We start from the raw sequence: 72,089 nt of genomic DNA, 5'->3' as shown, positions 1-72,089 counted from the left end.
AACTCAGTCTTTTCGTTAGGAACCTCCGTTCCTACATTGGTGACCCCGACTTTCGTGGACAGTTTTCGCGGAAGATCTCCAGCATGGACACAAACGCCGTGACTCTGAAACTGCCACTGTTCTGGGAGCAACAACCAGACACCTGGTTTATCCAGGCTGAAGCCCAGTTTGCCGTCAGGAACATCGTCACGGATCAGACCCGTTATTACTACGTGGTCTCCGCCCTCGACAGCGCAACTGCCTCACGGATCGTCAGCCTCCTCGGTAGTCCTCCTACTGACAGCAAGTATGATACGATAAAGGCGCGGTTGCTACAGGTCTTCGGGCTCTCGAAGTCAGAGCGCGCTCGCCGGCTCATCACGATGCCTGGCCTCGGGGACTCCAAACCGTTCGAGCTCATGAGCCAAATGCTCACGCTCTTGGGTGCTGAACCGGAATGCTTCCTCTTCTGGGAGCTCTTCCTCTACCAAATGCCGGAGCAGGTACAGGCTGCCCTAGCCAAATCCGACATTACAGACTGCGCCGAGCTTGCTGCTGAAGCCGATAAGATTTTCACTGTAACCCAGCAGTGCTGCGCAGCCACGAGGCGCCCATCCCCCACAGATGCGGTTCCAGCTCCTCCTGCAGCGGGCTGGTGCTCCTATCACGCCCATTTTGGTGCAAAAGCACGACGCTGCCGCACCCCTGCAGTTTTTCGCCCAAAAAAAACCCCAAAGCTCCTGCAGCGTTCCTGGCGAAGGAGGACCGGGTCTAACGGGCGCTACGCGGTTGCAATGGCCGTCGGATCTACGGGGAAACTTCTTTATATCACCGATTCCCTATCGGGTCGATGTTTTTTTTGTGTCACCGGGGCACAGTGTAGCATTCTACCTGCGTCGAAGCTCGATATGCAGGCTGGGAACCACGGTTTTTCCCTCATAGCGGCTAATGGCACAGCAATTCGAACTTTCCGAAAGCGGCGGGTCCAAGTCTGTTTCGGCGGTCAGCGCTTCTGTTGGGAATTCGTCACGGCTACAGTCTCACAGGCCATCCTAGGGGCAGATTTTCTGTGTGCCAACAGCCTCCTCATCGATGTCCGGCACCGCCGGTTGATCAACGCGGCCACCTTCCACTTGATTCTGTGCTACCACGGTACCACCGTGGCGCGCTCTATTGCCTGCGCTTTCCCTCCTCCGGATGACTTCACTCGGCTCCTCGGAGAGTTTCCGGAGATGACAAGGCCCACTTTCACCTCCTTGGCCACGAAGCACGGTGTTGAACATCATATCACCACTACTGGCTCCCCGGTTTATGTGCGGGCTAGAAGGCTCGAACCCGGCAAGCTCGCGGCTGCGAAAGCGGAGTTCGACATGATGGAGCGGCTCGGGATCATTCGCCGATCCAATTGTCCCTGGTCTTCGCCTCTCCACATTGTTCTGAAACCGGGCGACGGCTGGCAGCCATGCGGTGACTACCGACGCCTGAACGATGCCACCACTCCTGATCGGTACCCGATTCCGCATATTCAGGATTTCTTGGCCCATTTGGCGGGAAATTCTAACTTTTCTAAAGTCGACCTCGTTCGGGGGTATCACCAGGTTCCCATGCACCCGCAAGATATCCCGAAAACCGCAGTCATCACCCCTTTCGGCCTCTTTGAGTTCCTGCGGATGCCGTTTGGCTTGAAGAACGCGGCACAGGCGTTCCAGTGCTTAATGGCCTCCGTGCTCCGAGACCTAAGCTTCATCTTCGTCTACCTTGACGATATTCTCATCGCCAGTGCTAGCAAGGAAGAGCACATCTCCCATTTGCGTACACTCTTTATGTGCCTCAGCCAGCACGGTTTAATCATCAACCCGGCCAAGTGCCAGTTCGGCCTGCAGCAGATCGATTTCTTGGGACACCGCATAACATCGGACGGCGCCATCCCCTTAATGACGAAGGTGGAAGCGGTTACCTCTTTCCCGCGCCTGCCAACCGTCAAGGCCCTGCAAGAGTTCCTGGGGATGGTCAACTTCTATCACTGATTCGTCCCTAAGGCGGCTCAGCTTATGCAACCCTTGTACGGGGCCCTCAAGGGCAAGTCCGGTAAGGATCCAATCAGCTGGACAGCCGAGATGGACCAGGCATTCGTCAACACCAAGAGCGCTTTGGCCAACGCAACCATGCTGGCACACCCACTTCCAGGTGCTACCATCGCCCTTACCACAGACGCATCAGACTACGCCATCGGCGCAGTGCAAGAACAGTGGGTCAACGGCACGTGGCAACCGCTGGTGTTTTTCAGCCGTCAACTACAGAAAAATGAAAAAAAATACAACACCTTCGATCGGGAGTTACTGGCCCTTTTCCTAGCCATTCGCCATTTCCGGTTCTTATTGGAAGGATGTCCCTTCATGGCTTTTGTCGACCACAAGCCTCTAACGTTCGCCATGGCCAAGACCGCCGAACCGTGGTCCGCTCGTCAACAACGTCACTTGACGTTTATTTCCGAATTTACCACGGACATTCAACATGTGTCTGGTAAGGACAACCTGGTGGCGGATTGCCTCTCCCGTGTGACGGTCCACGCGGTTCACCTGGGGATCGACTACGCCCGCATGGCTGCAGATCAGGCCTCGGACTCCGAGGTCCAATCATACAGAACTGTCCCCTCTAGTTTCCAAGCGACCGACGTCACTTTCCAGGCCACAGGTGCCACGCTCCTTTGCGACGTCTCCATGGGCGTTCCCCGACCTATCGTGCCGGTCGCATGGCACCGGAAGGTGTTTGATGCCATACACGGGTTGTTGCACCCTGGGATGAAGGCTTCACAACGGCTTATGTCGGCGAAGTTCATCTGGAAAGGTATGCACCTCGATGTCCGTGACTGGGCTAATACCTGCGTAGTCTGCCAGAAGGCCAAGGTCCAGCGTCATGTTAAAGCTCCAGTGGCTACGTTCGCTGTTCCGGAGCGTCGTTTCGACCACGTGCATGTGGACCTTGTGGGGCCGCTTCCGCCTTCTCAGGGTTATACTCATCTCCTCTGCATGGTGGACCACACCACTAGGTGGCCAGAGGCAATTCCTTTGGTTTCCACCACTTCGGCAGACGTCGCTAGAGCTTTCATCTCCTGTTGGGTTGCCCGTTTCGGGGTACCGGCGGACATCTCTTCCGACCGTGGGCCACAATTTTCCTCGGAGCTTTGGAACGTTGTAGCTCAGGGGCTCGGCACCAAACTCCATCGCACCACCGCCTATCATCCACAGGCGAACGGCCTTTGCGAGCGATTCCACAGGTCGCTTAAAGCCGCCCTTCAGGCCAGTCTTCAAGGTGCAGGATGGGTGGACAGACTTCCATGGGTCCTTTTGGGTCTTTGTACGGCGCCCAAAGAAGACCTGCAATCGTCCTCAGCTGAACTCGTCTATGGCCAGCCTCTCCGAGTACCAGGGGATTTCCTCCCTTCTCCCACAGAGCCATGGTCCGCCTCCCAGCAACTCGTTAGCCACCAGGAAGCGGCCAGATGCTTCGCTCCGGTACCTACATCAAATCACGGCTTACAGAACTCCCACGTGCCAGCGAAACTGAAGAATGCTGAGCATGTATTCATCTGCCACGACGCTCACCGGGATCCGCTCAAGCCCCCTTACACTGGTCCTTTCTGCGTCATCGAACCAGGAGACAAATCCTTTTCGGTCGACATCGGAGGAAAGCCAGATCACATTTCGGTGGACCGATTGAAGCCGGCTCACCTGGACCTGGGCTGCCCAGTCATCGTCGCTCAACCGCCGAAACGTGGCCGACCGCCCACAGCCGCCGTGCCAGATCAACCAAAGCCGCCCGCCACTCAACCACGCTCGCCGCGCCTGCTCAACCACAATCACCTGCCAGCTCGACCACCGGTCATCAACTTCCTCTGCCAGGTTATCGAAGTCAATCAGACAGACTTGTCAGACCTCCTCCTCATCTCACTTTTTCTGTTCAAGACAATTCTGGGGGGGTGCATGTGGCGGAGCCACCAAAGAACTCAGAGCGGTTGTACATAATTCCTTTAACAGCAATGTAGTTACTGCCTGTGTCTGTACCTTTAATTATACTGTTTAACTGTACTAAATCTAGCACGGTGGCATAGTGGTTAGCACTGTTGCTTCACAGCGCCAGGGACCCGGGTTCAAATCCGGCCTCGGGTGACTGTCTGTGTGGAGTTTGCACATTCTCCCTGTGTTTGCGTGGGTTTTCTCCGGGTGCTCTGGTTTCCTCCCACAGTCCAAAGATGTGCGGGTTAGGTTGATTGGCCATGACAAAAATTGGCCCTTAGTTTTAGGGGGGGATTAAATACATGGGGTTACGGGGATAGGGCTTGCGTGGGATGGTTGTTGGTGTAGGGACCGGGTGCTAGGGTTTGGATGATCAGCCATGATCTCGTTGAATGGCGGAGCAGGCTCGAAGGGCCGAATGGCCTACTCCTGCTCCTATCTTCTATGTTTACCTTTACAGCGCGGTTTCAACGTGATGATGTCATGCCGTTAGTCACGTGATCCCCCAATGCCGGGAAGAACGTGGTGACGTCATGACGTCAGCTTTCAGACCAGAGGCTCAGTCCTCGTGGAGCCTTCAATGAGAGCAGACCTGTATTCGATGTATTCCAGCAGTTTCCAGTTAAAACCTGTTTTGTTCCATTAAAGTTCATTATTTTGATTGCCTGAGTCAAACTCAGTCTTTTCGTTAGGAACCTCCGTTCCTACACTGACACCTATAACAAGACTTGAGAATTTCTGTACTCTGCTCTATGACACTTCTAATTGTGGCATGGCCTTATTGTATCAATTGTCCCCTTCTCTCTGTAGAAGTCTTACTGGAGTCGTCAGCCATGACTACAAGGGATAGCTTTGATCACCAATCCACCATTGTTCTGAAACATGAGGGCTGGTATAGTGAATTGTCACATTGTGGCAGCTTCCTGGGTATCTGGCGTTGATCTGTAGGATAAGATGATTGGCACTGCACACTACCTGGATATTAAATGAATGAAAGCCTTTCTTGTTCATAAAATTGAAGGAACTGTGATATGGGGCTTTGACTGGCACATGCATTCCAAAGTTGTTGCTTGCACCTGTGGAAACCCGGCCAGTCTGCTGAACTGGATAGCTCTTTCTCTTTCTTTTATTCAGGAGAGCTCCTAAGGATATGAATTGTACAGCCCTCTTGAACAGAGCATCAGTGATCTTCTTGTTGCAATGGTGAGCAGCTACCTGACTAATGCAGAAAAGGTGACCTGATGCCTGGTAGGATTCAATCACAAAGAAATTCAAGACAGTGGTGACATTAACTGGCACAGACAATGCTGTTCTCCTGATGGAACTGGGCTGCAGGCCTTCAGCCAACAGCTTGAAATATTGATAATAGCAGACAGATTGGGAGATGCAAATATGTAAAAAGAGAAAGAATTGACAAAGGGAAAAATACAAAAAGACAGATTTAATTGCAAACCATAGTTTGGGATCTGACCAATCTATCTATATATATAAAACGGTATGTCTCTGTCTGTCTTTCTGTCTCTCTGTCCGGCTATACAATCAAAAGCTATAGAGCGTACCTACACGTGTGTTACATCAAAAGAAAGCTTACGATTCCAGAATGGTCGTAAGCGTATTTATGTTTCGGTGAGACAAAAATTGTGCCCGCGGTATCCAAAAAACGTTCAAAATGCCGCTCATTATCTGCTCATTAGCATTGAGTGACGTCGAGGTCGACCAATCATACGGTTGAGCGACCCGACGGTCGACCAATCGCTGCGTGGCGGAGGCGGGTTCCTGGCGTGTGCGGGAGGGCCCTCCCAGAGTCGAGTGACGGGACGATTGACCAATCCTACGCTTCGGTGACCTGACAGTCGACCAATCGGTGCGTGTGTGGGCGGGCCTTATCATTCTGAACCGAGGTGAGTCACCGCCATCTTGATTCCAAACTTTTCATTTCTTTTTCCCGCTTTCTGCGTCTTTAAAAAAAAAGTTGCTTTTAAAACACATATTGTTTTTTAAAAAAGTTAATTACTTTCTAAATCTTTTATCTAATCTCATTAATTTTCCTACCTTTCCCCGTTTTTGCAGGTAGGCCTCGAAGCCTGGGCGTCTGTTGCCAGCCATGCTGGACCCTAGGCAAATGTTTTGTGGCAAGCTCCTCCCACCCCTCACCCCCCACCCCCCACCCCGCCCCCTGCTGGGCCCAATTCCGAACCAGCGGCCAGCCATCTTGGTAAAGGCTGGCTGGGCTCACTGCAAGGCTCCTCGCGCTTCATTCGGGGGGGGCGGGGCTCGGGAGGGGAGGGGGAGTGGAGAGTGTTACCCCGGCAACCGGGCTCACCAGCCGCAATCGGCCGTCTCAAGCCGCTGAGGCCCAGGCCCGGTCCCGGAGATCGGGAGGCGGAGAGGGGAGGAGGGTTACCAAGGCAACTGGGCCCGGCCAGCCGCAATAGGCCATCTCAAGCCGCCTCAGGCCCGGCCTCGGGAGGGCGGGGCTCGGGTTGACCGGGGCGCTGCGCTCGGCATGTCAGTGTGTGGGGCGGCACAGAGCTCAGCGGAGCCATCGCCGGCAGAGGGGAGAGGGTCTGCTGGCTCCCCCCTCCCTTTCTCCCCACCTCCTTCCCCCACCCCTCCCCTCCTCTCCTCTCCCCCTCCCCTCCCCCCCCTCCCCTCCTCCCCTCCCCTCCTCTCCCCCCTCCCCTCCCCTCCTCTCCCCCTCCTCTCTCCCCCCTCCCCCCCTCACCCCCTCCTCTCTCCCCCCTCCCCCCCTCACCCCCTCCCCTTCCCTTCCCCCTCCATCCTCCCTCCCTCCCTCCCCCCTCCCCCATCCCACCCCTCCCCTTTCCCCCCTTCCCCCCTTCTCCCTCCCCCCCTCCCCCCCTTCTCCCTCCCCCCTCCCCCCTCCCTCCCCCCCTCCCCCCCTCTTCCCCCCCTCCCCTCCCCTTCCCCCCCTTCCCCCTAGTCACGCTCTCTCTTCCCCCCAGTCGCTCTCTCTCTCTCTCTTCCAACAACAATATGCCCTCAAAAATCCCTCGGCACCGCCGGGCACTTCAGCTAGTACTTTATACAACAACACAACCTCTTTTGATTTGTACTCTAATCTTTACTAATGCAGACCATTACTTTATTTGACTTGTTTTTACTGCAGCTAACCACTGGCAATTAGTTTCATAGATTTTCCCACCATAATCCCTAGATCTAATTCCGGATCAGCATGTTGCACCACTGATCCCTAAACACAGGGGGATACATTTTCCTGTTTCTGCGCCTCGACATATTCGATCGTCTGAGCACAGGAACTGGGGGAGAATTGGATGGGGAGAATCACATATCTGGAAGTGAGCCTGCCTGATTTTCTGTCCAACAATTTAAATGCAGGGAAGATCAGGCAGACTCCTTTAAGGGTTTACCTCGTACTCCTTTGATTCCTTGTTCCCATACCAGTTATTTTATACTTACCTACAGTCAATGTCTCTGCCACCTATTGGCCCAGTTCCCCTAAAGATCTAAATCCTTTGAAACAGGTTGTCTTGTTCTTCACTCAGCTTCTGATTTTGGTACCACCAGCATGCTTGGAGGTTTTATGCATAATAGAGAAGAAAAAGAAACAAACACTGTCAAGATAATTTAATTTTTGAAGCTGACATACATGAAATGTTGGAGGAAATACTGTATAATGAAATAACAAATCATCTCATCAAAACTAAAATCTTGAAATGTAATTCAGCTTGAAGGCTGAGATGCATATCCATTTATACATTTCAACAGATATCAAATATTGACCTTGGAATCTGACAATGCTTAATGTTAACTATACTTCACAGTGATCTCCTTACCTGACTGATTATAAGTGAAGTTGGAGTATTTTGATATCAGACAGAAATAAATTTTCTCTGATCATTGCTGTCTTGAAGCATGGTTAAGGTGCACGTGACAAGGCTCGATATAAACCTATACCATTGCTTTTTCTTCCAACATAGTTTTCTGTAAAGGCATGTTATCACCAGAGTAATCATTTTTAACAGAATCAATTAAAATTTTGTCCAATAAATAGCAATTTATCATACTGTCTCAAAGTATCTATCTATCTACTATGTATTAAAAGTCTGACATTTGCACACATGTCCTGTTGTGTAACACTTATGACTGATAACTATTGGGCCATAATTTGCTGTGGCAGGGGATCTAATGTGTCTGCTGCGAGGGAGGGAAATAGGGCATCTGGGACCTGAGTGAACAGATCAAGCAATTGTGTATCTCCTTAAACAATTAGATTGAAGGATTGTGAAAAAAAATGCCAAGTCTGAGAAGGAAGTGTAAATTAGAATGGGTGAATTCAATGCCAAATCAGGTACAGAAAGAGAAATAAAGAGAGGGAAAGAAAGGTTGGATTAAGAGAGAGAGAAAAGAGGCAGAAAGGAAAAGGAAAAACGATTTTGTTTTAATTTTACATTTTTTAAATCTCCAACAATTAAAATCTGAAAGAATGAGACTCCACACATATCATAGTTAATTTTCAGTGCCAGAGAGGTTAATTGGTAGTAATTAACATTTATCACATTGTTAAAAGGGAACTTAGGCTGAAATGAACAAGACTTAACTTTCTGTGGCGAATTTAGTTTGCATCTATCGCGCAAATACAGTAACTTAACGCCATTCAATGCATTTCAATAATGAGGCTAACTCGGACAGTTACTTCTTGGACATTTGAGTTTAACCGCGCATCTGCCCCTCGCCTGAAGTTGCTGTAACATTTGCGCATAAGTAATAGTGAGTGCCACTAGCCTCACTGTTATTTTGACAGCATATTATGGCCCAATGTAATGCCATATTTTTGCCATCGTACATTTGGCATCACATTTTTCTCATTACAGTTTGTAAAATAGCAGCAAATCAGAACAGTACAAGTAGGGAACGTATAAATTAAAAGTAACAAAAACTACCATGGAAAACTACCATTGAGAAACTACTACGCTCTAAATGAAAACAAACAACCCTGAATGACCAGTTAGGAGAGCCTGTGCTCCCTGGTGTCAGGACAGTCCCAATGCTCACAGACCTTCAGATTTCACTCCCCAATGCTCCGAGACTGCAGAATCCTTCTCCTAGTGAACCCAGATCCCAGAGGTTGCCCCTGTGTTTCCAGAACTTCCATCTCTAGTGTTGCTGAACTTTAGAATCCACCACTCAGTGTATTCAGAACCTGGAACATCATTTAAAATACCACCAGACCCCGACAGCTATTCCACGATGGTCACACCCCAGGCCTCCATCCTAGTGCTCTTAGATCATGGGACCACCTCTAATTCCGATAATTTAGTATCCCTGGTAAAACTACTTGTCATAACACCTTGTTCTAATAAAAACTCTGATTTAACTCCTCATCCTCCTCAACCTCTCTGCAACCTTCGGCACAGCGACCACTCTATCCTCCTCCAATGTCTCTCCACCGCTATCTAGCTCAGTGAGACTGTCCTAGCTTGGTTCCACTCTTATATATCCAATCATACCCAGAGCATCTCTAGCAATGACTTTTCTATCCAAATCCACGACATTACCTCCGGAGAGCCCCAAAGATCTAACCTTGCCCCACTCTTCTTCCTCAGCTACATGCTGCTCTTTGGTGGCATCATCTGCAGACATGGGGTCAGTTTCCACGTGAACACTGAAGACACCCAGCTCTACCTCTCCACCACCACCCCCCTCAACCCCTCCACTGCCTCTGTGCTTGTCTGATATTAAGTCTTGCATGAGCCACTTATTCCTCCAATTAAACATTGAGAAGGCCAAAGCCATTGACTGCAGCTCCTGCCACAAACTCTGTATCCTCACCACCGATTCCATCTCTCCCCCCCCCCGCCCCCCAGCCCCCCCACCCCCCAGCCACTGTCTCAGGCTGAACTGTATTGTTTTTAACCTTGGTGTCTTTTTAACCCCAAACTGAGCTTCTAACCACATATCCTCTCCATCACAAAGAACGTCTACCTGCACCACCTGCCTTTGACTCTGCCTCAACTCATGCTGTTGAAACCCTCAGCCTTAGTCACCTCCAGTCTTGACCATTGTAATGCTCTCCTGACCAGCTAAACCAGCTTATCCAAAACTCTGCTGCCCGTATCCCATCCCACACCAAGTCCCACTCACCCGCCCCTCTAGTCCTCCAGATTCTTGTGCTTAAATCACTTCATGGTCTTGCCTGTCCCCCTGTCTGCAATATCCTCCAGCCCTACAACCCTTCCCAATGTCTCCATTTCACAGAAATCACAGAAATCACAGAAACCCCACAGTGCAGATAGAGGCCATTTCGGCCCATCGAGCCTGCACCGACACATATCCCACCCGATCCCCGTAACCCCTACACCAACACATATCCCACCCTATCCCCGTAACCCCACGTATTTAATCCCCCTAACACTAAGGGTCAATTTATCATAGCCAATCAACCTAACCCGCACATCTTTGGATTGTGGGAGGAAACCGGAGCACCCGGAGGAAACCCACGCAAACACGGGGAGAATGTGCAAACTCCACACAGACAGTCACCCAAGGCCGGATTCGAACCCAGGTCCCTGGCGCTGTGAGGCAACAGTGCTAACCACTGTGCCACCGTGCTGCCCATTTCTCTAACTCTGACCTCTTGCACATCCTTCCCTTTGCCCCACCATTGGCCGCTGTATCTTTTGGTCATGTCTCCTGGTACCTTCTTCTCATACATTTGTTTCTGATTGCGCCTCTGTAATGCACCTTGGGATATTTTTCTACATTAAAGGTGCTATAGGAATGCAAATTGCTTTTGTTGTTTCTACAAAAAAAATGCGACATTGCATTCTTATTCAGTTGCATTTCAAGTAGTTCATGTAACTCAACAAATCAAATTGTTCAAAATTAACTATTACATAGTTATGTTTACTGTCCACATCTCCATCTAGTTAGACTAAGCAATAGTTTAGGTATCTCATCTCATTTACAAAAAAACTGCACTGGTCATTTACTTCCTCATATCAAACTACTTTTCAGTCTTGTTTCTTAAAGATTGTGGTTCTGTCGGAGCCCTTGCAACACTGTTTACCTCGGCAGTCTTTTCAAAAGTCATGGGGGGAAAAATTCAGTTGGTAGCGCCACACATTAGCGCCTTAAGAGGGCGCTAAGTGGGGCGCAAACCAACTAGCGCCCGGGTGCGGTGATATCTGTGCCTCTCACGAAATTGACCGGACATTTTGCAGTGGCGCTAAACACTACCACCACGATCTCCTGCGCCGGCAGATCATGACGTCAGTCAAGTGCGCAACGCCCCGGTAGCGCCCCGGACTGGAAATTGAGTGGCGCCCCCTGCCTTAACGCCTGCTGCTAGCAACGACAGGTTGAGTGGAGCGTTTTGCAGTCGGGAAGAGACTGGGGGAGCGCTATTTAAAGGCGACCGCTTCCTGCCTTTTTTTGTTGGTGACATTTTTGCACCATGCATTCTGAGAGAGAGAGAGGCTTCTGGAAAGATTCTACACTGTGTGAAGGAGTTTTGCATACTGAGCAGCACTTTGCAGGTTCATTTTGATTTGCCCTTCCTTGTATCTATTTAGAAGAGACTGTGGGGGCTGCACTCTGAGCTCTTTCCCTGGGTCTCTCCATTGTTCTTTCCAGCAGATTTGATGTACAGTTCTCTCCAGGCCGAGGTTCAAGGCTGCAATGAACAGGATGTGGATGGAGACCAAGATAAACCCTCCCCTTTAAGATAAAAACAGAAAATGCTGGAGAAACTCAGCAGGTCAAGCAGCATCTGTGAAGAGAGAAACAGAGTTAACGTTTCAGGTCGATGACCATTCATCAGAACTCCCCTTTAAGAATTGGCTGGTGCCAGTGTGCCTGTGTTCCATTGCTGACTGACATCACATGAGCTTCGCCAGCGCTGTGAGTTAGCGCCTCGCTCCTTGGCCTTTGCGCCTTAAGACAGATGTGAAGCGCCTGATTTAGCGCTCCAATCACCTCCAGGGGCGATAAAAGCCAAGTTTGCAGTTGGAGGCGATAATTAGCGCCAGGCGCTAATCTTTGTGCCCGGCCGATAATTGCGCCCCAAATGGGGCGATACCGAATTTCTCCCCCATGGTTTCCACCACCAACATTCTTTTTATTCAAAAGTTAAAGTAAGTTCATACTGGAAAAGCATACTGCAATAATGGAACTTTACAAAGCAAGAATATGAAAACATTAACCTTTTCTCCCTTCCTTTTTAAAGGTTTGTCTCCCCATCACGAACTCTCTCTCTATTAAAGAGATAGGGCAATTTTGTGGTCTTAGTCAATTCTACTCAGTATGCAACACTAGAAGTTGCATGGGACTGTCTTGGGGTAATTCACTCTTTGAGATTCCTTCCTTCTCTAAAATTGCATCGTTGCCTCTCCCTGCCTTCCCCCAAAAGCCAGCCTGAACTAGCAAGACTGACTACCTCAAAAATGGCAATGCATAAACATGTCTTACCACTTCGTGGAGTTGATGGATGTGTGTTGGCTGTTCAACAGGGGTGATTGTGTCACTTTATCCACACATCATGCAAACAAATGCCATGGTTGACAAAACTATCATTGCAGATGTCTCTGCAACAAAATGTCATTTTTTTAAATATTCCATGACATCTGGTAATTGGCTGCACAAATTGTATTTTTTTAAAACATTGGTTCTCATGTTATTAACTTCCTGATAGGTATTTCAAAATTAGAGCACAGCAATTTAAAATGGCAAGGCAACAAATCATTAGTGGAGCATGGGGACCAAAAGGGCATCACAGAATCTGTCGCTGTCATTTAGGTTTTTAAAACTTATAATTGAAAATAATAGCCAGGATCATTTAGAATGTCATTTGCATTTCTATCTGCTCTATTCAGATTTGTTTTTACTTTTGTTCCTGTTTTCTCCCTTTCCTCCTGAAAAGCCTGTCTCTTATTGGAATATGCTTCCATGGAAGCTGGCAACTTTCAGTTCCTCACCTAAGTGATCATTCTTCATATGTCAACTTAGACAACGAATGCAAGTTATTTAACTACATAAAAAAAACCTGGGGAATTTTGTGATCAGCCTCCAGTAGGCCCTTTAAGGACCATTGGTTAGGTCGCTCACTGCCTGGTACAAATGGGCGAAGTGTCACAGCACACACTCCACCCATTTGTACCTCGAAATTGCAACTGGGGACCTATGTACATCATAGGATGCCAAATTGCATATTACAAGAGGCCTCCCGCTTGAAACAGGTGGAAGCTCCAGACACCCATCTCGGGACCCCACTCAAGATGGCGGTGGCCGAAGCACCAGGATAACAAGTCGGTAAATAATCTGATGCTACTTTCCGAGCCATTAACACCCCATTTATGCCCACCGGAGCAAATTAAAATTCACCCTGATAATAGCTCAACCTGTTGTTTATAAGTAAACAAAAAATAAATTTCTGAAATGTCATCCTTGACTCAATGATAGTACTTTCACCACAGTTTCAGAAGGTTGTGGGTGCAAGCCCCAGTCCAGAAGTTTGACCACATGATCTAGGACATGAAAGTTGCTAAATAATTGCAAATTCTTTCTTTATTTAAGAAGCAGCAGATATTGATGGAAGCAAAGCTCAAACTTTTTTAATGTGATGAAGAAAAGAGTATAACACATTAACATTTCCCAACAACATTGCACAGAATGTGAAACATATTGGCCAGATTTTGCTGGAGCGGAGCATCTCACAGTGTGCCGAGTTAGACTTTTTCCCTCACCCTTCAGCGTGAAACATTTTTGACCTGTAAGTTGCTGGAAGTGCAAGGGCAATGGAACATCTAGGACCTTGGTGAATGACAGGACCAACAGTCTATCTCCTTAAACCAATGAGATTTAATGACTGAGAAAGAAACAGGGGAACGACGGAGAAAGAAATAGGGTGAATTAGAGCCAAATCATATACAGAAATAAAGAGAGGGAAAGAAATTCTGGATTAAAAGAAAAAGAGACGGAAAGGAAAAGTTTAAAAAAATTAATATTAAAATTTTTAAAAATCTCTAACAACAATTTACTACCTAAAGGAATGAGACTCCACAGTTTAAATTGTTCTCTTTCTGGGCCGGAGAGGTTGATTGGCATTGCAGGAGTATAAATCCTGTCATTAAAAAAGTACTTACGCTGTTAAGTCCCAGCCCTAGCTTTCTGCGGTGAGTTTAATTGACAATTAATGTTCAAATGCAGTAATTTCAAGAAATTCACAAGGAGGTTGAGGATGAGCTACTATTTTCATGAGGCTAACGGCAGAGCAGCACAAATCATCCAGCAATTTGTGCCAATTCTCAATTCACGGGGTATCTCTTTCACACCACAAGTTGCTGGATGATTTATACATTAACAACTGTGTGCGTATTAAACTCTCCGTTGTTTTGGCAGCAAAATCTGGGCCCATTATTTGTTCAATTAAAGCAGTATCTGTAAAGTACAAGTTATTTATAGTCTTTTGAAAGATGGTTAGCATAAATACTGATAAGGTCTGTTTTAAATGCTATAGGGTGAGAGAAGTTACTTTGGTAAGCATTTTAGGGACAGTAGTAATGAAAAGAAAAACACACAAAACAGTCTAATAGAAAATAAAGTTTATTTAGGTAGAAAAGCCTTTATGACTGGGGATGGAGAATGGCTGCACAACAATACATATTTTTTATGATGTCATCACACGCTGATGATACAATTGTGTTGTAGATGTCAATTGTGCCATATAGCCTGATTTTTGGAAAACAAAAAGATGGAATTAAGGGAGATAGATAAAGAGACAGAAAAAATAAAAATGTATTTTAATTTTTTTTACTACTCCAACACTAATTTTCTTCTGAAGGAATGAGACTACAGATCTGTAAAATTATTTTTTCTGGGCCAGAGAGGTTGTTAAGCAGTAATTATCACTTAGCACGCCTTTAAAAACTCACTTACTCCTGAATGCACCAGCCCTAACTTTTTCAACCATCTTTAGTGCGGAACTAGTGGGCAAGTAAAAGAAAGACTTGAAAGAAAGACTTGCATTTATATAGCGTCTTTCACAACCACCGGACGTCTCAAAGCACTTTACAGCCAATGAAGTACTATTTGAAGTGGAGTCACTGTTGTAATGTGGGAAAAAGCAGTCACTGTGGGAGTCACTGTTGTAAAGCAGGTTCACACCGTTGCAGTCATTCAATGCTGAGCCTATCGGCGGACTACAACAGTGCACCCTGTGGAGGAGTGGGGGTATCTCTGATAGCATCTTCTGGATTTCCTCATTTAACTGCACATGTGCAGGATGCCAGAAGTTGCTGTCCGATTTACCCCATAATATTGGTGAGTGCTTATAGCCTCGCTGTTATTATCACTACAAAATTTGGGCTCATGGAAAGTGCAATGCCGGGGAGGGGGGGGGGGGGGGGAATCTAAATAATTTTGCAAAAGGAAAACAAAAGAAATAATGAAAAAAAATCCCTTTCTCTTACAATAACATTTATCTTTCTTCAACTTCATTCATACACTACTAGTTTGACATGGTAAAGTTGCTGAATAAGGGGTGCATGTTTTATGTCATTGAAGGATGTCAAGGCCTTGGAGAGGGTGCAGATGAGATTCACTAGAATGGTACCAGGGATGGGAGACTTCAGTTATGTGGAGAGACTGGAGAAGCTGGGGTTGTTCTCCTTAGAGGAAAGAAGGTGAAGAGGAGATTCCATGTTCAAAATCATGCATGGTTTTGATAGAGTAAATAAGGAGAAACTGTTTCCAGTGGCAGGAGGGTCGGTAACCAGAGGGCACAGAATTAAGGTAATTGGCGAGCAGAGGCGACATGAGGAAACATTTTTTTTGACACAGTGAGTTGTTGCGATCTGGAATGCACTGCCTGAAGGATGCAGATTCAATAGTAACATTCAAAAGAGAATTGGATAAATACTTGAAGGGAAAAAAATTACAGGGCTGTGGGGAAAGAACAGGGGAGTGGGATTCATTGAATAGCTATACCAAAGAGCCGGCACAGCAGGATGGGCCAAATGGCCTCCTTCTGTGCTGTATCATTCTTATGATTATATGATTGCTTATGCTATGCACAGGCCTGGGGTTAGGAACAGATGGGGCAAATCACCTGAATGAGTTGGCCGACTGCTTTAGATTGATGTCAAGTCGCACTTCTGTCAAATGGTGCCTGCGTCTGTCATTGCTCAATCTCTGCGGAAACATGTTCTCAATAAAGTGCTGACAAGTGGAGCAGCTTGAAACTGTGCAAAAACAAGCGCTCGGTGCCCGAGGAAATCTCTGCAACTGGTCAAAACCCGAAGTTTGCAGCACAGCTTACTTAATCTGAAAGAGTCCCACGCACCCTGCCTCAATGACTCCTTCTTCCAGGCCGTCTGAGTGAATGTTCGTTTTTAAAAAACACACAATTTCTAAAGCATTGAACAAAAATACCACATTTTCAATGAACATCAATTTAAAATGATTAGCAACAATTACAGAGCCACAAGGAGCGCCAGCGCAAAGAGGCCCCGCCCACAGCATGTGCTGGCGGCAGAGCCACTCCCTGCTGCAGCATCTGGGAGGGAAGCTGGAGAAGAAGTCAAGTCTGGCATAAAAACAAAAGACTAACCGGCGCCTCCAGGCTTGTGATTGCTAGTCATCCAACAATTTATAGCACACCCTTCAAATTTAAAATTGGCAGGCTTTTCTGCATTTAATATTTTTAAAAGGCGTTATTAAAACAAAGTGCAAATCGTTTTCAAAGTATGTTATAGTGTACCCTTTGATTTGTTTATGTTAAGTTTTGACCAACAACAGTTAACTGGCCAATATTATCCGCCATATGGCTTCAATTAGTTATTAATAATTTTCTGCTGTAACGTCAGGCACATGTTGATTTATTCCATTGCTGCTTCTAATGTCTCGCATTCTTTGTTTTCATTGTTTTTAATCTTTAGACAATGAAGAGAAAAGATGATGTGTGCGGGATCAAATCCTATATTCTTTAGGAACCTATCTAAATCCGAAATCTAACATTTGAATTGTAAGATGAAATCAAAGCCACATTAAGGTAACATTTTTGTAATTTCCATGTACATTGTTTCCGTAAATATGATCGGAATATTGTTCTTTAGAGTTGCTTTTTCACAATTTGGCGTTGGTGTATTTACCAAAAGTACCCTTATCTAAAAGATGCGTGCATTTTCCCTAATACAGTAGTCTTATGTCCAAATATAAGCTTGTGGAAGCTTGTGCTCCAGCTGCCAGAGAATGCATTTCCTTCGGTCGGTTTTTCAACTTCCGCCAGTACTCTTGCTGAGCAGATTGATCCGCGACTGCGCATCTGGAAGTACAAAGGATTTGAGTCGACAGGAGCAAGTAACAACAGCACATTGTTGTCCTGCAGACTGGTACCTGTGATAGCAAACGAGAGAAAAAACAGCATTATGTTTGTGCAGTGAAGGATATCAAACAGACACACCACTACCGCGATTTTTTTTTTGATAACTAGGTGCCTTCCCATTGGAAGAAAATGACTATCAAAACAACCAGCAACTTTTATCGCTTAGTCTTAAAAGTAGCCTTGCTCCAAATCATCGGGGTCCAACAGGCTTTAGCGGCACCGACTGGCATAGTCAAGTTTCCAGGGGATAACAGCACGAAAACAGACAAGGAACTAGCCACTGTAAGTTGGGTAGTCGTTAACTTTCTAACACCGGTGCCTTGCAAATGGCGTTTTATGTTACTGGGCTGATGTTACTTCCACTAGCTGCCAAAATGAAGGAAGCGAATATTTTTCGAGTGTCCCCAGGGATCAAAGTTTGCGTAAAGGTCTCGAAGTGAAAACACAATGGGCCTTGATAACATCTGCTCGTTTTGGCAATGCGGGGCCATTTCTAGCACAGAAACTGTATTATAGATAAGCGGAACCTATTTGTACAAGAAATACTTAATAGTTTAGTAATAGGATTGATGTCTTTTTTTCAATAAATACGTGTGGTCAAAATAAAAATGTATGAGTACAGTTTGGCACATTACAGGAAGAAGTAAAACAGAACAAATGTTATGTTTCAATCTGTTTAGTGTGGCCAAGACATATACATCAAAACATCCAATACTCTGTAAATTAACAATGTATCAAACGTATTTGGATGCCAGTTTATTGCCTCGGATAAATTAGCATCCATTAACGATCATGAAAGTTTGCAAGTATTCTAGCAGTTTTTGTTCGTAACTAAACTGCTGAGGAAGGATGGCAAATATCCAACTGACTCATCGTGACTACAGAATGAATATACAGTGAAGTTATTTCTGCAGATTATTTGCCAAAAGTATGCTTTGAGTTGCAAATTACTAATATACCTGTAAATATTGAAGTTAACATTTTCAAAGTACATTTGAGAAAATCATTCATAATATCAGTCTGAATTAACAAGGCTCCCCCCCCCCCCGCCAAAATTAACGTAGAAGAGAAATCTGTAGTGCAACCCGCAGTGAGAATTATAATCCTATCTAAAATGGTCAGTCCTAACCTTTCCAACACACACACTGAATTTCTCGCATACTGGTAAAGTTTGCAACAGATAAAACCGAAAACTGACTCGCAGCTTTTGCAAATAACTCCGTAACGCTTGACTCAAAGTCCACTCATCTTCCACACACACACACCAAACGTATTCATTTTATGTTTTGAATCAGTTATACTTGAATAAATTCTATGGCTGTCCGAAAGAAAAGTGCGACCTTGTGGTGCTGTCAGACACACTGAAGAAGATGCAGAGATTTTTTGGACTGCCACAAACTGGAGAATTGGATTCCGAGACAGTAAACGTGATGAAGAAGCCGCGATGTGGAGTTCCTGACCTGGCCAATTACAACTTCTTCCCACAGAAGCCCAAATGGGAGGATAAGAGTGTAACTTACAGGTAGGCGTGTATTTACACACGCGGAATCGTTTGTGTAAGGTGCGTTTTAATAGCCGATATAATTGATTTGTAAAGTACTTTTAAATGTTTGGACTCTATTCTGTGTGCATGTTCTGTAAATATGGTGCAGAGAAACATAAAGTACTCAAGTTTTTGATTGTCATATTCCTAGATAATTATTTCATGTTAACTTGTTTTTTTTTACTAAGGATAGGATACTAACTAAAGAAATCTACTGTTCACCAACTCAATGGATGAGAACAAACTTGCAGTTTGCTGTCAAAGATCTCTACAATAGGGAGTGGTTGAAGCCAATAGTATAGATGCATTTAAAGGGAGGCTAGATAAGCATATGAGGGAGAAGGGAATAGAGGATTATGCTGATAGAGTTCGATGAGGAAAGACGGAAGAGGCTCGAGTGGAGCATAAACGTTGGCATGGACTAGTTGGCCCGAATGGCCTGTTTCTGTGCTGTATATCCTATGCAATCCTATGTAATTCTGTCAAACAGGATTTGTTTTTTTAAATATTGTTATAAGGATGCAGTTATTATAGGGGCTGTGAGAAGGGTTTCCGTCATTGCTGTTCTGCATTGCAAACTATCCATTCCAAGCTGAGCTTGTGTCGGTTTTGCTCTCAGGATTTTGGGATACACTCACGATCTGGACTCGGAGACAGTCGATGACGCCTTTGTTCGGGCTTTTCAGGTGTGGAGTAACGTTACGCCACTGAAATTTACACGGATCTTCGATGGAGAGGCGGACATCATGATCAACTTTGGGCGCTGGGGTAACATTGTTTTTCTTGAAAGCTAAGTTACTTTTGGAAGATGTGCAATAAATCCATACTGGATTATTAATATTCAACATGGGTATGTGGTTGGTGATGTCTAAAGGGGAGTTTTAAACAATGCTTCATCATAAAGACACTTAAAATTGATAGTTTTACTGAAAGTATTTGTCAAACCCTTAGTATTGAGCAAATATTTTAGACCAAAACTTCTCGGAACGTAATCTTGGCGTAACCACTGGAATTGTGCCTGCTAGCATCCACCAGCACCAGCACCAGCGCCGCTGGAGTTTGCAGGGTCAATGTGAGGGCACCTGATTAGCATGTGGCAGGTGGGTGCCAGTACCATTCTGGGTGCATCTCTACCACTGACCTGCCCCATGCACTTGGTAGCTGTGGTCTCCGCTTGCCATTGGAGGGTGAGGTGTTCAGGCCCAACTCCAACCAGATTCTCCTTGGTCCCCATGATAAAGGGGTTGATCTTTCCTAAGATCTTCTCTCTTTGAGGGCCAAGGCTGCTTGCCTGGCCTGCACCCCACTGGTGGAGGCCAGTATGCCTCACCTCCCTAGGCGTACCAGCCTCCACTGATACGTTGGGTTGCAATCTATCCTCAGGAGGAGAAACTGCCTGCATAGGGATGTTGGAGATGGAGGTTTTGCCTCTTTTATAAGGCAATTAGGGAACTCCCAAAATTGGCTGCACTGGGTCATTGCCACTTACTTGGGGGTTCACCCAGTTGCCGTTTAGGATTATGGTGGGAGACTAAGAGGAACCCACAAGGAATTTCAGGGCCTTTGTGTTCATCCGTATAAAGACACAATTTATATAATGGCCTGTCATTTCCTCACGGGTGATGGCTTAATTTAATGAATGACTATCCTTTTGGCTGTTCTCTTCTCTAGGCACAAAGGTAATATCTCTTTAAAAAGTTATGTAAGAAATGGCTGAGCTGAGTTGACCCTGTCTTTTCCACCTTAGGGAACGTACAATCGCATTTCCCTCAATCCACCAGATTCAAAATAGCTCCCCTGTTATGAGACCAATAGTAAATCTTCCTAATATGGTGTTAGTGGTATAATTCCATCACCAACAAAGACATATTAAGAAACAGACTCCTTTTAAGTGAGCTTTGGCCATATTATCATCACTGTTATCTTGGATTTCCCATTCAGAAAGGTGCTTTCAAAAACAGTGTTAAGTAAAGTAATTCTATTTAGCTGTAGGTTGACAAAAGAGAAGAGGTTAATTTATCTAGTATTCCAACTCACCCAGCCTAGCATCCAACTGCATTTGAATGTCTCAAATGCCTTTGACTCTATTATCTTATCTGAGAGATAATTCTAAACAAAAACAGCCTCTGTGAAAGGAAGGGGGGAGGGGGAATTTAATTCCCTCCACCCAGTGGCAGTACGGGTGTTAAAGTCAAAGTGGTAGATTTGACGCAGGTTTTCCGCCCCGTCGCCATCTTATCACCACTGGGCATCTGAGGTGCTTGCGAGACAAATGAAGTCTCACGAAGACTTTTAAAATCAGGATCCTATGTCATAGATAGGACCCCAAAGCCATGTTTACAGCCCACAGAGCGTCAATTCTGGACTTCGCTTTTGATATGACATGGATTTTCAGCGCATTGAAATATGCTGCTACAAGCATTCTGTACTTGAGTTGCCAATTTGATCGTTTTAAAACATTTGATCAGATTTTTGTCTGTCTTAGTAATGCACATTCTTTCATCAAAATCTTGGTTCCTTTCAAAATTAGGTAAATTGGAAATTGGGCCTATATATCTTTACATGATTAGATTCTGACCTCTTCCCTCAGTAATTCAGATTTTAATCAAACTGTTTATTGTTTGAAAGAAAATAATTGTTAAAATTAGTAATTAAACTTGATCACTAATCTTTGAAATATACAGAAACATTCAAAATTAGAACAAAATAAGGTTGAAAAATAATAGGCAATTAGTAACATAGCACAAATATATTTTTCACTGAAAGAGCTGCTAAAACATTTGTAGCAGTGCTGAATTATGAATATTAAACTATTTTCATTTTACTGCATTTGAGTTGCCTGCCCATTTTATCTTTACTTTCCTCCCCAACATTTTGGTTTATTTGTGCCATGCAGCAAATGCCTCCGAAAGTGCTGCTGATAACCTGCCCACGAGGAACTGACTTGTTCATTTGTTTAGATTTTATTTTTGTGCGGAAATACCTCAACTGTGTTCAATGTCTTTTCCAAAAGCATGGCTAAGACCAGTAACGTGCTTTGTTGTTAATGGTTCTTACAGCCAATACATCAGCACCAGTTGTACCTTGATTCTATTTGAAAAATTTTCATAACTCCTTTCAAAATCTTTTGGATGCAGGTGGGGTATTTTTGTAATATTATTATTCCTAGTGTGGATTTATTTTTTTGAGGAGGGCTTCAATATCAAAGATAACATAAGCAATTTTTATAGTAAAAGAGAAGTCGTGTATGAACATATCAAAATGAGAGGTGCATATAGGTACCAACGATATAGGAAAAAACCGGGATGAGGTCCTAAAAGCTGAATATAGAGAGTTAGGAGGTAGAAGGAGGCCACAGTAAATAATAATTCTAAAAGGTCTAAAGTGTTAAAAAAACAAGCCTGAAGGCTTTATGTCTTAATGTGAGGAGCATTCCTAATAAGGTGGATGAATTAGCTGCGCAAATAGATGTAAACGGATATGATATGATTGGGATTACGGAAACATGGCTCCAGGGTGACCAAGGCTGGGAAGTCAACATCCAGGGGTATTCAATATTCAGGAAAGACAGGCAAAAAGGAAAAGGAGGTGGGGTAGCATTGCTGGTTAAAGAGGAGATTAACACAATTGTAAGGAAGGATATTAGCTCTGATGATGTGGAATCTGTATCGGTAGAGCTGAGAAATACCAAGGGGCAGAAAACATTAGTGGGAGTTGTATACAGACCCCCAAACAGTAATGCGGAGGTTGGGGATAGCATTAAACGGGAAATTATTGATGCGTGCAATAAGGGCACAGCAGTTATCATGGGTGACTTTAATCTACATATAGATTGGGCTAACCAAATTAGTAACAATACTGTGGAGGAGGAATTCCTGGAATGTATACGGGATGGTTTTCTGGACCAATATGTGGAGGAACCAACGAGAGATCAGGCCATCTTAGACTGGGTATTATGTAATGAGAAAGGAATAATTATCAATCTTGTTGTGCAAGGCCCCTTGGGGCGGAGCGATCATAATATGATAGAATTCTTCATTAAGATGGGGAGTGAAGTAGTTGACTCAGAGACTAAGGTCCTGAATTTAAATACGATGGTATGAGGCGCGAGTTGGGTAGGATTGATTGGGGAATGTTACTCAAAGGGTTGACGGTGGACAGGCAATGGCAAACATTTAAAGATCGCATGGATGAACTACAGAATTTGTTCATCCCTGTTTGGCATAAAAATAAAACAAAAAAAGTGAATCAACCGTGGCTAACAAGGGAAATTAGGGATAGCATAAATCCAATGAGAGGACATATAAATTGGCCAGAAAAAGCAGCAAACCTGAGGATTGGGAGCAGTTTAGGATTCAGCAAAGGAGGACAAAGGGATTAATTAAGAGGGGGAAAATAGAGTCTGAGAGTAAGCTTTCAGGGAACATAAAAACTGACTGTAAAAGCTTCTATAGATATGTGAAGAGAAAAAGATTGGTGAACTCAAGCCTAGGTCCCTTGCAGTCAGAATCAGGGGAATTTATAATGGGGAACAAAGAAATGGCTGACCAATTAAATACATAGTTTGGTTCTGTCTTCACAAAGGAGGACACAAATAACCTCCCAGAGATGTCGGGGAACATAGGGTCTAATGAAAGGGAGGAACTGAATGAAATCAGTATTTGTAGGGAAATGGTGTTAGGGAAATTGATGGGATTGAAGGCCGATAAATCCCCAGGGCCTGATAATCTACATCCTAGGGCACTTAAGGAAGTGGCCCTAGAAATAGTAGATGCATTGCTGGTTATCTTCCAAAATTCTACAGATTCTGGAACAGTTCCCATGGATTGGAGGGTAGCTAATGTTACCCCACTATTCAAAAAAGGTGGTAGAGGGAAAATGGGGAATTATAGACCGGTAAGCCTGATATCGGTAGTGGGGAAAATGCTAGAGTCCATTATAAAAGATGTAATAGCAGAGCACTTGGAAAACAGTGACAGGATCGGACAAATTCAACATGGATTTACAAAAGGTAAATCGTGCTTCACTAATCTAATGGAATTTTTCGAGGATGTAACTGGTAGAATAGATAAGGGAGAACCAGTGGATGTGGTGTATTTGGACTTTCAGAAGGCTTTCGATAAGGTCCCACATAAGAGATTAGCGTGTAAAGTTAAGGCACATGGGATTGGGGGCAAGGTACTGACTTGGATAGAGAACTGGTTGGCAGACAGGAAGCAAAGAGTTGGAATAAACGTGTCTTTTTCCGAGTGGCAGGCAGTGACTAGTGGGGTACCGCAGGGATCGGTCCTAGGGCCCCAGCTATTCACAATATATATTAATGATCTAGACGAGGGAACTAGATGTAATATCTCCAAGTTTGCAGATGACACAAAGCTGGGTGGGCGTGTGTGCTGTGAGGAGGATGCCGAGAAACCCCAGTATGATTTGGACAGGTTGGGTGATTGGGCAGAAGCATGACAGATGCAGTATAATGTGGATAAATGCGAGGTTATCCACTTTGGTGGCAAAAACAGGATGGCAGATTATTATCTGAACGGCAATAGATTGGGAGGAGGGGAAGTGCAACGAGACCTGGGTGTCCTTGTGCACCAGTTGCTGAAGGTAAGCATGCAGGTGCAGCAGGCGGTTAAGAAGGCAAATGGTATGTTGGCCTTCGTAGCGAGAGGGTTCGAGTGCAGGAAGAAGGATGTCTTGCTGCAGTTGTACAGGGCCTTGGTGAGACCACACCTTGAGTATTGTGTGCAGTTTTGGTCACCTTATCTGAGGAAGGATGTTCTTGCCATGGAGGGAGTGCAGCGAAGATTCACCAGACTGATACCTGGGATGGCAGGAATGACGTATGAGGAGAGATTGGGTCGATTGGGGTATACTCGCTGGAGTTTAGAAGAATGAGAGGGGATCTCATTGAAACTTATAAAATTCTAACAGGACTAGACAGACTAGATGCAGGAAGGATGTTCCCGATGGCGGGGGAGTCCATAACCAGGGGTCAGGATAAGGGGTAAGCCATTTAGGACAGAGATGAGGAGGAATTTCTTCACCCAGAGAGTGGTGAACCTGTGGAATTCTCTGCCACAGAAGGCAGTTGATGCTAATTCATTAAATATATTCAAGAAGGAGTTAGATATATTTCTTAAGGCTAAATGGATCAAGGGATATGGGGACAAGGCAGGGACAGGCTACTGAGTGTGGATGATCAGACATGATCTCATTGAATGGCGGAGCAGGCTCGAGGGGCCGAATGGCCTACTCCTGCTCCTAGCTTCGATGTTTCTATGTTTCTATGAGAGGCAGGAAAAGACCATCTAGCCTGTCCCATATAGTTGTGATGCCTTATGTATCATGACAGAGATATTCCCTACCCACCTGGAGCCATGTATTCTCCTAGGAGAGTGAAAATCCAGATAAAAACCCAGGCCAATTAGGGAATAAAATCTTGCAAATTCCTCTCTGACCCCTTTAGTTGATCAAAACTAGTCCAGGAGATCACATTGACCTTGTTTTGTATTACAGGGCACCTACCTCTTGTACAAGGTGATCTCCGCCCTAGCCAGAATCAGGTCCAGCTCTCTCTTGAAGGAATATAGCGAATCAGTGTTCACTGCATGCGTTGGCAACTTGTTCCTCAGATCCACTATTCTCTGGCAAAAGAAGAACTGCCTAACATCCAACCTAGTTCTGTCCTTACACAACTTGTAAGCGGGACCCCTGGGCCTCCCTAACCTATCTAATTGAAATAATTGGCCCATGTAAACACAATCTAGTCCCTACATTATTTTATGAATCTAGATCAAATTGACCCTGAGTCTACACTTCTCCAAAGTATGAGCATGAATATTGGGTAGCTAAGGTCTTTTAAACTGGAAATCAAACTGTGGCCACCTCTGCACACTTTCCAATACCTCAATATCCCCACCATGTGAGGAGGCCAAAACTGGACACTGTATTCTAACTGAGGCCTAACCAAGGTCTTATACAAGGACAAAATGATACGATTTGTTTGTAGTGAATTGTCCTGTGATTACAAACTTGAGCCTTGTTTGCTTTAGTTGTAGTTTCACAGCACTGATCATGAACCTTTAGAGAGTGATGCATTATAACAACCAGATCTTTTTCTTTCACCACTGGCTACAATTCTGTTCCCTGTAGAGTGTGTATATATTTAGCATTAGACATGCCCACGTCCATAACATTGCACTTTTCTAAGTTAACGTAATTTGCCAAACACAGGCCCATTCCCTCAATACATTGCGATCTGCTTTCAGCCGTTTAGTATCCTCTACAGTCCTAACACTCGCACATAGCTTTGTATCATCCACAAACTTGCGGATAATTCCCCCAACACCTCCGTCTAGGTTATTAACGAATATAGTGATGGAAAATAATAGTTAAATCTAGTGTGAACATAAATATAGAAACAAATTAAATTGTTTATGTATTATTTTCATTCTCTATACTCAAAGATTGCTATTGCCATTTCTTACAAATATTTATTGTATGCAGTTGTGTGTTATGATGGCACAGGAAAACTGAAAAGCGAATGCTACCTCCATAACTTGTGTCGCAAAACATTAGTGATGATTCAGTGCATTCTGCTTAACGCCTGTGACATTGACCAAATTGTAAAACATTTTTGAGATGGCCAAAGGTAAAAGTTGTTCTGTAATTAAAATAAGTGATGTGCAGCGTAATTTTAACTTTTTCCAGAACATGGTGATGGATACCCATTCGATGGGAAGGATGGGCTCCTGGCACATGCCTTTGCCCCAGCGAAGGGAATTGGTGGTGATTCTCATTTTGATGACGATGAGTTCTGGACTCTGGGTGAAGGACAAAGTATGCAGTCATCTGTTTAACCGCGGTGCATTCATTTTAGTCACACATCTTTTGTTCATGCTTGATTTGATTTGAACCTTGTCATTAAATGTTAAACTTTGCATTAAACAATGTTTTGCAAATTGTGTTAGTTTATACTACAATAATGGACCATAACATAACCACTAATAGAGACTACTTTTAATGTTGCTCAGGTTTCAGACATTCTAAAGTATGATTTTTTAATTATTTCATGATCGCCAGGTGCCCTCAAATTCTAAGCTTTGATTAAGTGTGCATACATTTAATCTACACAAAACTATTATCACTGCTAATATTGATATCGACTATAGGATATTAAAATAATTACATTTCATAATCACAGTTTTACAATATTTGTATTTTACAGTTATTAAGGCAAGATATGGGAATGCAGAAGGTGAATTTTGCAAATTTCCTTTTTTGTTTAATGAGAAGGAATATACTAGCTGCACTACCGATGGCCGTAGCGATGGATTCCCCTGGTGTTCCACAACTTCCAATTTCGATGTAGATTCAAAATATGGATTCTGTCCTCATGAATGTAAGTTTTCTGTTTTAACTGGTGTTTTCAGTTCAACAACAACAGCTTGCATTTATATAATGCTTTTCATATAGAAAAAATGTCCCAAGGTGCTTCACAGAGGCACAATCAGACAAGAATGGTTGCTGAGTCAAAGGTGGGGTGACCAAAAGCTTGGTCAAAGAGGTGGGTTTTAAGGAGGACCTGAAGGGAGGAGAGGGAGGTGGAGAGGCAGAGGGCTTTAGGGAGGGATTTGCACAGCATGGGGCCTGAAGACAGCTGAAGTCACGGCTGCAAATGGTGGGGTGCAGGGATAGGATTGGTGCACAAAAGGCCAAAATCAGAGAAACAGAGAGTTTGTTTTAGGGGCTGTTGGGCTGTCGGAGCTTACAGAGATAGGGAGGAGTGAGGCCATGAAGGGATTTAAACATGAGAATGAGAATTTTAAATTGGAGAAGTTGGATGAATGGAAGCCAATTTAGGTTAGCGAGGACAGGAATGGTGGATGAGCAAGACTTGGTGCAGGTTAGGATATGGGCAGTAGAGCTTTGGATGAACTAAAGTTTGCAAAGCATGGAGAATAAGAAGCCAGTCAAGAGAGCTTTGGAATAGTCGAGTCTGGAGGTGACAAAGTTATGCATGGAAGTTTCAGCAACAGGTGGGCTGTACCAGGGCAGCGGCAGGTGAGTTATGGAGGTACAAGTAGGTTGGTCTTTGTGATGGAGAGAATATGGGTTTGGATGCTCCGCTGAGGATCGAACAGCATGCTAACAATCTGGTTCAACCTGAGACAGTGACTGGGGAGAGGGATGGAATTGGTGGCAATAGTACAGGGTTTGTGGAAGGGGCCAAAGACGATGGCTTTGGTCTTCCCAATGTTTAACTGGAGGAAAATGCGGCTCATCCGGGACTGGATGTCAAACAAGCAGTCTGAAAGCACAAAGCCAAGTGAAGTGGTGGAGAGGTAGAACTGGGTGTCATCAGTGTACATTTAGAACCTGACCCCATGTCTTTGAATGATGTCACTAAGGGGCAGTATATAGACGAGGAAGAGGAGGGACCCAGGATGGATCCCTGGAGGACTCCAGAGGTAACAGTGTTGGAGCAGGAAAAGAAAACATCTCTGGAGATGCCCTGGCTACAATTGGATAGATAAGAGTGGAACCAAATGAGGGCAGTCCCACTGAGCTGGACAACAGAAGAGAGATGTTGGAGGAGGATGGTGTGGTCAACCGTATCAAAGGGTGCGGAGAGGTTGAGGAGGGGAAAAAGGACCGCAGTCACAGGGTATATCATTTGAGACTTTGATTTGGGCCATTTCAAGGGCACAAACATGATTGAAGAGATTACATTTGCATTTAATAATTTGCAAGCTCCTTCTCTAAAATCAGAGACTTATGCTGGAGTATGATTCCACAGACCCATGTCACTGTAATTTGGTCAGTAGTGGGAACTGGCTGACATTATTCATAACCTAAATTATTGAAGCAAGTTGTAACAACCCTATTGGCAATCTACTGAGATCATCCAACTCAACATAATACCTCGATTGAACCTGGAACCTTCCTGATCTTTGTGGCTTATTACCACACTGGGTGTTGCCTTTATCCACTAAGGTACCAGGTTCTGTTTCATAGCTACTGACGTATTGTGGATCAGTGAATTTAATAAATTACACTACATAGTGTTGAATATCACAGATGTAAATATTGCAAAAATAGGCTCTATTGCCTGTAATATAAATATTTTGTGGTGTGTACCAATTTTTTAATACTTTGTAGTGAAACTGTGACTATTATACTAGTAAGAGTGTGACAACTTGCTTTTAGTTGAGAACAGCACTTTGATCAACCTAAAAATTTCCATTTATGGTGCTATTATTCTGCTGCTGTTATTATGCTTTTGTTTAGCAGTGTAGACATGTGATTTCTCTCAGGCACAAAAGAAGTGTGTTTCTACTTCTTTTTGTTGCTGCGTATTCATATGAGTCAACAGTATGCTCAAATCTATTATAGACATAATTAATCTTAAGCTGCATTTTTAACCAGCAGGCAGTATCCATAATAACCTACAGTTCAACCAATTTACTGCAGCTGGAGCTGGATGATGTTAACTATGAGTCATTTAAACAGATGTTCATGTTTCTTTAACAAAAATAATGTTGAAATATAGCTCCTAATACAAAAGCAACAAACAGAAAATGCTGGTAATTCTCAGCAGATCTGATGAAAGGTCACCGACCGGAAATGTTAACTCTGGCTGGAATTTTCTGTACCTGGGCAGGCCGGGTGCAGGCGGTCGGCGTGGCAGGTTGTGACCCCGTTCTTGCTTCCATCCCGCTGCAGAAATCGACTTTGCGCTAATAGGGCCTGATGGCATCATCGATGACGTGTTTTCCGCTGGGATATTTAAAGGAGCCATGGCCACATTGCATTTGAAGGTTCATCTAGGAGTGTGCAGTCACTGCACTGGAGGGTTTGATTGCTCCAAACACTTGGAGTCATGACTGCACAGAGGCAGAAGGCAGCACCCAGGTGCGCTGAAGACTCCCTCTATATGCTTGTGGAGGGAGTCAGAGCATGCAGGAAGGTCCTCTTTCCTTTGAATGGGCAGAAGAACCTCCTCAGGAGACAAAAAGAGCCTGGCTCCAAATTGCAGAGGAGGTGAACAGCAGGGATGTGTTCAGGAGGACCTGGGTGCAGTGCCGAAAACGTTCAATGATCTCATTAGATCAGGAAAGGTGAGTACAAAGCCACACTCAACTTCATCCTGCTGTGCCTCTCTTCACATCCCCATCACCCTGCCTTCCCTACCCTAATCCTACACATCTTTACTCACACCAACATACCTTGCACTTCCATCCATCCCTCTCTATCTACATTATCACATCCCCATCTGACTAACCATGCCTCACACTCGCCCTCATCCTAATGCAAACATACCAACTAACAACATTGCCATCCCACTCCATAATAGTCTCCCTCTAAAGATGTAACCTATCCATTCCTTACACTCATTCCATCACTCTCACTCAACCTTCTCTTCTTTCCATCTTTGCAGGAAAAGACAGCCCACAATAAGAGGGAGAGGGTGAGAACTGGAGGTGGGTCTCCATCATTTACCATCCTCACAACAGCAGAGGAGGCTGTGTTAGAAGCATCAGGAGTGGCCGAGCAACTAGAGGTGGGAGACGGAGAGAGGGGGACATCTCAGCAAACTGGTGACAGAATTACATATCATACAGCTACATGGCATACATAGTCACTCATATAGGGACTGATGTCAGCAGCTACTGAATGGTCATCATGTGCATAATGGTATCTGTACCCATTCCTCATATGGCATATCTAACTCATCTCTTTACTTTCCCACAGGTCCATCAAGAGCCGCCCCCCCCCCCCCATTGTCCAGGAGCAAGAGGAAGATGACTCCTCAGGGGAGCCTCCAGCTTCTGAGGACGCAGCATCACCAGACATGAGCGCACCCAGCACCAGCGCAGAGACACACACCTCGGTGGGTCCTACACGACATAGAGTAGTGTTGTCACCTGCTAAGTCACAAGTGAGCAAGAGCAGATGGTGGAGCAGGGACAGCAGTGGAGACTCCTCGCCGGAGGGCATGGGACGCTCCCAGCTCTGCTCGGCTGCATGCAGACACTGAGCCTCAGGGGCCATCGAGAAAGAGGGCGATCCTGGAGGTGCAGGGGGCTCTGACAGGTTTTGCGACCGTGATGTATGCAAATGTTCAGAGAATGGAGGAGTCCATCTTCAACATGACCAGCATCGTGTCACAGGCGATGGAGACTGTAGGCTCTTCTATGGATAGGATGGTCACCTGCATGGAGCAACTAATGTGCCACTCACAGGAGCACATGGTCTCTAAGGAGAATAGGTGGTTATGGAGAATGGATGGCTATCTATGGAGGATAGATGGCAGACACTCATAGACCTCCTCTCTAAGAGGGATGTCAGTGTAGACGTGGGTCCTCATGGCCCCACTGATGTGCAGCAAGGTGCTCTCCAGCTCCTTGCTAGCAGGGAAGTGCGGGCAGCCCATGAGAGGGATGACAGTGAGAAGGGACATGGAAGTGTGGGCTCCTCTCAAAATGGAGCCACCCCGTCAGTCAGAGCCCCACATGGCCAAGTCTGCCGCTGCACAGTCACAAGCGGAGGAGACTTTGGCGAGGCTGTCACAGGCTCCAAAACCCAAATGACGTTCACCAAAATTGTCTAAGCAGTCGCAGCAGGGTAGTGAGCAGGCCAGCTCTACCTCTGCTGAAGCCACAGGGGTAGCACCGCATAGAAGCACGTGTAACAGAAATATGACACACAAGTAGATTCACAAGGGTAGCCACTTGGGTGTTTTATTCACTGTTAATGTCAAGTTTCCGTTAATGTGATGTCAGCCATAAAAATATTTAGTTTCAAAAATTTCCGGTCTTGGACAAATTTTGTGCACCTTTGGAAGTGGCTTAGTAAGTTGCAGTGAGTGATGAGACATAACAGTACCTCCAGCAATGGTGGCCATTGTGAAAGGAATGGCTGGGTCATTGTAGGGATCCTTTATGGTGGTGCCAACCTGGTGCATCATGTGGCAGCCATTTGGGTATACTGCATAAAGGTAAGTAAATCTGACCATGAAGAGGCCATCCCTGGCCTCCCGGGCAGCAATGTGCTTGGGTGCTGCTGGGATCTGGCCCATAGGTACCTCCAGCTCCTGCTCCTCCTCGTCTTCCAGCTGATGCTCCTCCTCCTGCCCCATCTCCTCTGAAGAGGCTGTGTGACCAGAGCCTTGCTCCTCATGCAGCGCTAATCCTTGCTGCTGCGCTATGTTGTGCAAGGCGCAGCAGACAACGACAATTCTGGAGATCCTGGGTGGTGTGTACTGAAGGGCTCCTCCAGATCTGTCAAGGCATCTGAAGCGCATTTACAGCATGCCTATTGTCTGCTCTATGACACATCTGGTGAAAATGTGGCTTTCATTATATCTCTCCTGGGCCTCAAGGGTGTCATGAGCCATGTCTTCAGTGGATAGCCCTTGTCATAGAAACATAGAAGATAGGAGCAGGAGTAGGCCATTCGGCCCATCGAGCCTGCTCCGCTATTCAATGAGATCATGGCTGATCATCCAAATTCAGTACCTTGTCCCTGCCTTCTCCCCATATCCCTTGATCCCTTTAGCATTAAGAAATATATCTAACTCCTTCTTGAATATATTTAATGAAACGGCCTCAACTGCCTTCTGTGGTAGAGAATTCCACAGGTTCACCACTCTCTGGGTGAAGAAATTCCTCCTCATCTCTCTCCTAAATGGCTTACCCCTTATCCTTAGACTGTGACCCCTGGTTCTGAACTCCCCGGCCATTAGGAACATCCTTCCTGCATCTAGTCTGTCTAGTCCTGTTAGAATTTTATAAGTTTCAATGAGATCCCCTCTCATTCTTCTAAACTCCAGCGAGTATAAGCCCAATCTCTCCTCATACGTCATTACTGCCATTCCAGGTATCAGCCTGGTGAATCTTCGTTGCACTCCCTCCATGGCAAGAACATCCTTCCTCAGATAAGGCGACCAAAACTGCACACAATACTCAAGGTGTGGTCTCACCAAGGCCCTGTACAACTGCAGCAAGACATCCTTGTTCCTGTACTTGAACCCTCTCGCTACGAAGGCCAACATACCATTTGCCTTCTTAACCGCCTGCTGCACCTGCATGCTTACCTTCAGCGACTGGTGCACAAGGACACCCAGGCCTCGTTGCACTTCCCCTTCTCCCATTCTATTGCCATTCAGATAATAATCTGCCTTCCTGTTTTTGCCACCAAAGTGGATAACCTCGCATTTATCCACATTATACTGCATCTGCCATGCTTCTGCCCAATCACCCAACCTGTCCAAATCATACTGGAGTTTCTCGGCATCCTCCTCACAGCACACATGCCCACCCAGCTTTGTGTCATCTGCAAACTTGGAGATATTACATCTAGTTCCCTCGTCTTGATCATTAATATATATTGTGAATAGCTGGGGTCCTAGGACCAATCCCTGCGGTACCCCACTAGTCACTGCCTGCCACTCGGAAAAAGACACGTTTATTCCAACTCTTTGCTTCCTGTCTGCCAACCAGTTCTCTATCCAAGTCAGTGCCTTGCCCCAAATCCCATGTGCCTTAACTTTACACGCTAATCTCTTATGCGGGACCTTATCGAAAGCCTTCTGAAAGTCCAAATACACCACATCCACTGGTTCTCTCTTATCTATTTTACCAGTTACATCCTCAAAAAATTACAGTAGATTAGTGAAGCACGATTTACCATTTGTAAATCCATGTTGACTTTGTCCGATCCTGTCACTGCTTTGCAAGTGCTCTGCTATTACATCTTTTATAATGGACTCTAGCATTTTCCCCACTACCGATGTCAGGCTTACCAGTCTATAATTCCCCGTTTTCTCTTTACCACCTTTTTTGAATAGTGGGGTAATATTACCTACCCTCCAATCCATGGTAACTGTTCCAGAATCTATAGAATTTTGGAAGATGACCAGCAATGCATCTACTATTTCTAGGGCCACTTCCTTGAGTAACCTAGGATGTAGATTATCAGGCCCTGGGGATTTATCGGCCTTCAATCCCATCAATTTCCCTAACACCATTTCCCTACAAATACTGATTTCTTTCAGATCCTCCCCCTCATCAGACCCTATGTTCCCCGACATCTCTGGGAGGTTATTTGTGTCCTCCTTTGTGAAGACAGAACCAAAGTATGTATTTAATTGGCCTGCCATTTCTTTGTTCCCCATTATAAATTCCCCTGATTCTGACTGCAAGGGACCTATGCTTGACTTCACCAATCTTTTTCTCTTCACATATCTATAGAAGCTTTTACAGTCAGTTTGTATGTCCCCTGCAAGCTTACTCTCATACTCTATTCCCCCCTCTTAATTAATCCCTTTGTCCTCTGTTGAATCCTAAACTGCTCCCAATCCTCAGGTTTGCAGCTTTTTCTGGTCAATTAATATGTCCTCTCCTTCGATCTTATGCTATCCCTAATTTCCCTTGTTAGCCACGGTTGATTCACCTTTTTTGTTTTATTTTTATGCCAAACAGGGATGAACAAATTCTGTAGTTCATCCATGCGATCTTTAAATGTTTGCCATTGCCATCTTAATGAAGAATTCTATCATATTATGATCGCTATGCCCAAGGGGCCTCGCATAACAAGATTGTTAATTATTCCTTTCTCATTACATAATACCCAGTCTAAGATGGCCTGATCTCTCGTTGGTTCCTCAACATATTGGTCCAGGAAACCATCACGTATACACTCCAGCAATTCCTCCTCCACAGTATTGTTACTAATTTGGTTAGCCCAATCTATATGTAGATTAAAGTCACCCATGATAACTGCTGTGCCCTTATTGCATGCATCTCTAATTTCCCATTTAATGCCATCCCCAAACTCCGCATTACTGTTTGGGGGTCTGTATACAACTCCCACTAACGTTTTCTGTCCCTTGGTATTTCTCAGCTCTACCCATACAGATTCTATATCATCAGAGCTTAAAATTGTGTTAATCTCCTCTTTAACCCCACCTCCTTTTCCTTTTTGCCTATCTTTCCTGAATATTGAATACCCCTGGATGTTGAGTTCCCAGTCCTGGTCACCCTGGAGCCATGTTTCCATAACCCCAATCATATCATATCCGTTTACATCTATTTGCGCAGCTAATTCATCCATCTTATTACGAATGCTCCTCGCATTAAGACACAAAGGGGGAGAAATTCAGTGGAGCCGCAAACGGGTCGCCAAGCTCGCCTGGGCGCCGGAATTAGCGCTGCGTTTGGAGCAGTAGCGACCGCCGGAAATTCAGCTTGAGCGCCCCAAGAGTGACACGGGGCGAGGCTCGAGGCGCTCCGCGTCCCTCTTAGGGCGCTGAAACTGAATATCGCACCGCTGCGGCATGGCGTGCTGCGGTACTGCAGGCCTTCCTCCCAGCCTTAAGGGGGAGGGGCCTGCACCAGCGCGATCAGAGATCGCGAGTGCCGGCAAAAGAGCCCGGCACCGAGGAGAAGTACCGGGCTCTCGGAAAACAGCTGGCACTGCCGCGGGGGGAGATCAGGAGGCCGGGGATGGAGGTGCTGGCAGGCGGCCGCTGAAAAAAACGGCCGCCCCGCACCTCCACCTTAATTTGTGCCACTGCCGCCACAGGTAGGCCCCGTGAACCGGGCGCGATTTGCGAACGGTGCTACAGAGGCGGGCGCTACCGAATATCAAGATCGGGGCGCTGCGCTCACCGATGACGTCATCGGTGGCGGCGCAGCGCAACAGGCTAACGCCACCATTAGCGCCCCAGCTAAATATCGCGGGAGGCATGGCCAGTGACACTAAAGCCACTGAGTGCCCTGTTTAGGTGCTAACTGGTGGCGCAGCCCACCGAATTTCTAGGCCAAAGCCTTCAGGCTTGTTTTTTTAACACTCCTAGACCTTTTAGAATTATTATTTACTGTGACCATGTTTGATTTAAACCCTTGATTACTCTGACTGCCACTGTTGCTTTTCTCCTTCCTGCCTTTTGCTTCTATCCTTGTTTACCTTTCCTCTGTGTCCCTGCACAGGTTCCCAACCCCTTGCCATTTTAGTTTAAACCCTTCCCCACAGCACTAGCAAACACTCCCCCTAGGGCATTGGCCCCAGTCCTGCCCAGGTGCATACCGTCCGTTCTGTACTAGCCCCACCTCCCCCAGAACCGGTTCCATTGTCCCAGGATTTTGAATCCCTCCCCCTTGCACTATTCCTCTAGCCATGTATTCATCTGAAATATCCTTCTATTTCTACTCTGACTAGCACGTGGCACTGGTAGCAATCCTGAGATTACTACCTTTTGAGGTCCTAATTTTTAATTTACCTCCTAACTCCCTATATTCAGCGTTTAGGACCTCATCCCGGTTTTTACCTATATCGTTGGTACCTATATGCACCACGACAACTGGCTGTTCACCCTCCCCTTCCAAAATGCTCTGTAACCGCTCCGAGACATTCTTGACCCTTGCACCAGGGAGGCAACATCCTGGAGTCTCGTTTGCGGCTGCAGAAATGCCTATCTACTCCCCTTACAATAGAATCCCCTATCACTATAGCACTCCCACTCTTTTTCCTTCCGTCCTGTGCAGCAGAACCACCCACGGTGCCAGGAAGTTGGCTGCTGCTGCCTTCCTCTCATAAGCCATCTCCCTCACCAATATCCAAAGCGATATATCTGTTTGAGAGGGGGATGGTCACAGGGGACACCTGCACTACCTGCCTGCGCCTACTACTCTGCCTGGTGGTCACCCATTCTCTTCCTGCCTGTGCAGCCTTTACCTGTGGTGTGACCAACTCCCTAAATGTGCTATCCACGACGTCCTCAGCATCGCAAATGCTCCAGTATGCATCCATTCGCAGCTCCAGCACCGCAATGCGGTCTGCCAGTAGCTGCAGCTGGATACACTTCCCGCACACATGGTCGCCAGGGACACAGGTATTGTCCCTGATTTCCCACATAGTGCAGGAGGAGCAAATCACGGCACTGAGCCGTGCTGCCATGACTTACCCTTTAATTAATTCAAATTAAATTAAATCAAATCAATCCCACCAATTACACTGCAATTAAATGATATACTCAAGGGCCTTTGTTTACCAGCAGTCCCCACTACACAACAGAAACCCTAGAAACTATAAACCACAAAATTTAAGTTTGGAAAAAACGAGAAAGAGAGACATACTCATCAACCAATCACTTACCTGCTTTCTGGTGATGTCACACTTCGATTACTTTTTACTTCTCCCACTCTCGGAGCTCTGAGATTGGTAAGCCTCTCGGGCCTCGCTCTTTATATTCTCAGGCTCTCACTCCTGCTCCCTCGCAGGTCCGCTGCCTCCACTCTCGGGCCTCGCTCTTTATATTCTCAGGCTCTCGCTCCCGCTCCCTCGCAGGTCTGCTGCCTCCGCTCTCGGGCCTCGCTCTTTATATTCTCAGGCTCTCGCTCCCGCTCCCTCGCAGGTCCGCCACCTCCGCTCTCGGGCCTCGCTCTTTATATTCTCAGGCTCTCACTCCCGCTCCCTCGCAGGTCCGCTGCCTCTGCTCTCGGGCCTCGCTCTTTATATTCTCAGGCTCTCGCTCCCGCTCCCTCGCAGGTCCGCTGCCTCCGCTCTCGGGCCTCTCAGGCCTCGCTCTTTATATTCTCAGGCTATCGCTCTTGCTCCCGCTCCCTCGCAGATCCGCTGCCTCCGCTCTCGGGCCTCGTTCATTATATTCTCAGGCTCTCGCTCCCGCTCCCTCGCAGGTCCGCTGCTTCCGCTCTCGGGCCTCGCTCTTTATATTCTCAGGCTCTCGCTCCCGCTCCCTCGCAGGTCTGCTGCCTCCGCTCTCGGGCCTCGCTCTTTATATTCTCAGGCTCTCGCTCCCGCTCCCTCGCAGGTCCGCCACCTCCGCTCTCGGGCCTCGCTCTTTATATTCTCAGGCTCTCACTCCCGCTCCCTCGCAGGTCCGCTGCCTCTGCTCTCGGGCCTCGCTCTTTATATTCTCAGGCTCTCGCTCCCGCTCCCTCGCAGGTCCGCTGCCTCCGCTCTCGGGCCTCTCAGGCCTCGCTCTTTATATTCTCAGGCTATCGCTCTTGCTCCCGCTCCCTCGCAGATCCGCTGCCTCCGCTCTCGGGCCTCGTTCATTATATTCTCAGGCTCTCGCTCCCGCTCCCTCGCAGGTCCGCTGCTTCCGCTCTCGGGCCTCTCAGGCCTCGCTCTTTATATTCTCAGGCTCTCGCTCCCGCTCCCTCGCAGGTCCACTGTCTCCAAGCAGCCAGGCGGAAAGTCTGTTCGGAGGAGCGAAGAACTGAGGGTGGGTGGACCGGCACAGGACAAAAGAGTCATGACAACTGCCAGGGAATTTGGCGCACACATGCATGATGATCTTTCAGCTGCACATTGAGGGAGTGGAAACCGTTGCAGTTGACAAAGACTGCTGGGTTCTGATGGGGTGCCCTGATGGCCACATGTGTGCAGTTGATAATGCCCTGCGCATGTGGGAAGCCAGCCAGAGTGGCAAAGCCGAGTGCCCGCTCAGTAACACTGGCTTCATCAGTGGCAAAGTTGATATAATTGGCTGACTTGTCAAAGAGGGCATCAGTGACCTGTGTGATGCATTTGTGGGCAGCCGACTGCGAGATGCCACAAATGTCTACTGCAGATCTCTAGAAGGAGCATGAGGCAAAGAAGTTAATGGCGGTGGTGACTTTGACAGCCACTGGTAAGGTGTGTCCATCCACTCCTCTGGGCTGCAGGTCTTGCTGGAACAATTTTCAAATGTCTGTGATGAACTGGCGCAATAGCCTGAGCCTTCTTTGGCACTGCTGCTCAGTCATGTTGAGAAAACTCATCCTCTGCCTGTAGACCCTGTGTTGGGAGTAGCGCCTCTGTCACGGTGCAGCCCTGTGCTGATGCCCTCTGTCCTGTGCAGCATCAGGTGGTTGAAGGGAAGGTTGATGGTGTTGCTGGTGCTGCTGGTGTTGGGGCTCATCATGGTCCGATTCCAAGGACCAAGGTGAGACAGTATAAATGGCACCCATGCTGATGGAATAGATGGCATGTCAAGTAGAGATGAGAGAAGCAATCTGTCAGTGGTCTGATAGGTTTTACCAATGAGATGAGACTGGATGGTGACTTTGCTGCAAACATTTGCAGCCTGTAGAAAGCTAAATCTCTGCTGGGAATGCAGTCAGCAACAGCTTCTGCCTGAGGAAAGTGATCAGCTGTGAGGTGGGAGCTTTTATAGTACATTTCATGCTGTCAACTAATCAGCTGGAGCAATGGTCACTCAGGCTGACAGACATGGTTCCTGAGCTGTGTGAATCCCATGGGCAGCCAAGGAAATTTGAAAGGTAGGGGGGAAAAAGGAGCTTAAGGGTCTGACAACAAGGTGGTACTGATTTGAATTAGGTCACCCGCCTCTGCCATTCGGGTCGCTGCCGCACCAGCTAACGCGCCCGAGGGAAAGGCACGTGGGGACGGGATGACAGCAGGTTCCCGACCCGCTGCAATTTATTTCAAATTTCCCACCCAACCCGCCTCCGATCGCGCCCGCACAGACCCCAGAAAATTCCAGCCTCTTTCTCTCTCCACAGATGCTGCCTGACCTGCTGAGGATTTCCAGCATTTTCTGTTTTTATTTATTATTATTGAAATGTAGCTTTTTTTTAAGTTCATAGACCAATTTTAAATAAATAGCAAGCCAGGAATATTCTTCCTCACTTCTGCTTGATCAATTTTGGAACTAAATTGAAGAAGGAACGAAGCCTGATTCAGTTGTTTCTTCTAAAAATGAGCCAATAACAAAATACAAAAGTTTTGCTTCCTTGCAGCATTGTTTACTATGGGAGGAAATGGTGGTGGAGAGCCATGCACATTCCCTTTTACCTTTGAAAGCAGGCAGTATGATAGCTGCACAACAGCAGGAAGATCAGATGGCTATCGGTGGTGTAGCACAACCAGCGACTATGACACAGACAGAAAATATGGGTTCTGCCCAGAGCAAGGTATTAACAATTTATGTGCATTACATGAATAAAAGGTGGACTACATGAGTTGTATGATATTCTTCATCTATTATTTAAGCATGTCATTCCTTGAAAACACATGGGCCAATAATGTGATCCTTGGCACCCATAGCACTGCTGTGCATTTGGCACTGGCTCACTGCATTCTGGAGGTGCTGAAGCTTGAGGCCTATGGCGCACCTGATGCATGCAGTGCTGGATAACATGAAGCACTCTGGGCGCTTATAGTCTGTACACCAGTTTTGTACTAGTTTAATTAATACCAGAATTCTGATGAATACCCCAATGTAAATGAGGGGAAGTTTCCATAATGCAAGTGCAGCACCTGAACAGTGCGCCAGAGGCTAAGCAAACATTTAAAATAGCCTCTGAAAGGAAGGCTTCTTGAGCTTAGGGATGGTCTTTGATCCTCCTTTCCCCATTTCCTCCATTGCCTCCATGCCCAGAATCTCCATGGATCTCGCCTCTTAAGGAGTCGAGGATCGCAGCTTTAATGACCCGCTTCCTAGTTGCATGGACAGCCTCTCGTTATGAGCAAATATAAAAATAACATATGTCGGAATGAGGAATGTGTGAGAAGTACCCACACATTGGTGTGTGAACATGTAACATTCAGGTTCATTTGACTGGAATCCTATTTACTGCTCTTTGCTCAATGGGCTATGTAGTTAATGCTTTGATATATCAACATTACACAGCACCCAAGAATAACATGAGCATGCATTTTGAAAGATTAACAGTTTGTGAAGTGCATGCTCCCTCTGTGATGGTGCACCGAGTTTAGATTGAAGTACAGTTAAGATGCATCGTATGCCAACATTTTAAAATGAAGCCACATGTTAATATAATTTCCTTGGCAACCTTCTATATCCAGGAAATGTCTTCCTTACCTGCTTCCTAGTTTGGGCCACAGGTGAGACAGCATTCATTTAAACTGTCACTTCCTTCCATGCTGCTCCAGCATTGCTCTTTATTATAGGATGATCCTTAACTCAAAAAAAGTCACTCTCCTCTGCAAGATGTGCCGCAACTTGACTGCCAAACTGTGTCACCGAATGGTGCAGTTTTCTCCCCTTGTTGGTTTCCAGTCATTTCCCCTCACCCCAATTTCAGGCAAGTTTCAATGATGACTACCAGTCCTTTGAGATCTACCATCACCAGATAATCTGCCCTCTGACCCTGGAGTTCTGCTAGGGTGTGATGCTACGCACCAGGGATGCCAAATATTTGTTAAAATGCAAGGTCAGCAAGATGCACTGCAGATGTGTGCAACACCCAAAGAGCAGCGGCTCTAGCACTATTGCCCCAAGACCACGTTATCTGTGCCATACTGTTCACCTGAATCAACAGGTATTGACGTTAGCATTCCAGAATGGGTGGGACTTTTTTACTGACGAAGGGTCCCAGACCTGAAACGTTAACTCTGTTTCTCTCTCCACGGATGCTGCCTGGCCTGCTGAGTATTTCCAGCATTTTCTGTTGTTATTTGGGACTTTTTACTGTTGGCAGTGGGTATATTGAGCTAGGGGAAGAATGTATTCACCAACCACCAATTTTCTCTTTACCCTCCCCGTGCAACAGCAACAGGGAATAAAACTAGTGGAGCTAGTCAGATCCTCACTATGGTGGTTCATATCTGCTTTCAAGGCACTTTTGTTATGCAACACGACAAAGTCGGATCTTTCGGTCACATTTATTGTTGGCAAAATGTGCTTTTAAACAAAAATAAACAGACTTGGACAAAATGATCTGCTCAGGATAATCACTACCACCACACTTCAATATGACTATTAGTCATACAACTATATACTGTATATATTTATAAAGTATATAAATAAAGTACAGTATATAAATACTAAATACCAACTTTATGTGAGGGTGCCAGTCAGTTCCTTTTTGTAACCTCTAGATGGCACCTTCACTGTTCTTTTGTTAATTGTTTCTCGTTCTCTGGTGTTAGTTTTTAATCAGCCTGTTAGCTGTTTATGGGTGGCACCTGGTTTTCTTGGTATATAAGTTCTGTTGTTGTTTCACTCAGTGCTCAGTCCTCACTAGGGTGAACCAGGGAGTTAGTCTTGACAATGTTCCTTGTCTTGACTAGGTTCTCTGTGTGACTAGCCTTTCCTCTATGGCAGCTTGCCTTCACAAGCTGGCTGCCATAGTTCTCTTGAGCTATGTATCTAAGTCTGTGTTCTAGTTCTCTCGAGCTATGTATCTAAGTCTGTGTTCTAGTTCTCTCGAGTTATGTATCTAAGTTTGTGTTCTAGTTCTCTCGAGCTATGTATCTAAGTCTGTGTTCTTGTCTCTGGATTTAAGATGTATTTAAGTCTTGTTCTGTTGAGCTGCTTGTCTTGGTAAGGTGCTGTTTGGACTAGCGTGTTGCTATGTGGGAGCCGTTGGGATCTTGTCTTGAGCCTTGCATTGATAAGCCGATTACCCTCGGGGTAGCTTGTTTGGAGTTGTGCCTCGGCAAGCCGGTTGCCCCTTGTGGTAGCTTGTTGCAAGCTCAGTATAGACAAGTGGGCTTCCTCATGGAAGCTGTCCTGAGTTCCTATCTTGACTAGCCATCTTGTAACTTGTCTCTAGTTCTCTTGTCTCTAGTTTTTATGTATATTGCTGTGTTCCTTGTGTTAATCTGGTTATGTGTAAATCTAGTAAAGTTCAAACAAAGTATTGTATATTTGTCTCTTGTCTGGTTTCTGCACTTGGGTCCAGATCCTACCTTTGCCTGGAGAGCACGGCCTCGTATTTATACGGCCCCGTGGCTCCCCAACCCTGACAGTAGGACTGAGCCATACATGGACCCAGCAGAGACCAACCGGCTAAGGTTTGAAACTCTCGAGTTAAAATTTCAAGTTCTCTTAGGCGATATAAATTCTCGAGTTAAAATTTCAAGTTCTCTTGGGCAATTTTTTTAGTCTCCTAGGAGTAAGACCCCAGTGTTAAAATTTCAAGTCTCCTGTGTTTAAATTTTTGTGTGAACTTTCGAGTCTCCTGGGCCTTCATAGTGTTAAACTTTCAAGTAAAATTTGAGTCTCCTGGGCTGTTACTGTATTTAGACCCCCAGGTGAACTCTCAAGTCTCCTGGACCTTCATTGTGTTAGAATTTCGAGTAAACTTTCAAGTTTTCTGGGCCTTTGTTATATTTTCAAGTCGACCTCTCAAGTTTCTTGGGCCTCTACTGTTAGACCCCCAGGTAAAGCTCTCAAGCTTCCTGGGCCTCTACTGTGTTAAACCCCAAGTAAATTTTCAAGTCTCTTGGGCCTCTACTGTTAGACCCCCAAGTAAATTTTCAAGCTTCCTGGGCTTTCTGTGTTAAATTCCAAGTAAATTTTCAAGCTTCCTGAGTCTCTACTGTGTTAGAATTTTCGAGAACTTTCAGGTCTCCTATGTTAAATTCAAGTGAACTTTCAAGGCTACTGGACCATTACTGTGTTAAACACTCAAGCTCTTCCTGGGCCTTCTGTGTTAAATCCCAAGTAAATTCTCAAGCTTCCTGGGCAAATTAAGTTTTCAAGTTCTCCTGGGCAAATTAAGTTTTCAAGCTCTCTGGGGTAAATGACCCCCCCCTGTGTTTCTGTGTTTAATTCTCGAGTTCCCTAGGAAGAAGACCTTGTTGTGTTTTGTTATTCTCCTGGACAAGTTAAACTTTTCAGTTCTTCTGGACAAATGAAACTTTCGAGCTCTACTGGATAAGACATTCTCGAGTTCTCCTGGACAATTGAATTCTCAAGCTCTCTTGGACAAGTTAGATTCTCGAGTCTTCGCCCTTCTTGGATCCCTTCGGAATATAATCCATTGAGCGTGCTAACTTTGGAGAATGATGACTCTGTTGCTTACAAAGATTTTGGTCATATGATTGCCACGACATGTCCCTGCCACTAGTGGATGAAGAGGATGATTTCGTCTTGAAATTTCTGAACATCTGTAGTTTGTGAAAAGTTGGAATGGAAGATATCATTGCTTGAGAAGCTAAGAAGATTCGCCATGTGTACTAAAACAGACTTTCAGTTTTTTGACTTGGTTCTAGATGCCCTGGAGGGTGTGTGGCTGCCTCTGTTTTACACGTGTGACTTCGGATTGATCTAGCTTAAGCCTTTAAGTCTTTTCCCCACTTGGTTATCCATACCACTAATTCAGAAGTTTAGAGAATTTAAGTATTTGCTCTATGTTCATTTAAATCAGCGCCCAGTGTCTTGGCGCCCAGTGTCTTGGCGCCCAGTGTCTTGGCGCCCAGTGTCTTGGCGCCCAGTGTCTTGGCGCCCAGTGTCTTGGCGCCCAGTGTCTTGGCGCCCAGTGTCTTAGCGCCCAGTGTCTTAGCGCCCAGTGTCTTAGCGCCCAGTGTGTCTCTCGAGCCCCTGTTTGTCTCTCGAGCCCCTGTTTGTCTCTCTCTCGAGCCCTGTGTTTGGAACGTCAGGAGCCGTTCCTTGGGGAGGGGGTCCTGTGAGGGTGCCAGTCAGTTCCTTTTTGTAACCTCTAGATGGCACCTTCACTGTTCTTTTGTTAATTGTTTCTCGTTCTCTGGTGTTAGTTTTTAATCAGCCTGTTAGCTGTTTATGGGTGGCACCTGGTTTTCTTGGTATATAAGTTCTGTTGTTGTTTCACTCAGTGCTCAGTCCTCACTAGGGTGAACCAGGGAGTTAGTCTTGACAATGTTCCTTGTCTTGACTAGGTTCTCTGTGTGACTAGCCTTTCCTCTATGGCAGCTTGCCTTCACAAGCTGGCTGCCATAGTTCTCTTGAGCTATGTATCTAAGTCTGTGTTCTAGTTCTCTCGAGCTATGTATCTAAGTCTGTGTTCTAGTTCTCTCGAGTTATGTATCTAAGTTTGTGTTCTAGTTCTCTCGAGCTATGTATCTAAGTCTGTGTTCTTGTCTCTGGATTTAAGATGTATTTAAGTCTTGTTCTGTTGAGCTGCTTGTCTTGGTAAGGTGCTGTTTGGACTAGCGTGTTGCTATGTGGGAGCCGTTGGGATCTTGTCTTGAGCCTTGCATTGATAAGCCGATTACCCTCGGGGTAGCTTGTTTGGAGTTGTGCCTCGGCAAGCCGGTTGCCCCTTGTGGTAGCTTGTTGCAAGCTCAGTATAGACAAGTGGGCTTCCTCATGGAAGCTGTCCTGAGTTCCTATCTTGACTAGCCATCTTGTAACTTGTCTCTAGTTCTCTTGTCTCTAGTTTTTATGTATATTGCTGTGTTCCTTGTGTTAATCTGGTTATGTGTAAATCTAGTAAAGTTCAAACAAAGTATTGTATATTTGTCTCTTGTCTGGTTTCTGCACTTGGGTCCAGATCCTACCTTTGCCTGGAGAGCACGGCCTCGTATTTATACGGCCCCGTGGCTCCCCAACCCTGACACTTTAGGCAGTTATAGATCTTCCACCACTTGTGAAAACCCATTACCATCCATCGGGGACTACGCTGCCTGTAATGTTTTGGAATGGGGTGAGGGAAGTGGGAGATTAAATGACAAAAATTATGCTAAATGTCATGAACTCAATGAGCATGTCTGCATCATGTGCTGTGATCATTCTGAATGGAGCGAGCCCTACAACTGGCTTAAAGTATCCAATCTCATGTTATGACAAACATTTCTTGGGGCAAAATTTTCTTTCATAAATTTTAAATAAACCAATCTGATTTATTTGTTCCAACGGCAGACCAACTGATAACTATTATAAGTGGTTCAGGCTGCAGGTTGCCTTTTTTAACTACAATTACAGACTACAATTACAGAACAACATACTTCTTAGTGTCACAGTTAATGTGGACAAGGCATTTTATATTGCGTTTAATAAATGGCGTTTCCTGATCTTTACAAAAATTACTTTTCAAATCAATACTCTAAATGTCATCACTTTTCTATTTGAAAACTTTTCCCAATTACCTAGTTTGTTGGTTTGTCTTTTTTTTAATGTTGCTCAACTGTCTGATTCCTTCATTTCAGCCATGTCAACAATTGGAGGAAATTCAGATGGTATAGCTTGTGTATTTCCTTTCACTTTCCTTGGTAAAACGTATGACTCCTGCACCAGTAACGGACGTAATGATGGCAAGATGTGGTGTGCGACCACTGGGAATTATGATGAAGACAGCAAGTGGGGATTCTGTCCTGACGATGGTAAATTTGTAGATAAAAGTCGAATAGTACTCAAGGGAATAGAGCATTTTGGACAAGAAGTATTCAGAACTATAAACATTGTTAGGAAAAATTTAAAGTTTTTTATATTTGAGAGAAGAAATTCACAGTTTTTAGGAATGGAAGATTGGAAAACAGCTGACCAATCATACAAAGTTGAGCTGAACTAAAAAAAATATGTTTTGCATTCTGCCACGCCAAATATGAAACTACTTGCAGACGAGTGGATAGTTGACTTTATTTGTCTTGGCAATGCATTGTCCAGGAAATTATGGAGATGGCTAGTGGAAGATGTCTAGTTCTCCATATTTGTTGTGAAAAATGAAACTGCCCAGCTCATGAACCAGAGGGAAGGAGGGGCAGCGTGACCACTTAATTATACTACTCAATGAACGTTGTAACAATGGCCTGACTGATGCTTTCCTGCCCATTCCATGAAAGCACTGGATGGTTTAAAGCCTGTACACAATAGGGTACATACCACAGAGATGGATTTTACATAACCCTACATACCAACAGTGAACACACTTCAAAAAGTAATCAATTGGCTGTAAAGCACTTTGAAATGTCCTGAGGTCATGAAAGGCACTACATAAGTGCGTATTCTTTTAGGAAGGGCTGACCGTTAGCTCATCTCAACTGCAGCAACAGTTGGCCTCCACACCCCTGCGATAAGAAGGGGAAAATTAGCCAGAGTTCCCATTCCTGATCGCTATCCAGTCACCCTCTGCTAAAGGTGCGCTGTCTGACTTTTGAATGAGGATAGGATTGAACTCAGCTGTGAAGTTCCCTTCACAATATGGGGAAATTCAAACCTTCCCTCCAATTCTAAACTATTTCTGGGATGATGAGTCGCAAGTCAATGGACAAGCATTAACTGTTGTTAGACAGCAATGGCTTACCAATACACAGAAGATAAGTGACAAAGGAGTGATAAGTGAGACAATAAAAGAAAGGATGACGGCGGGTCAATGATGTCTGGATAGATCAAAAAGTCCTGGATTACATCTCTCCCACAATTATTCAATAGCCATGAAAATTTGCAGGCCTTCTCTCCAGGAAAGCACCTTGGGATGTTTTATTACATTAAAGACACTACAGTGTTGTAGTCATAAATGCCAGGCTGTGTCAACTGGGAACTTCTGCTGCTGACCCTGTTAAAGTATCCAGCTTTATGAGCTGGTTACATAATTTGCAATTTACTGGCCGCCCCCACACCACAATGGGGCATTTCTGGCATCCACCAGAGCAGGGGTGCATGTAATGCAGCACTGATCAACTGCTCAGTGTTATGCAAGCAGCCTTAACCCTATAGCCAATGTTTGGTGGACCCCATTTACTCTGCTGGCTAGGCCAGTATAACTCATTTGCCCCTGTGCACCAGCTGCCTGACGTGACCCAGGCACGGTAATTTCCTCACCCTGGTCACCCATCCTCCAACATCAGGGGCCATGTTTAGGGTGGATGGAGGTTCCATGGAGTCCCCGTGCCCCCTCCCGGAAATTCACAGACGAGGCTGAGACCCAGTGTAGCTGATTCCCAGCCTATTTCCTGGGCCTTCCACCACACTCCAGGTGGAATTATGCCAGGAATGGACCAGACAGGCTAGCGTGGCCAGTGTGATTACTGATTGGGTGAATATTCACAGCTGAAATGCATCTCTAGTCTTTGGTAACAGTTAAATATATGAACATGAGAACATGTGCTGTGTCCTTCCTCTACAGATTTTTAGCAAAAGAGTACAACCTGATTTTTCTTCTTGACTCTTGCAGGTTACAGTCTTTTCCTTGTTGCTGCTCATGAGTTTGGCCATGCACTTGGTTTGGAGCATTCCCAAGATCCTGGAGCTCTAATGGCCCCAATCTACACCTACAGCAAACATTTCAGGCTCTCACACGATGATATTACTGGCATTCAGAAACTTTATGGTACAGTAACAGCAGACTAAATTATTAATAGGAAAGCTAAAGTTTGTTTTGTACACTCTAATTTCTATAGTTCTTAAATTCCTATAGCTATTAAGAATAATGTTCACTAGATTGACTGCAAGCCATAGTGCTACTTAAAGGAGAAGAATCGTGAGAGGAGTACTTTAAATATAGAGTTGACCCCCCTATTTGTATAATGCAAAAAGCACAGTGTCAAAAAACTTCTTTTTTGTGGGAGATATTGGAATTTTATTCCAACTCCCATTCGCCAGGAAACTAATTGTATAATGCAGGTTGCAGGCATTGTCAGGGAACAGTTGTATGATAAACACTGAACTATCCATTAGGGACCAGCCTGGTTATCAATCCAAGCGCAGCTGAGATGGGAAAACTGGCACACAGTCTGAAAAATTCCAATTCTATATTGCCATGATATAATATTCAACTGATTCATTAACATGTCATCCTACTGATACAGTATTGTTGTCTTGTTGAAAGAGCTGAACAATTGTCAACATTATCACTGACATAACTTTTCTTTGTGTATCCTGTCAACTGAAAACAAACCTTGTGCATTCTGGGTTCACTACAGGTATACCAACCGATAAACCCTTGCCACCAACACAGGGTCCTATCACTCCTATGGACCTATGTAAGGAGAACCTGGTCTTCGATGCAATTACAAAAATCAGAGGAGAAATGTTCTTCTTTAAAGATCGGTAAGGACTTTTTCCATTTTGTATCTATCTTTTAGTTTACCATTAAATAAAGTAACGGAAATAAAAATTGGGAGAAATGTAGAATGGGCTCCCAATTCACTGTCACCATTTTACACTATCACACAAAGTCAGAATTACCCCTCTTGCGTTTGCCCAAGTTCTTCTAATTAAGCTGACCTCAGAATTTACAACTGGGTCAGTGTCAGTGCTAGCTGTTATTCTCTTCTGCCATTTCTGGCAGGGCTAACAGCCCAGTGGAAAACTCGAGCTTTGGTGTGTAAAGTCCGCGCCTCAATAATATACGGACTTCGGGAGAACAGTTTAACAGGTACTTTACTGAACAAGAGGCAGCTTGAAACTGAAACTACAGAAGCCTGCTAGGGCCTTTTATACAGGGGTGGTCACTGCCGGTACTGCAGTCTAAGACCAATTCCTCCCCTTTTAGATAAACAGTACATAACATTCATTTAACAACTAAATAATAACTAATTACAATTACAATTTTCTCAGTAATATATACATTAACTGGAATAGTCATTTATAAGTTCAGTCTTTGAGGAGGCTTCCTGATCCGGACTGGATAGCGCCTTTCTCGAGTATCCTGTTCTGGCGGTGGAGTCAATTCTGGCTCATTGTCATTGGTTGGTTCGTCAGCTTCCAATACCCCTGCTTCTGAGGTAGACGCAATCTGTAGTTCGGGCTCATTCCCAGGTGCACATGCTTGTGGTACAGGTTTGGCTTGTTCCTGTGACTCTAGAATCTGGTCAGCATGGCGTCTCACGATGCTCTCTCCAACGTCCACTGTGTACATTAGTGGTCCCTGCTGTGTGCATATCGTGCCTGGCTGCCATTTTTCTGTTCGGTAGTCGCGGGCCAAGACTGGTTGCCCTATCTTGAAGCTCCTGGTTGGCTTCTCATTTATGTGCTGGAACTGCTTATCCTCAACATCTCGTCTTATGTTTGGTTTGAGCAAATCCAAGCGACATCTTAGTCTCCGGTTAAAAAACAGTACGGCTGGAGTTTGGTTGGTTACTGCATGTGTTGCATTCCGGTAAGCAAACAGGAAGTTATCCACCTTGTGTTGCAGTGGTATGTCGTCATTATACATTGCCTTTATGGCCTTTTTAAAGGTCTGAACAAACCTCTCAGCCAATCCATTTGTGGCTGGATGATATGGGGCAGATGTGTAATGTTTCACCCCATTATTCTTCAGGAACCTCCGGAAATCCTCAGACACAAACTGTGGGCCAATGTCGGAACAGATCTGTTCTGGCAACCCATTCCTGGCGAAGATGGTTCTTAGGACTGCAATAGTTTTCTCTGTGGTGGTGGAGGACATTTTAATGACCTCTGGCCATTTTGAATGGGCGTCCACAGCAATTAGAAACACTGAGTCCATAAATGGACCAGCAAAATCAATGTGTACCCGTTGCCATGGAGATGAGGGCCACTCCCATGGATGTAGCGGGGCCTGTGGTGGAGCGTTTTGGACCTTCTGGCATCCTGTGCATCTCTTGGTCATATCCTCGATTTCTTTATCGATTCCCGGCCACCACACAAACGCCCTGGCTAGGCTCTTCATTTTTACCCCTCCCAGATGACCCTCGTGAAGCTCATTGAGTACTCTATCTCTCAACTTGGGTGGAATTACCACTCGGGATCCACACATCAAGGTTCCCCGGCACACTGACAGCTGTTCCCTCCTTGGCGAGAATGCTGGCAACAGTGAGTCGCCATATGCTGGCCATCCCTTCACCGTCAAATCATAGACCCGAGAGTGTCGGGTCATTTCGGGTTTCCTTCTCAATACTTGCGTTTGTAACAGGCAAACATTCGACTATGGTCGCATGGAATATCTCCACAGGGTCCACTGCAGGTGCTTCTTCCGCCGTAGGCAACGGTAGGCGCGACAGCCCATCAGCGTTTCCATGTTGTTTCGTACCTTTGTACTCTATCTCATACTGATGTGCCCCTAGAAAAAGTGACCATCTTTGCAGCCGTTGCACCGTCATCACCGGAACGCCCTTCTTTGGTGTAGTGTATGTAACTGTTCTACCTTTAAGAGAACTATTGTATGTAACCGTCCACCTTTAAGAGAACTATTTTAGGTGTGGCACTACTTTATCTTGGCTGCTGTACACTGTAATACCGACGGTGACCACACCGGTATATAAGTGCTGTGTCAGGATTTATTGGGCAGATTCGCCCTGACCTTCGAATAGTAAAGTCCTGTTAAAAGTTACTCTTGTAGTCTGTGTATTAATTCGCCATAATACCTACAGACTTTACAGTGGCGACGAGTTCGATCTTACCCTGCGGCAACAATACTTCCGAAGCAGTTAACGAGCGTCGAGAAGAGGCACCCGCCCTCGTCGTTCTGCTGAGAGAAAACTCGAGTCTGCAGAGCAAGGAAGAAGGAAGAATTCAGACACGAAGCCTTCCATCAGCAACAGGCACTGATTGTCCCTTCTGCCACGGTGGTGAGTGTGCCGATCAGCACGAGAAGCAAGTCGGCCACGGTGACTGTGAGTAAAGGGAAAATAAAAAAAATAAACGGAGGATAAGGGCGGTGAACTCGACCACGGTCGGGGGAAAGGAGCCGGACAGAAGTCGGGCCCAGAGGCGCTGAGACTGGGGCAGCGTGGAGCACGGAAGCCGCGGTACAAGCGGGCTGGGAGACGCAACGGCGTCGCGAGACAGCTAGACCGCGACCGGCGAAAAAGGCCGGGCAGCTACCGAGGCCACGAGGCGCTGCGACCGGGATCGTAAGGCGCGGGAAGATATAAAAATAAATAAACCGCGGTGAACTCAGCCGCAGTCGGGGAGGAAAGCACCGGACTGCGAGAGGGCTGGGAGGCGCGATTGGAGTGAAAAAGGCCAGGCAGCGACCGAGGCCACGAAGCGCTGCGACCGGGATCGTAAGGCGCGGGAAGATATAAAAATAAATAAATCGCGGCGAACTCAGCCGCAGCTGTGGAGGAAAGCACCGGACTGCTAGAGGGCTGGGAGGTGCGATTGGAAGCCGCTGAGGGAGAGACAGAGCCCGAGCGAGCGGGAGAGACAGAGCCCGAGCGAGGGAGACTGAGCGAGATCCAGCCCAGCGGCTGAAACTGTTCGCTGTCAACGGGTTGTACCCAGCGCCGGTTGCCCTGCCGAGAAAAGGGAACAAGGAACGCACTGAAGCCGACGCGCAGGCTGCGAACCCCGAAAGCCAGCGGTCGTCGCCCGAGGGAAAAGCTTACCCCTCCCGCCAGGGGAAGAAACGCGGGAAGCCGCCAGTAGGCGGGGAAGAAGACAGAAGCGGGAAACCGCCATTTTGAAAGTGGGCGGGGAAAGAAGACAAGCGCGGGAAACCGCCATTTTGAAAAAAAAAAAGTTAAAGAAATATTTCGTTGTTGTTTCTCAGGAAGAGTGTGAAGATGCCTAAGCGTAGTAACATCAACGGTTTCGATTCCGATGTGGAAGATTGGGCCACGTATGTAGAACGCATCGAGATATATTGTAAGGTCAATAAGATAGCAAATTATGACAAAGCTCTAACCTTACTAAACTCAATGGGTGCGAAGACATACGGGTTATTGAAGCATCTTCTATCACCAGCTAAACCGGCGGATCAGTCTTTCGCTAATATTGTTGCTGTCCTGAAGGATCATTTTAACCCCGCACCGCTGATGTTAGCGGAACGATCAAAATTTTACGTGAGAACGCAACGAAAAGAGGAAAGCAACGCGGAGTACCTGGTTGAACTGCGTAGGCTAGCAAAATACTGTCAGTTTGGGGTACATCTGACAGAGGCACTGAGAGACAAGTTCGTGTGCGGGATGTCGAAGGAAGGAACACAAAAACGACTGCTCGAAGAGAACGATCTTACACTTGATAAGGCTGTCCTTATTGCAGCATCGCACGAAGCCGCAGCGAGAGGCACGGCAGAAATGCAGCGGAAGACAGCGGTACTCAGTGTGGATCAAATGACTTCGGGTACAACGAAATGTTATCGTTGTGGGAAGACAACACACGACCAGAACCAATGCTGGTTTAAAAACCAGGAATGTAGAAAATGTGGCAAGCTTGGTCACATAGCTAAGGTATGCCGGTCAGGAAAGAAGACCAGCAATAATAAGTCACCGCAGAAGAAGTACAGAAAGGTACATAAGGTGACTGGGAAGAGTCCAGATGAACAGAATTCGGACTCAGACTCCAACAGCAAGGAACTGGGTAGTCTGAGGATTCACAATGTGAGTAAAGAAGCTGACCGACAAACTATCTGGGTCACACTACAGATTGCAAAAGTCCAAGTGAAGATGGAAGTGGACACCGGATCGGCGTTGACGGTCATGAATAAGCAAGATTACAAAAAGTTATTCAAACATATTCCCCTACGGGATACGGAGATAGTATTGCGGATATACACGGGGCACAGAGTATACCCCATCGGAAAGATAGAAGTCAAGGTGAGATACAAGGACAAAGATCACCAAGGGATGGACATGTATGTGCTGCCCAAGGGAGGTCCACCACTTCTGGTACGGGAGTGGATCAGGAAAATAAAGATAGACTGGCATTCACTAAACACAATGACGGTAGATTCCGGAAAGGAAGATGTCAAACCTGAACAGTTGTCCAGAATATTGGACGAAGCTAAAGAGGTATTCCAGCAAGGACTGGGAACACTGAGAGGAATTAAAGCAAAAATCAAGATTGCAGAACATGCAAGCCCAAAATTTTTCAAAGCCAGATCGGTACCTTACGCGATACGACCTGCTGTGGAGGCAGAACTGGAAGAGCTTGAACGTTCAGGGGTACTGTCTAAGGTGGACTGGAGTGAGTGGGCCACGCCCATTGTTCCCGTCATGAAGTCTTCATCAAGTAACAAGCCAGGGGGACCGGGAAAGGTCCGCATCTGCGGAGACTTCAAGATCACAGTTAATCCGGTGCTTCACACGGTACAATACCCGCTCCCGCGGATTGAGGATATCTTTGCTTCATTGTCTGGCGGGAAACACTTCACCAAGATAGACCTGGCACAAGCATACTTACAAATGGAAGTCGAGGAAGAGTCGCGCCAGTATCTCACAATCAACACGCACAGAGGCTTGTATCGTTATAATAGACTGGTTTTTGGAGTAGCTTCGGCTCCAGCAATTTGGCAGAGGGCCATGGAGCAGGTCTTTCAGGGTATTCCAAGCACGCAGTGTTACTTGGACGATATCCTGATTACGGGAGAAGACGAGGAGGAACACCTCACAAATTTGAAACTGGTGCTCACCAGGTTGAAGGAATATGGCCTTCGAGTTAATCGCCAGAAATGCGAGTTCTTCCAGAAACGGATCTCGTACTGCGGTCATGTCATTGACCAAGAGGGGCTGCACAAGTCACCTGACAAGATAGAAGCTGTCGTGAAGGCCCCCGCTCCGGAAAATGTATCACAGTTGAGATCGTTTCTGGGGTTGATTAATTATTACCACAAGTTTCTGCCAAATCTATCCACGGTGCTGCATCCGCTGAATGCTCTGTTGCGGAAAGAAGTACCATGGAAGTGGAGCGAGGACTGTAAGAAGGCCTTTCGCAGAAGCAAGGCGTTGATTACCTCTGAGGAAGTGTTGGCTCATTTCAACCCAACGTTACCTCTTCGTCTAGCTTGTGATGCTTCCCCTTATGGAATTGGAGCAGTACTTTCACACAAGTTACCAAATGGCTCGGAAAGGCCAGTCGCATTTGCGTCCCGATCATTGACCTCCGCTGAGCGAAATTATGCTCAGATAGATAGGGAGGCCCTCAGCCTTGTGTGGGGAGTAAAGAAATTCAATCATTACCTGCAGGGCAAGAAGTTCACATTACTGACAGACCACCAGCCGTTGGTGTCCATATTCAACCCTAACAAGGCCGTTTCCACTATGACAGCGCAAAGGCTACAGAGGTGGTCCGTGTTACTTGGGACACACCAATATGACATCGAATACAAAAGGTCCAAACAGCATGGAAATGCTGATGGGTTATCGCGCCTACCGTTGCCAGTAGTAGAAGAGGCGGCTACAGTGGACCCGGTAGAGATGTTCCACTCATCCATAGTGGAATGTCTACCAGTAACAAATTCGATGATCGAAAATGAAACAAGAAATGACCCGACTCTCTCACGAGTCTACGATTTAACAGTGGAGGGATGGCCAGCACATGGCGAACCAACGCTGCCCGCATTTTCGCAAAGAAAAGAACAGCTGTCAGTGTGCCGAGGAACCTTGATGTGTGGATCTAGAGTGGTGATTCCACCCAAACTTCAGCAGAAGGTGCTAAAGGAGCTTCACGAGGGGCATCTGGGTGGAGTGAAAATGAAGAACCTAGCAAGAGCGTTTGTGTGGTGGCCAGGTATTGATGGAGACATCGAAGAAATAACCAAGAGCTGTCTAGGATGCCAGAAGGTCCAAAACGCGCCACCACAAGCTCCTCTGCATCCATGGGAGTGGCCCTCATCTCCTTGGCAAAGGGTACACGTCGACTTTGCTGGTCCATTTATGGACTCAATGTTTCTAATCGCGGTGGATGCACACTCCAAGTGGCCGGAGGTAATAAAGATGTCCTCCACCACCACGGAAAAAACCATCACAGTATTAAGGACCATATTTGCCAGGAATGGGCTGCCGGAACAGATCTGTTCTGATAATGGACCGCAATTTGTGTCCGAAGAATTCAGGAAGTTCTTAAAAAGGAATGGGGTCAAGCACTACACGTCAGCCCCATACCATCCCGCCACCAATGGATTAGCTGAAAGGTTTGTCCAGACCTTCAAGAAGGCCATAAAGGCCATGGGTAATGAAGACATCAACCTACAACATAAGGTAGATAACTTCTTGTTGGCGTACAGGAATGCAACACATGCGGTCACAAACCAAACTCCTGCCATGATGTTTTTCAATAGAAGACTAAGATGCCGGCTGGATTTGATTAAGCCAAACGTCAGAAGGGACGTAGAGAACCGGCAATTTCAGGGCATGAATGAAAGGCCAACTAGATCCTTTCAGATAGGTCAACAAGTTTTGGCCCGGGACTACCGTACCGAGAAATGGCAGCCTGGAACTATTGGGAAAAGGCTAGGGCCGCTGATGTATACCGTGGACATTGGTGACAGCATAATAAGGCGCCACGTTGACCAGATCATAGGGTCATCCACAAAGGACCAACCTACTCCACAACCTTACACGGCTAATGTTGAAGCAGAGATATCCAGAGCACCTACCTCCGATCTGGTAATACTGGAATCAGATGAACCTGACACTGTCCTTCAAGCCGAATCGACCTTGCCAGAAGAACCTACTACCCCGCCGAAAACTACTACACCACCGAGGCGTTATCCGGACAGAGTCAGGAAGCCTCCAGAGAGACTGAATCTGTGAACTGTTTTGCATAAGTTGTATATATGTTATGATGTTATGTTAATGGGGAATAAGTATGTTGTAAGCTAAAAAGGGAGGATTGTAGTGTATGTAACTGTTCTACCTTTAAGAGAACTATTGTATGTAACCGTCCACCTTTAAGAGAACTATTTTAGGTGTGGCACTACTTTATCTTGGCTGCTGTATACTGTAATACCGACGGTGACCACACCGGTATATAAGTGCTGTGTCAGGATTTATTGGGCAGATTCGCCCTGACCTTCGAATAGTAAAGTCCTGTTAAAAGTTACTCTTGTAGTCTGTGTATTAATTCGCCATAATACCTACAGACTTTACATTTGGGTTAAAAATTGAGACCAGGGGTTGATGATCAGTCAGTAGGGTGAATTTCTGCCTGTGCAGATAGTGATTGAACTTCTTCACCCCCCACACCAGGCTGAGGGCCTCCCTGTCAATCTGGGCGCAGTTACGCTCGGCTGAGGTTAGCGAGCGCGATGCAAAGGCTATTGGCCTCTCTGAACCGTCACGGAATTTGTGTGACAGCACCGCTCCAATGCCGTAAGGTGACGCATCACATGCCAACCGAACCGGTAGTGTTGGGTTGTAGTGGGCCAATACTTCTTTTGAAGTGATTTGGCATTTACATTCCTGAAAGGCACGCTTACACTCATCACTCCGTTTCCATGTTACACCAGTTTGAAGGAGGGCGTTCAGTGGGTGCAGAATTGTAGATAAATTCGGCAAGAACTTATGGTAGTAGTTCACCAACCCGAGGAACGACCTCAGTTGCGACACATTTTCTGGTGCTGGAGCCTTGACTACAGCCTCAATCTTGTCCGGCGACTTATGCAACCCTTCCTCATCAATCATGTGGCCACAATACAAGATTTGTCTCCTGAAGAACTCGCATTTGGGACGGTTGGCTTGTAGCCCATATTCCTGCAATCTCGTGAGCACCTGTTCCAGGTTGGCAAGGTGTTCATTGTCATTTTCGCCCGTAACCAGGATGTCGTCCAAATAACACTGGGTCCCCGGGATCCCTTGCAGGACTTGTTCCATTGCCCTCTGCCACAGAGCTGGGGCCGATGCTACCCCAAATACCAGTCGATTGTACTGGTAAAGGCCTTTGTGAGTGTTTATCGTGAGGTATTTCCTAGATGCTTCTTCCACCTCCATTTGTAGATACACTTGAGCCAGGTCAATCTTTGTAAAACGTTTCCCTCCAGATAGCGAGGCGAAAATAAGTCACCTTGAAGTCCCCACAGATGCGAACCTTCCTTGGCTCCCCAGGCGTGCTGCTCAATGCTTTCTTCATTACAGGAATGATGGGTGTGGCCCACTCACTCCAGTCCACCTTAGACAGTATACCTGAACGCTCCAGACTCTTCAGTTCAGCTTCCACAGCTGGGCGTATCGCGTATGGCACCGGTCTGGCCTTGAAAAATTTTGGGGTTGCGTTATCCTCAATCTTTATGGTTGCCTTTACTCCTTTTAGAGTCCCAAGTCCTTGTTGGAACACCTCTTCCGCGTCAGATAGAATTTGTGACAGACGTCCAGGTGCGACGTCATCATCTTTTTTGTCAGTCACAGTTAGTGCCAGAATGGAATGCCAATCCAATTGTAGTCTTCGGATCCATTCACGTCCCAATAATGGTGGTCCTCCATCTCGTAGTATATACATGTATAGTTTCTGTGTTTCCTTTCCGTTATATTCAACTGGCACCCTTATTTTTCCTCTGGGGTAGACCTTTTGCCCCGTGTATGTCTTCAATACAATGGACGTGTCCTTTAAGGGTATGTGTGAGAATAGCCGCTCATAGTCTCGTCGATTCATGACAGTTAGGGCTGATCCTGTGTCCAATTCCATCTTCACTGGGGACCCTGCTATCATGAGGGTGACCCAAATGGTTCGGTGATCTTCTTTTGCGATCACGTTGTGTAACTTTAAACAACTTAGTCGCCTGCTCCCGGAGTCCTTATCACTCTCCTGATCTTCTGAACTACTATCTGTCAGTTTCTTTACTTTCCTGTACTGTTCCTTAGTAGTTCTTGTCGTGTTGGTCTTCTTTCCCGACCTGCAGACTCTTGCTATATGTCCCATTTTCCCGCATCGCCTGCATATTTTGTCTTTAAACCAGCAGTCCTTCTGCTCATGGGTTGTTCTGCCGCAGCGATAGCACTTTTCGGTTCCATACGCCATTTCGTTAGCGCTGTATTCTTGTGGTTTCTGTTGTATTTCCGCAGCTCCCCGTGCTGCTGCTTCGTAGGATACTGCCACGCTGAAAGCCTGTTCTAGCGTCAGGTCCTTTTTTGAAAGTAGTCGTTTCTGGGTTCCTTCACTCTGGAGCCCGCAGACAAACTTATCCCGTAAGGTGTCTGCCAGTCCTGCTCCGAACTGGCAGTGCTTCGATAACTTGCGTAGTTCCATAAGATAGTCAGCATTGCTCTCATCTTTGTGCTGGTTTCTTTTATGGAACTTGAATCTTTCTGCTATCAGCAGTGGTGTAGGGCTTAGATGTTCCTGTAAGATATGAACAATCTCCTCAAAACTTTTCTCCATTGGTTTAGCTGGGGTAATTAAATTCCGCAATAGGCCGTACGTACTCGCACCCATCAGATTTAATAATACCGACGCCCTCTTTCCATCAGCCACCTCATTTGCCTTGCAGTACACTTCAATTCTTTCCACATACGTTGTCCAGTTTTCTACCTCGTTGTCGAAAGCAGTGATACTGCCACTTTTCGGCATCTTGGGCGATTTTAAAATGGCGCCTCCCGCGCTTTTGCTTCTTCCCCAACGGGATAAAATGGCGCCTCCCGCGCTTTTGCTTCTTCCCCTTACTGCCACGCTGCTCCTAGCGTTCTACGGGGTAATGGCGGCGACCCGCAGCTTCGGCGCGTCTCGCTTTCCTTCCCCCCCGTTTAGTTTCTCTCCGCTGTCCTGTTCTTGAGCACCGACCGTGCCCTGTGCGCTCCACCCTCTCTCTCATTTTCTTTTCCCGGCGATGCTGCGCGGCCCGATTTGTAGAGCCGCTCGATCGAGCTTGAGCCCGCCGCAGTCCGGAAGGGTCAGCGCGCTACCTGCTACCAGCACGATTCGCTGGAACCACAGTCTCTCCCGCAATTCTCCAAACACCAATGGATTCTTTGGGCGGTTGCCCTCGATCGACGCCTGTTGCTCAGACTACGACCTTCCAGGACCTTCCTTTCAGGCGAGATCCCCGTGAGATGATGCCACACTGCAGGTGAGTTCGAACTTACTCGTCGCCACTGTAAAGTCCGCGCCTCAATAATACACGGACTTTGGGAGAACAGTTTAACAGGTACTTTACTGAACAAGAGGCAGCTTGAAACTGAAACTACAGAAGCCTGCTAGGGCCTTTTATACAGGGGTGGTCACTGCCGGTACTGCAGTCTAAGACCAGTTATTCCCGTAAAGGTACATACACAACATGGTGTATTATCTTCATTGCTAAGGAGGCCAAGATAATGGCCCGCATTTTCCAATCGGAGGCTTCCTGCGTGCGGAGGCCTCTGATCTGGAAAAAATGTACGCCCTTATTTGAGGGCTCCATAGGTCCGGACATTTCCGTTCCTGGGCCGCTGCTGTATGAAATGCACAGGGTCCAGGTATACCAGGGGCGCAGGCGGTTCGCAAGCGTCCCTGGGATCAGGTGGGCCATGGGGAACCAATGAAAGAAGGGAATCCTCCTTCATACTTTTAACAGCTTAGGCCTGTCAAAAGTATGAATGGGGATCACTCAAAAAACACATCAAAACATTAAATAATTTTTTTTTTAAAGTCACGTTTTAAAATTAGTTAAAATTACATTAAATTAACTATTTTAAACAATTAAATTTTTTGGAAAACAAATTAGTTTTTATGGGGCTAAAAACTTACCTTTTTTATAAGTATTTTTTAAATTATAAATGAGTGGGGGAAAAAAATATTTTTTTACTTTTTTAAACTCTTATGCTGGTAAAAGGAGGCCTTATGCTTTTACCAGGCATAAGATTTTTAAGGGATTTCAGCGGGCGGAAGTTCTGCAGAAAGCGGAACTCTCCACCCGCGGAGGCCCTTCTCCAGGGCAGGCGGAGGATCTGTCAAGAGGATTCTTGACAGATCGGAAGTGCCAGTTTTCAGCGCATGCGCTTGCGAGGTCCCTACGGGTGTGTACACAGCTCATACGCACCCAGAGGGATCGGAAAATACGGGCCAATAAGATGGATTGTGTGCTGCTCAGAACCTAGGCTACTTTGTATTTGATAAGTATTAAGTTCTTTATGGTAGTCACAACTCAGCTACCGTTGGCTGTACAGGTGTTAAATATAGCTCTAAAACTGGTAGAAGAGTGTGAGTCAGTCCTCAAGGGAAAATTGGCTGTATTTATTATTATTGGCTATTTCAGTGGCTACGTAGCCTTTCGAGTAATGGAGTGCTTGCAGCCTTCTTTGGCAGGCTGCAGAGAAAGCACACCTCTTCTTTCGGGATTCACCACTGTGCAGTTAGGCAGACCAGAGGGACTGATGAAGATATACCATACAACAGTACACCATCTCCAGTACTGAAGGGACGTAGCACGTTACAAAATTATGACTGAGGCAACATCAAAAGAATTGCTAGTGATTAAACCAGAAACAGAAGAACTGCTGCAACTGCATAACAGCCATCCTGCACCAATCCAACATGTCTGCACAGAATGCTGCTGGTGAAATGTGCTGTTCAGGCATTCCAGATGCATTATCGGGCCTAGCCCTTATTTACATTTGTGGGGGTCTTAATGAGCCTAGTGCATAACAAGTGCACAGGATCTGAACACTACAAGTGCTTGCAGGATGTATTATTATGTGCTATGTGCTTGGGGGATTGAGAAGGCCTCAGGCTTTAGCATCCCGTAATGCAAGGAGAAGGCACCCAATTTGCAGCAACACCATGGATACTAAAGATTGTCCCACAGTTTAAACTGTGACAATAAACTAAAATCCAAAGCCGTGGTCTATTAGTCGCTACCTGAAATACTCTCAGCTATGCTGTAATGTAGATTGAAACATTGTGGAGTTATGGTCATGCTTTATAATCCCAGCCAGATTTCAAGTATTTCTCACTTGGGATTAAAAATTCTATAGGATATTTATTTGTTAAACATGTTTGGAGAGTGGAACAAATTGGAAATTGTACAGCATCTTGATAGATCATAAAAGGGTCTGTAAGCATCCTTGGAGTCTGGAAACGTTATGAGGGGTTAAATTCTCATCCTCCATGCTCCCAGATCAGAGCTTCACATCCCGGGATCACATCTCGGGAATTCAGACATGTACTTTCGTGACTTTACACCAATACCTTTTTATTAAGGGAGCAGTTTTACTGTTAAATCATGAGGCTGCAGAACCACAAGTCTTAATTCTTAAATTAACTAATAATTTAAACTTTAATCTGACTAACAGAAAGGGTAAAGATAACACAAAATGGGCTAGAAATTCCCCTCGAGCCCCGTTTGGGGCGCTAAATCAGAAAAGCTGGAAAAGTTAGCGCCAGACTTTCTAAAATTCCCACTTTTTGCTCCAAGAAGGAAGTGGAGCGCTGAATCAAGCATTCCACTTCCTTCTCAGAGCGCAAGAGGGGGGTTGTTTGCGACCCAGGGCGCACGGCTCAGCAGCGCCACGCTCTGGGCCGCGTGGTGCTGACGCGTTGCTGGGGCTCTTCCCTTATTTTAAAGGGAAGGGCCCCATGCTGTGAACTCTGCAGTTTTTTTTAACTTACCTGCAGCACCGGGGAGCGGGGTGCCGCGCGATCAGCCCAGCACTCAAGCAGAGTGACAGATTGACCGATCACGGCACGGGCCCCATGTCCAGAGCAAAAAAAACATTTTTCAAAAAAGCCAACATTTTTTTCAGGCTGGCCGGCCACCTGACCTTTAACTTCTGCCCCGCTAGTGGCTGGCCGCTCTGCTCGTGTCCCCTGCAGCAGGCGCTGCCATCGCCCGGCGCTGCTGCAGGGGGCAAAGGGGAATTTTTCTGCCGGGGCGCTACTGGGGCGATGCGCCAAGAGATAACGTCATGATCTCCGGGTGTTTGAGGTCGGGGCGCAACCCGATAGCGCCGCCGCTAACCTCCCGCAGAATTCGGTGGGAGGCGCGGTCAGTGCCACAGCTGGGCAAAAAGGCCTTTGCTCTCCGTTATCGCCCCCACGGGAGGCGCAAAGGAGGGGAATTTCTCCCCCTTAATCCCTTAACATTTGATACTGTAAATGATATTCTAAAATATTTGCACTACCTAATGTTATTCTCTTTATTGACATTACTTATATTCTTATGAAGAGTTACCAGTGATGTCATCAATTCATTCTATCTTCAAAGGAGGTTTTCATTATAACATGACTGCTTTGGACAAGTTTGGCTAACTTTTTATAGTCTTGTGCATTAATTAGCTACATTTAAACTAATTTGGTAGAAGCACCAGTTGGCCAAGTTATTCTCCCTTTTGCCAGAGAAGTAAAATTGGTCTTTCGCATATCTTTTACTTAAATTTTCAGATACATCTAGTTTAGATTTTTTTTTAAAACACAATTTTTTAAAGAGCATCCTCTTGCAGAGTCAGGGAATTAGGAACTTCAACTGCTGGTATACACTTTGCCCGTAGTGATTAGAAACAGATGTGCTGATGAATCAGTCCATTGTGCATTCCCTAAAATCTTTTGTGCTGTTTAGATTCTTGTGGAGAACCACAAATCCCCGGACCAAACCCACGGGACCTATGCTAGTTGCTGTTTACTGGTCTGATCTGCCTGAAAAATTTGATGCTGCCTATGAGGAGCCTTTAAATGAGAAGTCTGTATTCTTTGCAGGTATTCATTTCAATAATGATCACTGTGATTCATTGATATGTTATGTTATACAAATGTTATTTTGTCAAAAACAACTTGCGGATACAGATCCAAATCTTGGATAAAATTCTGCAAACGTACAAATATATTGAATTTAACTGATTTGTTCAATCACAAAATTACCTTTCAAAACTACTTGTAGCTGCCAAAATGATTACTTATGTGAAAGGCAAACAATATATGCCCATGCACATAGCAAACATTTGAACATTATTTTTGTAAAACTACAGAAATACTGTGCAAATTCTGATCTGGACCCTATAGGCATAATGATTGGAGTAGGTTAAAGGAAATTTCAAAAACAAACATTTTCCACACTTTGACCTTTCACTGTCACTAGGTCACACATGGAAGCAATAATGACCAAGAATTATGTTAAATGCGAAAGAGACTAAAAGACTTGATTTGTATAAAGTAATAATCTAGGACTAAAGTGTAAATCACTTTCCTCCAATAAAGTTAGTTAAGTCTATCATCCTGTTATTCAGAACTTGAATCCTGCTGTTACATGGTGAAAATGTAACTTTACTCCGATTCACTGTGGCTGTTAAATTAGTTGTTTTGCAGAGCGTGTGTATGCTAACACTAAGGGACCTCAGGTGAGCAATGGTCAATTACTCTGTTACTAGTAGACAATGGTCCTCTTTATTTAGGTGATCAGTACTGGATTTATAGTGCCAGTGAACTGCAGAAAGGATATCCCAAGAAAATCTCCACACTTGGGCTACCAGATGACTTACCACGTATTGATGCAGCTTTTAACTGGAAGAAGAACAAGAAGACCTACATCTTTGCAGGTGACAAGTTTTGGAGGTAGGCTGAAACTCTAATCAGGGAAATTTTTATTTTTGTTTTTAGATGTGCAATATCTGAAGCCTCAGATTTCACAATGCTGCAGATGATATATATTTTTATATTGGCATGTCACATTACTTACAAAAAGTACAACAACATTCCTTCATAGCTGTTACGATGAAGAACTTACTTTATTACAATTAAAGGATATGTACTTCAAACTGTTACAGATACAATGAAGTGAAGAAGAAAATGGATGCTGGATTCCCTAAGTTAATTGCAGATGCCTGGAACGGCATCCCAGATAACTTGGATTGTGCCATTGAGTCTCTTGGAAATGGTGAGCCAAACTTCCTTGAAATAGCCTGAAGACATAAATGTCCCTGGTTAAGAAACAGGAAGCCAAACAATCTTATCCTTGGCATAATGGAATCTGTGATCTGATAGGCACATTTCTTACTTTTTCTCTTTTATATGAAAAACACATGTATGTAAACTAGACTTAAATCATTGTAATGACAATAGTTTGTTTTGACATAACATGTCAACATTTGTTTCAAAATTCTGAAAGTGAATAGTAAAGGCAGTGTTCCAAATTAATGCGGCATTCCATAAGAGTGGTAGAACTCATCTTCTAACGCAATACTTCCTGCATAAAGTAAGCTCTCAATCGTTGCCACTGAGAAGAGATGAGGCATCTTCCGCCCCCACCCACCACCCCCCCCACCCCAATACCCTCCCAGGGGAAGAATAATTGGACAGTCTGCCTAAATCATACTCATGAACTTCTGACTGACTAGTTTGGAGAGGCAGAGATAGGTCCAAAAGTAAGGTCCCCCCCTGTCTTTTGCCCAACAGAAATTTTAGACAAGAATCCATTAAACTAGAGAATGTTCATTCATAAATGTGCATTAAATATTTGTTCTTTTAATTTTGCACAGGACACAGCTACTTTTTCAAGGATTGGTACTATCTTAAAATGGAAGATCAGAGCTTGAAGATTGTCAAAGTAGGGAATGTGAAACACGACTGGCTCGGTTGTTAGGTTAAACGTGTTTTCTATCATTTATCTTTTTCCCTCCAAATAGTCATCTGTCTTAACTGTAAGTTATTGTTAAAATGGCAAGTATAGCATTGTCTTACAGTTGTAAAGTCAAGCTTGGAATGTTACACCAAGACCAAATACAGCAGTATTATATCCAGCTTTGCTATTGAAACAATAGTTTTAGGTCAGTATTTTCATTATTCTGTGAGAACTATGGACAAAGTGGTGAAGGCACAGGTTGCCTGAAGTATTGATTTGTGTCGTGTGATGGGATTATAATGAGAAACTATTATTTAAGTATCTGAAAATGCTTTCTGTACTTCACTGGTACAATTTGTTTTAACACAGGCGATATTCATATAAACGTGAATTTTTCTTGTAACATACAGGAAATGCTTTGAACAAATCTAAATTAGTTTTGAAGCTTTGTGTTCTATGCAGTGTTATTGAAATATCGTAATAACCAAGACATGGAAGTAATCAATCAGCTATTAAAAACAGGTCACAATTATTACTTTTTACAACAAATACATGATGGCTAGCTGAGAACAGCCCAAAATCAGGTTAATTGTGCTAACTGATGCACAACTGCATCAGCTTTAATTGTATGTTCTGAACAATGTCATTTTGAAGAGAACGCTTAGTCAAAGCTTCTGTAGTGCTCAAAGATGATTAAAAAGTTGACAACTCACAAGAAACACAGGTGTTTCAATTTCTTATTTTACAGTGTTAAACAAACCTACAAAGGGATTGTGATATTTTGAAGTATTCTTGTACTAATTTAGTTTTTTCATAAATTTGATATTCAGTAAAGTTCTCAAAGAGTTTTGAGTCCAGTTTTTGTGAATAATTATCAGTGAAAGGACAGTAAAGGCAGACAAAGTCATTTCATTACGTTTATTCAGAAATGATTTAACCCATACATCACAATGGGTATTAATATATTGTTAATCAAATTAATCCTTGCCGGGAGCTAGACATTTTGATGAAAGTCATCTCATTAACAACATAGGTTGATAAACCTATTTCAAAACAGAAGGGGAGAAGGTGAAAGGTGTGAAAATGTGATAACTTCATATTAGGAATGTGCATTCTTAATATAAATTCCAATTTGCAAACACAAATTAAATTATTTCAAGCACAATAAGATGTTAACAGTGACCTTTTTCTTCTTGCGTGACTTTACAAAATTCTGCTGAAAATCAAAAGTATTTATCCACATATATAAAAATCTAATTACATTGGCCAGGAACTTCCTGAAATGGCGATATTTGCGACGAATTCTGTAAGTTAGACCATCGTGCACCCGGTCCTCCAGTGGTGAATTTGTGGGAAAAATTTACTGGAGAATGGATTAGAATGGGTCGCAGCTAGCATAGTGGTGAATCAGAAGCTGCACAGCCAATGGCCAATTCTGTGACAGCGGCAGCAAAATGGAGACAGCCTCTGGTTCTTTTGCCAATCACCTTAAATCTGTGCCCTCCTGTTTTTGACCCTTTATCTTTATTAATTCTATCTAGATCCTTCATGATTTTAAATACCTCTATCAAATCTCCTCTTAGCCTTCTCTGCTCCAAGGCGAACAACCCCAGCTTCTCCAGTCTATGCACGTAACTGTAATCCCTCATCCCTGGACCAGTAATCTCTTCTGTACCCTCTCCAAAGCCTTCACATCCTTCCTCAAGGGTGGTGCCCAGAATTGGACACAATACTCCAGCCGGGGCCGAAATAGTGTTTTATATAGGTTTAGCATAACTTCCTGACTTTTGGATTCTATGGCCGGAATTTTGCCGGCCCTCAGAAGGTGGGTTCGGAGGCGGATCCGCTGTCAAAATTGAAAAGTTTGGCAGCGGGTCGGGATCCCACTATCAACCCGCCTCCATGTCAGTTTCCCAAGTGTTGGGTCTGTATGCGCTTTACAGACCGGACACCAAGCAGCAGGTGAGCCAATTCAGATATTTAAGAGCGTATTAAAAGGTATTAAAAAACACAATTTTACCAGCTTTTTCATGAGGTTCCTGGCGCTCGGGGATCACATCAAGTAAGTAGGTCGGGCTGTCAATGACTCTCCATTCCTCGGAATAGTTGACAATGGCAAAAGTGGTATTAATGCTCCCATTTCACAGCTGTTCACTTTCCAATCTGAGAAGCTGCAGCCTTCAGGATTTGGAATACACTTTTCAGCTTTATGCAGTTTGGAAGTGTTTGGAGGAAACTCTCTATCCACTGTCACCTCCTTCTGTCATCTCAACCTCATCTGCCATCTATTCCAGCAGCATTGGTACCCATGAAAAAATCTCACCTTATTCCTCAGAATCCCTCCACAATCAGCCCCAACACCAACATCACCGGGCACACCAGCATCACCAACAACAATACCAACCTGCTCCACAATCACCTGGTGCTGCATAGGACACAGGGCAGCAGCACCCGACCACATTGTTGCCTGGGAGGCATGGGGTGGCCTCACCATGGCCAGATTTACTTCACTTGATGCTGTACACCCTGGCTGCCACATGATGCAGCAGGTTGGCACCACCCCACACCATCAGCATAAAGCATCCCTGCAATGCCCAAGCCATTTCTTTCACACTCATCACTATTGCGGGGGGTACCATTATGACTCACCATTCACTGTAACTCACTAAACCACTTCCAAAGGTGCACAGAAATCTGTCCAAGAACACAAAGTGTTGAAAATAAAGATTGCAATGTTTGGCAACACATCAACAGAAACTTTACATGAACATTGGCAAAAACACCCAAGTGGCTACCCTTGTATGTTGTTAGTTGGTATGATTGCACAATGATGAGGGTGAATGTGTGGGGTGGCTAGTGAGATGGGGATGTGATGATGCAGATAGAGAGAGAGAGAGATGGGTGGAGGTGCAAGGTAAGTTGGTGTGAGTAAGGATGTGCAGGAGTAAGTTAGTGAAGGCAGAATGATGGGGATGTGATGAGTTACACAGCAGGATGAGGTTGAGTGTGGCTTTGCAGTAACGTTTCGTGATCTACTGAGATCATTGAATGGTTTGCGCCACTGCAGCCTGGTCCTCCTGACGACATCCCTGCTTGTGTCCTCCTGTGCAATGTGCAACCAGGCTGTGTTGATCTCCTGGCAAGGTCTCATCCGCCCTGTGTGCTGTGACTCGAGTCATGGGAGAGCCTGGGTGAAGCCGTGCACCTTTGTGCAGTGTTTGCAGCAACTCAGTGCTGTAGAACACTGACAGCACAACTGTTAAAATGAATGTGGACATGGTCCCTTTAAGGAAACCGGCTGATGACGCATCATGAAATGACGTCATCAGACCTGCTTCCTTTCAATTGGCCGGGAACCTCGCATAGCGGGCTAAACAAGCTCAATCAATGGAAAATTCTTCTCACAGAGCGGGATGGAGCCGGGAGCGGGGTCTCAACCCGCCACCTACCTCAGCCACACTGTGCCCGCCTCGGTAAGCAAAATCGTGGCCTATATGCCTTTTTATAAAGTTCAGGATCCCATATGCTTTATTAACTGCTTTGTTAACCTGTCCTGCCACCTTCAAAGATTTGTGCACAAACACCCCCAGGTCACTCTGTTCTTGTGCCCCATTTAAAATTGTACCATTTAGTGTGTATGGTCTCTCCTCATTCTTCCTACCAAAATGTATCACCTCACACTTCTCTGCATTCAATTTCATCTGCCATGTGTCCAGTCTGTCTATGTCTTCTTGAAGTCTATTACTATCTTCCTCACTGTTTACTACACTTCCAAGTTTCGTGTCATCTGCAAATTTTGAAATTGTGCCCTGTATCCCAAGTCCAAGTCTTAATGTATATTAAAAACAGCAGTGGTCCTAGTACATAGGGACCATAGGGACATCCCACTGTATACCTCCCTCCAGTCCGAAAAACAGCCATTCACCATAACTGTGTTTTCTATCCCTTAGCCAATGTTGTATCCATGCTACTATTACCCCTTTTATCCCATGGGCTCCAATTTTGCTAATAAGCCTAATATGTGGTACTTTATCAAATGCCTTTTGAAAGTCCATATACACAACATCAACTGCACTGCCCTCAACCACCCTCTCTGTTACCTCATCAAAAAACTCAATAAAGTTATTTGCCCTTAACAAATCCATGCTGGCTCTCCTTTATTAGTCCATGCTTGTCCAAGTGGCTGTTAATTTTCTCCCAGATTATTGTTTCTAAAAGCTTCACCACCACCAACGTTAAACTGACTGGCCTATAATTACCAGGTTTATCATTTGCCCCTTTTTTTGAATGAGGGTGTAACATTTGCAATCCACCAGTCCTTTGGCACCACCCCTGTATCTAAGGAGGAATGGAAGATTGTAGCCAGTACCTCCACAATTTCTACCCTTACTTCCCTCAGCAATCTAGGATGCATCCCGTCTGGACCGGGTGACTTATCCACTTTAATTACCACCAGCCTTTCTAGTACCTCCTTTTTATCTATTTGTATCTCATCCTCATGGCTTCGTACATCCCTCACTCATGGCCCAGCATATCTCACCCTCATGGCCCAGCATATCCCTCACTCTACCATTACCATCAAGCCAGGGGACCAATCCTGGTTCAATGAGGAGTGTAGAAGAGCATGCCAGGAGCAGCACCAGACGTACCTAAAAATGAGGTACCTACCTGGTGAAGCTGCAACACAGGACTACATGCAGGCTAAACAATGGAAGCAGCATGCTATAGACAGAGCTAAGCGATCCCACAATCAATGGATCAGATCAAAGCTCAGCAGTCCTGCCACATCCAGTCGTGAATGGTGGTGGGCAATTAAATAACTAATGGGAGGAGGAGGCTCCATGAACATTCCCATCCTCAATGATGGTGGAGCTGAGCATGCGAGTGCAAAAGACAAGGCTGAAGCATTTGCAATAATCTTCAGCCAGAAGTGCCGAGTGGATGATCCATATCGGCCTCCTCCTGAGGTCCCCACCATCACAGAAGCTGGTCTTCAGCCAATTCGATTTACTCCACATGATAGCAAGAAGCAGCTGAGCACACTGGATACAGCAAAGCTGTGGGCTCCGACAACATCCCGGCTATCGTGCTGAAGATTTGTGCTCCAGATCTAGCCATGCCTCTAGCCAAGCTGTTGCAGTACAGCTACAGCAGTGGCATCTACCCGACAATGTGGAAAACTGCCCAGGTATGTCCTGTCCACAAAAAGCAGCACAAATCCAATCTGGCCAATTACCGCCCCATCAGTCGACAGTGCTATCAAGCGGCACTTACCAACAACCTGCTCACCGTTGCTCAGTTTGGTTTCTGCCAGGACCACTCGGCTCCAGATCTCATTACAGCCTTGGTCCAAACATGGACAAAAGAGCTGAATTCTAGAGGTGAGGTGAGAGTGACTGCCCTTGACATCAAGGCAGCAGTTGACCGAGTGTGCCATCAAGGAGCCCTAGTAAAGTTGAAGTCAATGGGAATCAGGAGGATAACTCTGCACTGGCTGGAGTCATACCTAACACAAAGGAAGCTGGTTGCGGTTGTTGGAGGTCAATCATCTCAGCCCCAGCACATCGCTGCATGAGTTCCTCAGAGCAGTGTCCTAGGCCCAAACATCTTCAACTGCTTCGACCTTACCTGCATCATAAGGTCCGAAGTGGGGATGTTCACTGATGAGTGCAAAGTGTTCAGTTCCATTCACAACTCCTCAGATAATGAAGCAGTCCATGCCCACATGCAACAAGACCTGGACAACATTCAGGCTTGGGCTGATAAGTGGCAAGTAACATTCGCGCCACACAAGTGCCAGGCTTGTTGTCTATCTCCAACAAGTGAAATTCTAACCACCTCCCCTTGGCATTCAATGGGAATACCATTGCTGAATCCCCCACCATCAACATCTTGGGGGTCACCATTGAAACTTAACTGGACCAGCCACATAAATACTGTGGCAACAAGAGGTCAAAGGCTGGGAATTCTGTGGCGAGTGTCTCACCTTCTGACTCCCCAAAGCCTTTTCACCATCTACAAGGCACAAGTCAGGAGTGTGATGAAATACTCTCCACTTGCCTGGATGAGTGCAGCTCCAACAACACTCAAGAAGCTCAACGCCATCCAGGACAAAGCAGTCCGCTTGATTGGCACTTCATCCACCACCTCAAACATTCATTCCCTCCACCACCGGCGCACTGTGGCTGCAGTGTGTAACATCTACAAGATGCACTGCAGCAACTCACCAAGGCTTCTTCGGCAGCACCTTCCAAACCCATGGACTCTACCACCTAGAAGGACAAGGGCAGCAGGCACATGGGAACACCATCACCTGCAGGTCCCCTTCCAGGTTATATACCATATTGTCTTGGAAATATATCGCCGTTTCTTCACTGTCGCTGGGTCAAAATCCTGGAACTCCCTCCCTAACAGCACTGTGGGAGTACCTTCACCATACAGTCTGCAACAGTTCAAGAAGGCAGCTCACCACCACATTCTCAAGGGCAATTAGGGATGGGCAATAAATGCTGGCCTTGCCAGCAATGGCCACATCCCAGGAACGAATTTTTAAAAAGTATCCCAGCAACCTTCTTGTTTACCATAGCTTTGGCAAAGCTCCCTTCCTTGGTAAACACTGATGCAGAAAACTAATTTAGTACCTCAGCCAGGCCTTCTGCCTCCACCAATAGTTCTCCATTTTGGTCCCTAATCGGCCCCATCGCTCCTCATCAATCCTTTTACTGTTAATACTGTTACTATTGATCTTCGTGTTTTTGTTAACTTTTTGCTGTTACCAACTTCCCATTGGGAATTCCTTTGTGTCTTTGCTTTTTGGAAGAAGCCGAGGAACACTGGAAGGATGCCAGGTTTGCCAGACAACACAGGAGGTGCTTGGTGCCCACCCGCCCATTCCCCCACACCAAATATATCCAGGCAGAGATGCACATAGCTGCTTTTGTCTGAGAAATCGTGCCTGCAAAGGCATCGGTTTACCAAGGAAGCCATCATTGAGTTATGCTACAAATCGACCTACAGCTCACCTCCACCACAGACATTGCACTTTCTGTGGCTGTAATGGTCACAACTGTCCTTAGTTTTTTTTACACTACTAGCTACTACTGGGGGACATACAACCATAGAATCAAAAAGATTTACTGCACAGAAAGAGACATTCGGCCTATGATGTCAGTGCCAGCTCTTTGTTACAGAAATTCAAAACTAATTTCAACGGCCTGCTCTCCCACCATTGCCCTATTTATTTGACTGGTTCAAATTTTTATACAGTGTTCGCTTGAGATGTAGTACACACTCCCTGTGACAAAGTATTCCATGCCCCAACAACCCCCTGCATTAAGACATTCTTCATAACC

At 45.6% G+C, this 72,089-nt stretch overlaps 1 protein-coding gene across 1 annotated transcript; it reads left to right on the top strand.

Moving 5' to 3' along the window:
- Nucleotides 1-17,263: 17,263 nt before the first annotated feature.
- Nucleotides 17,264-65,584, top strand: mmp2 (matrix metallopeptidase 2). Its single transcript, XM_085991388.1, has 13 exons — nt 17,264-17,640; nt 18,654-18,880; nt 19,521-19,669; nt 26,612-26,740; nt 27,129-27,302; nt 39,673-39,846; nt 45,809-45,982; nt 47,773-47,928; nt 48,521-48,647; nt 62,743-62,879; nt 63,572-63,731; nt 63,944-64,053; nt 64,655-65,584. The coding sequence occupies exons 1-13, from the start codon at nt 17,488-17,490 to the stop codon at nt 64,756-64,758; spliced, it is 1,974 nt and encodes a 657-aa protein (XP_085847514.1). The 5' UTR covers nt 17,264-17,487; the 3' UTR covers nt 64,759-65,584.
- Nucleotides 65,585-72,089: the final 6,505 nt, after the last annotated feature.

Source organism: Somniosus microcephalus, chromosome 6 (assembly GCF_052327205.1).
Source record: "Somniosus microcephalus isolate GS21.2 chromosome 6, FLI_Smic_1.0, whole genome shotgun sequence".
In the NCBI taxonomy this organism is placed as follows: Eukaryota; Metazoa; Chordata; class Chondrichthyes; order Squaliformes; family Somniosidae; genus Somniosus; species Somniosus microcephalus.
Note: the sequence above shows the minus strand (reverse complement) of the source record. Positions and strands in the feature narration are given on the sequence as shown.

What these genes read in the sequence shown, in the direction of transcription:
- mmp2 (XM_085991388.1), top strand. Translation starts at nt 17,488, where the DNA reads ATGACTATCAAAACAACCAGCAACTTTTATCGCTTAGTCTTAAAAGTA. An exon ending in GATCAACTTTGGGCGCTGGG is followed by an intron (nt 19,670 to 26,611) that starts GTAACATTGTTT and finishes AACTTTTTCCAG; the next exon opens with AACATGGTGATGGATACCCA. An exon ending in GAAGTCTGTATTCTTTGCAG is followed by an intron (nt 62,880 to 63,571) that starts GTATTCATTTCA and finishes CTCTTTATTTAG; the next exon opens with GTGATCAGTACTGGATTTAT.